This window comes from Phaseolus vulgaris, chromosome 4 (genome assembly GCF_051622355.1).
Source record: "Phaseolus vulgaris cultivar YP4 chromosome 4, ASM5162235v1, whole genome shotgun sequence".
NCBI classification, from domain to species: Eukaryota; Viridiplantae; Streptophyta; class Magnoliopsida; order Fabales; family Fabaceae; genus Phaseolus; species Phaseolus vulgaris.
In genome coordinates, this window is record NC_143501.1 from 17,294,454 (window position 1) to 17,366,542 (window position 72,089).

General features: G+C 39.3%; 1 pseudogene; it reads left to right on the plus strand.

Moving 5' to 3' along the window:
- Window positions 1-12,475: 12,475 nt before the first annotated feature.
- LOC150027945 (uncharacterized) lies at window positions 12,476-38,393 on the plus strand (annotated as a pseudogene).
- The last annotated feature ends 33,696 nt before the right edge of the window (window positions 38,394-72,089 follow it).

Here is a 72,089-nt window from a genome sequence, read left to right on the forward strand (position 1 = left end):
TCTTGATTCTTCTTTTTCTGTCGTGAAGAAGAAGCCATTGCTGAACCAGTCTTGAATCTGCACAACAGTTAATCTTGAAGACATATTAGCATTGAGTGAACAACATGTAGCAATACATAACGAAGGAAAGATATTACCTTACCAGGTTTGAGTCAAGAGATGAATGGTGAGAAATACCAATGTTTAAAACAAATTTATATAGAGAAAAATAGTGAGGTTTTGGTGAAGCGGTTTAGAGCAGAGATTGCATAAGGATTTTGTTCTCGGTATGTGTGCAGAGAATCTTTGAAAAGGGGCAGAAAATATTTGAATCACGATGCATACATATCACACCTCAATAAAGCAGCCAATGCATCAAATCAGTTATAAGACCATGACCAAAACCATCAAAGATACGGTGGTTAATACCCACTATGTCAGTCAACCAGTCAAAGAACATATATTTATGTTTCTCTTTCCTAGTCATCAATGCACATCAATATCAGAAGAAAAAAAACACATTTAACTGATAATAAACAAATTTAACTTTTTACTGCAAAGGACAATTAACATTTATAATACCCAATTCATTTAGCAGAAAATTAAACCTATCTTTGGCCAAGGGTTTTGTAAACAAATCTACAAGTTGTAAATCAGTACCAATGAATTTAATTTCACATGTTTCATTTGATATATGTTCTTTTAGAAAGTGATGCCTTATTTCTATATGTTTTTTCCTTGAATGCATAATAGGATTTTTAGTTAAATTGATGGCACTGGTGTTAGAATGTATGGATTTTTAGTTAAATTGATGGCACTGGTGTTAGAATGGTTTAAAGGGGGTTTTCACAAACTTTTTAAGATAAAATGAAATTCTTTGCAAGAAACCAGATTTAGGAATTCAGTTTGCCAAGAACAAAGCTCAAAACAGTAAAGCACCAGAAAAATAATCGGTTGTTTCGCAGAAACAATTGGTTGTTTATACTAGTAAAAATAACAACAACTGAAATTAAAGAGTTTAAGGAAGAGAGAGATGCACAAACAGTTTATACTGGTTCACTCTTAAACCAAGAGCTAAATTCAGTTTCCCAAAAACCACTAGGGAATCCACTAGGTAATCAAATCCAGATTACATACACACACCACCAAAGAAGTGACCTTGATCCCCTCAAGAAACACACTTCCTTTGGCTCAGCACACACACCAAGAATGTTGATCTTGACAACCTCAAGAGCACACAACCCTTCTTGGCTTTACAACACCAGAATGTACACAAATCTTTAGAATGAATTACACTGTTACAGAATCAACTAAAATAAATACAGAGTAATCCTATTCCACTTCTCTCTTGAATAACCAAAGCTCAAAGTGAAAACTCAAATGCTTGAAAGCTCTTTTGAAGAAACTCAAATGTGTTTTTCTTTCTTGTTTTGTTATAAAATATTAACAAACTATTTATAGTATTCAAATCTTGGTCAAAGCATTTAAAGCAGGAGCGTATTCGGTTATGAAATCAATTAAAGCTCATTTAATTAACAAAATTGTTTATGTTAGGATTTCAAACAAACAATCGGTTGAAATAGCGAATCAATCGGTTGTTTTGGTTTGACAGCAAGTTAACCATCCAAAACAGTTTTCAAAATTTTTCAAAAAGACCTAAGTATAAAACAATCGGTTGTTTCGACTAAACAACATGTTGTTTTTCACTTAGTTTGAGAGACACTTTAAACTTAAAAGATTTGAAAACACTTAAGTTTTAGATTCAACAAAGAGTGGATTACAAATATAATCTACCCCAAATCCTACTCTAAAGCACAACAACAACTTCAAGCAACTCCAGCCTTCCATCAAACGCTTAGGATTTGGATTCTTCAAAGCTTGAACACACTTGATTCAACAATCTCCCCCTATTTGATGAAGACAAATCCCTGGTTGCTTGTGTTGGACTTGATTGAATCTTAAGCAGTTCCTACAAAACAAAGTTTAAGCAATGTACAATATCTATGACAGTAGGTTAGAGCTGTAAAACAAAACTTATGTTTTGCTTAACCAAAACAGCAGCCAAAACCAACAAAAATACCAACATATCAGTAGCAAGGTAGCAAAACAATAATCACTTAAACAAAATAGAGTTTGCAGAAATAAAGACAACTCATCATAAAAATCTCCCCCTATTTGTCTTCACAAATAGACTATAAGAAGAGATAAACCATAAATTGTTCCAGATAAAACAAAATTTAAAAGAAAAGGCATTTAAACTGATACATAGCAAAAACAATTGGTTGTTTCGAGCATTCAACCAGTTGTTTTTCTTCAATCATCCTTTACATATTGAAGCTCAAAGATCTGGTTCTGAACAACTTCAATCTGTTCATCCAGGGTCATAAAGCGAGTATCCATGCTTTGGAATCAGTAGTCAATGCTCTGGAAATTGGACACACAAAGATCATGGAGATTTCTTTGATTTTCAGCAAAGCCATCAAGCCTATTCACCATGTATTTTTCAAAAGAAGACGTAGAAGGAATCTCATCCCCTTGATGTCCTGCACTTGTTCCAACTTCAAAGTTAGTTGCAGGTTGTTCTTCATTATGGATATCCATATCAGTAGCTTGATCTTCTTCATCAAAATCAGCAGCTGCAGCACTTGATGAACCACTATGATCACCATCTTTGCTCACCCATCTTCCACTTATTTTGGTGAATCCCATCTTGCTTAGAGAGCCATTGTTCATTTCTTGTGTTAATTTAACCAACTCAAAGGTCTCATCTTCAAGATTCACTTCAAAATAGAGCAAGAATTTAGAGATTAAAACAGCATATGGATAGTGGTAGTCACTTAACCGCATGGATTTTTGCATATGTTCTTTGATGATATGAATCCAGTTGATCTTGATCTTCTTCATGATGCAGTAGATGTATACAAGATCTTCCTCTGTTAAAACAAAATGGTTTCTCCCCCTTGGAGTTAGAATCCAAGTAACAATAAGAGCAAACACCCTTTCATCTAACTTCAAGCCTCCAACAGAACAAGTTCTCACTTGGGCTTGTTGATTCTTCAAACAGCTCTTGTAGTATTAGACTTTGTTGAAATATTCCACTACTCCAAGATTTCCTTTGTTAATCCTTAGACCAGCATACTTTAAACCCGTTACTGTAGCCCACACATCTGGGTAATTTCCATGTCTACACCTTTCACATGAGAAACAAGGTTGTTTCCTTCAAACTTAAGGTTGGTGTAGAATACCCGAATTAAATTAGGGTATATGTTTTCTTTCATCTCCAAAAATCTTCTCAGTAACTGATCTTTGAGAAGTTTTCTCACATTGTCAAGCTTTTGACTTTTCAGCCAATCAAAGGAGACAACTTTTGGGTTGTTGATCACCTTTGTGCTTGTCTCAAACTGATATCTCTCAATGAGCTCATTATCCCTTGAAAACCAGCCCTCAGGTCTCCCTCCAGACCTCACAACTCTTGTTTTGATCCTCTTTGATGTAGGAGGAGTGGATTAAATGATAGCAGAAAAAAAAAGAGGCAAAGGGTTTCACACAAAGAGAGCAAGAGATGTTGCAAGAGATGGCTCAATTGATTGTTTTTGTGAGAGAGAACAACTGCACCAGAATTTATAGAATAACTGAACCCTACTATAATTGATCCTGCCTGTTGACCAAAACGCTGGAGCTTTGCCTCGTCAAACTTGGATCGACGTATGCGCCGTGTTTGCCTCCGTCCTCCACCGTGATCCACCTCAAGAACCTGCAAAAGACGAAACGGCGCCACTGCGGCCGATCGCACTCCAACGCCCAAGTCAGTGACTGAACCACCAATTACTCAAGAACTCTAAGGAACCGTGACCAGTTCTCTCTTAGTGTACTCAAGACTCGCAAGCGTAAAGAAGACAATCTGAACGTGCGTACCTCAGAAGTTCGTTGAGAACTCTTATATACCTGGGCACTTTCTCTCTCCTGGCAGTTACACATCTGGACACGTGCCTCGCATCCAGCTGTACACGTGCCTTCATCTGGAGCATCCTTGACTTGGGCGCTACTTCTGACTCTTCTTCTGGCTAAGTTACTTATGCATGATATACTCAGTGCATAGATGCCTTGGAGCGCGATCTCTTCTGGATGGCGAGTTTGGGTGCCTTCGTACACACCTTCCCTGTGGTCTCGCCGGCCGCCTTCATGATCTGCCATACCTGCTTCACCGTGTAAGCTCGAGTGAGCTGTCCCCCGACCTCATCCCCTGGCCAGCTAGGAAGCGTCCATCTGCCTTCATCTTCGGCGATGTCCTTGTTTCGGCGATCTCTAATCACTTGGTCGCCTGGATTCATATCTGGCGACTTCATCTTCAACTTGGTGACCGCCGGTATTGGTATGATGGAGATCGGAGCACGCCAACTTAATAACTGGCGACTACGTAGACCCCCCGACCTCCTTCCCTTCTGCCAGCCAGGTGTCCCGTCCAACACGCCTATATAATAGCTCGACGCCACGTCATTACTCCCGACTACCAGGGCGGTACACAAGCCCCCCAGTCTTAAGCGAAGACTTGTCCAGCGAAAAGACTAAAGGAGTCACGTCAATACCGATCTACGTGGCGCTGGCGCAAAATTCCAAACGGTTGTACTTTCTGCTTTCCTGACGCTCCATCAACCACTTTTCTAATCGCTCGACACGTGGCCTCATCAACGGTTGCCTTCAGTTGTCGTTTGCGCTTCCAAAACCCATTCGAAAAACCCTTAAACCCATTTCGCTTCTACTGTTCCATCACTTCTTTGCTTTCTCAAACGCTTCAAGCTTCTTCTGCGAAAACTCACGACGCTCTTCAGCCTCCTGAATCCCCAACTTCCTTCATCGTTCTTCCGATCATAAAAAGGTACTCCCTTTACTTCTTCTGCTGATTTTTCCTGCATTTTAACCGATTCGCATCATCCATTATCTGTCTGGTGCATACGTTGTGGGCTGTTTTTTCTATTTCTCCTTTCTCGTAACTTAGGGCTTCGTCTTCGTTACAACGAACCTTCTTTCGTTCGTTTTTCAACCTTCTTTCATGATCGAGCCAGCCTCTCCGAACCCTGCTCACCTTTCCTTTTCTTTTCCCTTTGCAGTTTCCGCGATGGCCCGCTCAAGGATTACCCCAAATCCTCCTCCCTCGTCACGAAACCCTTCATCTCAAGCACACAACCCCTTACGAGCACCTGGTGCTTCTTCTTCCCAGGCTGAGAGGCCTGCAGCCCCTCGTCCTGACCTGGCTCAGGCTACGCCACCGGTTGCCGGAGGTGCCTCCGTTCCTTCCCCCGACTTCAAAAAGTTATATCCATGGGCCACCCCGACTTTGCTGAAGGAAACTTCCTCAGTGAATTCTGCTGGAACAGTTCTTCGACTGAAGAAAGGGGAGGACCCCCACCTGTCGTTCCACAAGGAGCATGACGACAAGATGATGTTGCTACCCTGCCCCCCCGATGTGGCAGTGTGTGCCGACGACAAAGGGAACAACGGCGGGTTGTTCTGCTTCATATACACTACCCTGTTCAAGAAGGTGAAACTTAGGTTTCCCTTCACTCGTTTTGAAAGGGAGCTTCTTACCGAGCTCGACATCGCCGCCGCCCAGCTCCATCCCAACAGCTGGGCTTTCGTGCGGGCGTTCCAAATCATGTGCGCCCATCTGGGACTGCCAGCGTCAGTGGACGTTTTTCTCTTCTTGTTTGAGGCTAAACACCCAAGAGATCGCCTGTGGGTGAGTCTGAATGGGATTGCTGGGAGGTCGATCTTCTCCATCTTCCAGCAATCCTACAAGGATTGGAAAGGCAAGTTCGTTCAGGTGCGCCCAAACGACAAGGACGCCTCACTGCTCGACGGTTTCCCCTTGTATTGGGTAAACAAGGGGAATAAAGAGTCCAAGGGAAGCTTCAGGAGGCCAAGGAGCCCCGACAACATGGGAGCCTTGGACAAAGATCTGTGCTTCTTCTGGAAGAGCGTGGCAGATCTCAACATCACCTTCCTTACCACCGCGCTCATCTCCTTCGAATTCTTCGAAGATCAACTTGAGGCTCGCATAGGTTAGTGCTTTCAACGTTTAAGTCTTTGCCTTGTGCTATCCCTCTGTTAACTGTTGCTGGGCGTCTTGTGTGTTGTACACAAGACTTTGGTTTTATTTTCTGCACCCCTTATTCTGCTTTTCTTGCATACTGACTTATGCGTTTTTTTCTCTCTCTGAACTGACCCATGTTTCTTTGCATCATGCAGACCTCATGTTGGGCAAGGGAAAGCTGGCTGAGTTGAGGGCACTCGCCCGAGCCCATGGGTTGGCGTCGGGTTCCCAAACCGTGCCAAACTCAGTGGTGGAGATCGCCGCCGCCCAGGGGAGATCGCCCCCTAAAGGCCCAGCACCTTCGGTTGCCCAGCCCGCCCAACAGCAGCGCAAAAAGCTCGTCCTCAGGAAACCAAAGAGGAAAACCCCTCAAGTGGTTCATGAGGACGCAGAAGAAGACGATGAGGTGACTGAGGATGGCCTCATCACCAAGAGGAAAAGGGTGGCGCCTTCTTCACCACCTGCTCCACCCCCACTCCCAACATCAACACCACCTTCCACACCAGCTCCACCTCCCCCACTGCTTCCTGCTCCAGCTCCCACCTCGCTAGTCCAAGCAGTTCCTCTGGCATCTGCGCTTCCTGTGGTTGAGGCTGCCGAGCCCAACTTTATGGAGAACCCCCCGAGCGCCTCCACGCCCTATGTATCAGCTGGAGGGGGTCCTCCTTCAAACGCCTCAACCGCAAATGCCGCACCAGTCGGGGATGAGGGTGCTCACCATTCGCCTATCCTTATCACTGAATCCCCGACGTCGCCACCACGCCAAGAAGCACCTACCGAACAACCAACTCAAGAAGGTGGCGGCGAGAACCAACAACAAGCCCCCCCGGTGCCTCCACAAGCAAGCCTCTCTCTTGAGGTCAAAAGGGTGTGGGAGCCCTTTTCAGCAAAACTGAAGATGATGGCGGAGGATTTCCCCTCCATCATATCCAAAGCTGTGGAGAGTTCCACCAAGAAGCTCCAGGATGACCTCTTCACACTCCGAGAGGAGAATCGCACCATAAGGATTGAGGCGGAGAGGTTATCCTGCAATCTAACGCTCGCCGAGATTGATCACTCCCGAGTGGAAGATGCCATGAGCACTGAGCTCCGGGTGGCACACAAGGAGGCCACCGATCTACGCCATAAGGTGCAGCTCTTAGCTCAAGAGAAGATCGAGCTGGAGAGAAAACTGGTACCCTATCGCGTCAAAGTGGCTGACCTGGAGGCGTTGATCAAAGCAGATGCCACCAGGGTAAAAAACCTCGAGAAAAGGTCAGCCGATCGGGAGGTCTTTTTGGGCAAAGTCGAAAAGGAGAGAGACGACACCATGGCCAAACTCGCCGAGGCCAACGAGGAGAATGGGAAGATCACCACACAGCTGGCCCAGGTGCAGGCGGAATCCAAGAAGGTTACTGAAGACCTTCTTCAAGCTCGGGAAACAGTTGAAGATCTCAAGAAGCAAGCTGAAGAGCTGAAGCAGCAGAACGAGGGGCTCAAGAAGCAGATCGAAGAACTTGAGCTGAGCTCCGCCCAGATTCTCGCCGCTGGATTCGACGCTGCCTTGGAACAATTTGCCTGCCTGTACCCCGACTTGGATCTCTCCATGGTGTCTCTCAACAACGAAGTGGTGGACGGGAAGGTTGTTCCTTCTGAAGACTAGCCGCTCGCTGCTTCCCTTCGCCACTTACTCATTTGTCTCTCTCTTACACACACTTGTAATAAACTTTCCCTTTATTTGTACATGTGTCTTGAACTAATGCCACTTATGTTATGACATTTCCCACTTCTTCTTATACTTTCTTCTTGTTAACTTTATCTTCCTCGTGTACTTCACTTCAACGAAATTAACTTAGTAACTCCGCGAACGCGATTCTTAACTGCTTCGAACCACTGACCTTCGAGCAACAATCACTCTAACAACTTGTAGTCTCAAGGTAATGAACCTTAGCGTGAAATTGCTCTTCAAATAACAAACTTCAACCCAACCAATGGCTTAAGACACAGCTTATCTAATCTGCCTTATCAAAATGGGTCTTGACTTTCTCGCCATTGTCTGAACTACTCCTGGTCGCCGAAGACTCTTGGCGATATCAGGTTCCTCTTGCCTTCGCAACTTGGCCATTGTTCCTTTGTCTGGGGGTAGAGGCGCCTTTCGGATCCTTCCCTACCTCCCTGAGCTTCAGAACGAAAGACCGGGTGGCTAGGCGTTCTCTTCGAACCTACCTTAGCCACCCTCCAAACTTCTTCCACCCTTTACACCATACCTGAACTCATTCGAGACGAGAAGGATTTTATCTTGGCTGAACTCGCTCATCGGCGAGAAGGTCTTTAACTCGCCTAAACTCGCTCGTCGGCGAGAAGGTCTTTAACTCGCCTGAACTCGCTCGTCGGCGAGAAGGTCTTTAACTCGTGCCTCTACATTGTCCCAGAGGCTACATCTTCTCTCCTCTGGAAACACTGAGGACTTTTCGCTGGTGCCTCTACATTGCCCCAGAGGCTACATCTTCTCTCCTCTGAAAACACTGAGGACTTTTACTGGTGCCTCCACATTGCCCCAGGGGCTACATCTTCTCTCCCCCAGAAACACTGAGGACTTTTCATTCTAACTCGCCTGCACTCGCTCGACGGCGAGGAGGTCTTTATCTCTTTCTCGCCTCAGGACGCGCGAGGACGTTGAGGTCTTTTAACTGGTGCCTCCGATCGCCTATAAACGATGAGGACTTGAAACTTTAACTGATGCCGCCAGTCGCCGAAAGACGATGGGGACTTAGAAACTTTTTAGAAAGCATGCAATCATAACTTCAACTTGCCTTAAGTCACATATAAGTGACAAGGTCTTTCTTCAAAACTTTCGGAAAACAACACGCATGCAATCTAAAACACTTTAAACTTTGAAAACTCTTCTTTATTGGGTGGCCTCATTGAAAACCCTCCTTAGGGAAAAAAGAGTGCCCCCTCCGAACTGTTTTATCAGAAACATTGTAATATAACTTCGTGTTTGTCTTTACTTACAAAGTTCTTAACTGTAATATAACTTGAGGTGCGTGGCGTTCCAAGTGCGAGGAATCGCCCCTCCTTCCAATGTCTCTAAGCGGTAGGCGCCGTTCCTGAGCGCCTCGGTTATTCTGAACGGTCCCGTCCACTTAGGCGACAGCTTATTCTCCATCTCGTATTGGTGAGCCTTCCTCATCACCAGGTCGCCTTCTCTGAACTGCCTTGGCATCACCTTCGAGTTATATCTTCGTTCAATCCTTCTTTTCACCGCCTCAGCTTTTAATCTCGCCTCCTCCCTGACCTCATCCAGCAAATCCAGATTCAGCCTTCTTTCCTCATTCGAGTCTTCCTCCACGAAGTTCTGGAATCTCGGCGAGCTCTCCTGGATCTCCACTGGAATCATTGCATCGCATCCATAGACCAGGCTGAACGGGGTCTCATGGGTCCCTGACTGCTCGGTGGTGTGGTACGCCCAGACTATACGGGGTACCTCCTCAGCCCAGCTTCCCTTGGCTTTCTCTAGCCTTCTCTTCAACCCTCTCCGCAACACCCGATTGGCCGACTCTACTTGGCCATTCGTCTGAGGGTGCTCGACGGATGCAAATACCTGTTGAATTCCCACCCCTTCTGATGGAGATCAAGCTCAAGAGGACATGGAGGCCAATCATCAAGCTCAAGAAGAGGTGGAGGCACAAATGGAGGACGCCCATGGAGGTCAAATTCCACCTCAAAGGATTACAAGAAGCATGTTCAAAGCTTTGGGAGCTAGAGGACATTTATTTTCTCTTTTTGTAATTTCTTTAGTTGAAGGTGCTTAGAGGGAAACATTAGAAACCTCTTTTGTTTTAGCATCTTGTAGGCTTTAGTTAGGAGCTTTGGGGAGGTGTATTAGTAGATAGGTGTAGAAGTAGAATAGGAGGTGCCAAAGTGAAGGAAAGGGTCACACCTTCCTCATGCATAGAATAGGCGCCGGTTCTAGAATGATTTGGGAGGGAATTTTGAATTGTTTTAGCTTTCATTTTCAGCACCTTAGGCTATAAATAGAGGTGCTCTCTTTGTAAAATTCAGATTGGAATTAATCTAAGAAAACTCTACTCAAATTTTGAGTGACCTTTGGAGAGCTTTTGGAGCCTTCTTCTCTAGTCTTATCTTGATGGATCAATGGAGTCCTCAAGTGGCGGCATCACTCTCATGTAGGAGCATTCCACACTTCTAGTGGCGAGATCATCCATCCTCCTTCCATCTTCATGAGCATTCTCTTCTCCTTCCTTTCTTCTTCTTCAATCGTTCATGTTGCTTTGTGTTCTTGAGTTTTTCAGTTTCGGTTTTTCTATTTTCCAGCACTATGTTCTGTTTTGTTCTTAATTCTGTTCGGTTCATATGAATTGTTGTTTAATTCTGTTCGGTCATTCCAGCTTTCATTCCCTTTGTTGATTCAATTTGACAATATTTGGTTCATCCAAATGAGTTTGGGATTTGGTACTAGTTTTTGGTGAGTTCTTGTCTTAGAACAATGATCCAACTCTAAGAAAAGTGCCTCTATATTTTCCAGCTCAAGGTGATTCCTAAGAATGTCAAGAATCTTGTTCTATGTGGCTAGTGGAATCACATCATGTGGTATCATGAGTCTTAGGTTCATTCTTGTTTAATTGTTGAGTTGTGTGCACTTTATTTCAAGAGCTCTTTATTTTCTTGCAATTTAAGTTTCTGTTTTAGAATTTTACTTGAGTATTCTTGCTGTTTTTCTTTTACACCAAGTGCTTGTGAAAAGGTTTATGGCACTCATAATTCTTATGAGTATGGTTGCTCTTTTGGAATGACATTATCCTTCCTAGAGTTTACCTTAAGCTTCCTTTCACTTGTTACAATTTGTGATGTGTCTTTTAATTTTTGAATCATGTCAAGTTTTTTCTTAGTCATGTTATTCCATATATGTCATTACTTCTAGTAGTACTTTTATTGTTTTGATTGTTTCTTGCTTTGGTGTCATATAATTTTCTGAATTGATGTTGATCCTTTGTGCATTTTTTTTTTAGAATTGATTTCATACTTGTATTCTAGACCTATACAAGTTCCAATACATCATTTTCTATTATGTCTTTGCTAGTTCATCATCCTGTTTTTTATTCCTATTAGGATTCCTCTGTTTCTGAAAAAGTGCTTAATGTTTTTCCTTATTGCAATTGATTTACTTACTTGAAAATTCTGAAATTCTGGATTTGAGATATTCAAAGTGTTAGAAAAGAATAGAAAAAAGAATCATTCAAAAATACGAAGTACACAAAAAATGATAAATAAAATAAAAAAAGTGTACATTTCTGCCGAAAAAAATACGGTAATCTGGCAGCGATTTTGAAAAATTTATTTCTCTCAATTGGCTTACTGTTTTTAATTGATTCCAGTGCCATTATTGAGTTAACATCTTGAAGTTTCTGTGGTTTAAATTTCATAATCCAGTTCGCTCTACATCATTCCAGTTAAATCAGTGAATATCAAGCACAGTTTGCATTAAAAAAAATTTTTCCAGTAGCTAAATTTTTTGTTTTCTTCATCTACTCTAGTGCTTTTCCTTAGGTATTCTTTTGTGTGCCTACTTTTCTCATTGAGTTCTTTATTTTCTTGATTGTCTTTCATTCTTACTCTTTGAGTTTGTCTTACATATAGTTTTCCTTTTGCAATTACCTTTCCTTGCTTATACCTTTTCTTGTTTGTCTTTATTGTTTCTTTGGTTTTGTGGTGGATTGCTCTTAAGATTGGTGTGCTTGCTTTGACATATTTCATTTGAGGATTCCAAGGCCTCAAGATCAGATTGGTGCAAGAACATTATTTCTTTGAGAGTGATATCTTTTTCAGCCTTTGTTCACTTCGGCAGTTTCATTGCCAAAAGCTCACTGTTTTTGCTAATTTTTAACTTGTTTGCTGTTTTTGTGTGTTTGCTGTTTTTAATTACAAATGGCTGGATTTTCAAGTGATGCATCCTACAAGCAGAATTCTCCTTCCAAAGCTTCAATCCTTGGTGAATTACATGAAGCTCAAAGAACCATTAGACGGTTGGAGGAGAAATTGCAAAAGATGGAGGTGCAACAAGCTAGACCATCTCCTTCAATTCATGATGAGCATCATAGACCTTCAACAAGAGCTTCTTCCAATGATGTTGGCCGTGAAGATGAGCATAGGAGAAGGAGAACTCCACCCCAAGTCCATGGACAAAGACATCATCACCATGGGGAAAGAATTCACTACGGCAATGGCTTCTACCATGATGCAAAGTCCAAGCTTCCTTCGGTCAAGCTACCTTGTTTTAATGGTTCTAGTGATCCAAATGTATATTTAGATTGGGAGGCTAAGTGTGAAAAAAATTTTGAGATCCATGAGATCCAAGATGAGCATAAGCTCAAGCTAGCCACCCTAGAGTTTAGTGATTATGCCATGAAATGGTGGCATGGAATTGTAAAGGACATTATCTATCACAAGGGTCCTCCCGTGGACTCTTGGAACTCTTTAAAGGATCATATGCGCGCTAGGTTTGTGCCCCCACATTTTAGGAAAGACCTCATGTTGAGACTCCAACGGTTTCAACAAGGCACGCTAAATGTGGATGAATATTATAAGGAACTTGAGACGCTTGTGCTTAAAATTGAATTAGAAGAAAGTGAAGAAGCCATGGTTGCTAGGTTTGTGAGTGGTCTTAGGAAGGATATTCAAGACATTGTTGAGTTACAAGAGTATTCATCATTGGGTTCTTTAGTTCATCTTGCAATGAAGGTGGAAGCCCAACTTGCTAAGAAAAACTCTTTTAAAAATGCTTCCAATGATGGATACTACAAGTCTTGGAGAAACAAAACTTCTTTTTTTAAACATCCTTCCAAAGATTCTTCTTTCAAACCCAAGGAATCTAAGCCATCTACTTCTAGACCTAAGTCTCCCACTAGAACATCTAACACTAAATGCTTTAAATGTATGGGTTATGGTCATATTGCTTCAAATTGTCCTTCCAAACGAAGTATGTACATGCATGAGGGCATTGTAGTTAGTGAGCATGATTCGAATTCTCCAAAGCATTCATTGCATTCTCATGCATCTAGTGAGGAAGAAAGCGAATGTCCACTTGAAGGGGACTTGTTAGTTGTGAGAAGACTTCTTGGACAAGTTTCACAACCTTTTGATGAAAGTCAAAGGGAAAATATTTTCCATACAAGATGTCTTATTCAAAACAACATTTGTTCCTTGATAGTGGATGGGGGTAGTTGTGCAAATGTGGCTAGTACAAGAGTAGTAGATAAGCTTGGATTGCCTACTATCTCTCATACAAAGCCCTACAAATTACAATGGCTTAGTGAAGTAGGAGAAATAATTGTTAATAAACAAGTCCTCATCCATTTCTCCATTGGAAAATACAAAGATGAGGTATTATGTGATGTTGTGCCCATGGAAGCCACTCATGTTCTTTTGGGAAGGCCTTGGCAATTTGATAGAAAAGTTTTACATGATGGCTTTACCAACAAACTATCTTTTGAATTCCATGGTCACAAGGTTACTTTAAAATCTCTCTCTCCAAGAGAAGTCCATGAGGACCAAGTTATCATGAAGAAAAAGAGGGAGAGTGAAAAAGATAAAAAGGATAAAAAAGATAAGAGTTCTAAGCCTACACTCCTTGTGTCTAGGCGTGACATTGAAAGGGAAATAGTGGCTCATCATCCTCTTTTCTTAGCCATCCCTAGAACTCTTAGAGTAGAATCACTTGTTGATAGTCCTCATTGCTTGGAAAATTTGGTAGAATAGTTCAAATATGTGTTTCAAGATCCTCCAAATGGACTTCCACCTTTGAGAGGGATTGAGCACCAAATTGATTTGATACCGGGCTCTTCTTTACCAAATCGTCCAGCATATAGGACCAATCCAAGTGAAACCAAGGAAATTCGCCAACAATTTGAGGCTTTGATTGAGAAAGGGTGTGATGGAGGAAGGCCAAGCACACCTACCCAAGGAAGCCAAGGCACAAGCCAAGGAGAGCGTCTAGACCAAGACCAAGACCACGGTGAGCGTCTAGGACGTGAAAGTGAGCGTCTAGGACGTGAAGGTGAGCGTCTAGGACGTGAAGGAGGGAGGCTATCCATGGAGCTAGACCGTCTAGGACCCTTACAAGATCAATGGCCAAACATATTCAAACACAAGCAAATGAGGCCACGGATGGAAGAGAGAAGGCTTTGTATATGTTTGCATAAAGGCCCATTGGGGGTACTTAGTAAATAGGATAGTGTAGGAAGCATTTTGGAAGGAAACATTCTAGAATGTAGGGTTTTATGACCGGTCATTGCTTGGCACATGGCTTAGCATTTAGATTTAATTTTTGGTTTTCTTTTCTTGTAATTTAGCTTACAAGTTACGTCCACAAATAGCCTATAAATAGGAAGGCTATCTCATTGTATTTCACAAGTTTAATTGAGTATTGTTATGCTGCCAATTTTGTGCACTAGCTTTACTTCTCCTAGAAATCTAGGCTATAAACTTCAATCCTTCACCTTTCTCCCTTGAGCTGGCCAAACCTCTCAAACCCATACTCATCATGCACCTTCAAAGCCAACACAACTCCTAGGAGGGCTTTGTTTCACTCACCCATTGCTTCCGCATCACTTTCACTACTTTGATTCAAGAACACATGAAATGCCATCATTTGGTATCATGAGCTTTGGTTCTTCAAGATGAGTAGCTCCTTGTCTTTTAAATTTTAGTTCTTCTTTATTTCATATTGTCATTTACTTTCCTTACTTGTCTTGCTGTTTTTTACATTTTAATTTGTTCTTGGTGTGCTTTGTGGAAGATCCAACCGAAGCACTCTTGTTCATTTGATCTTGAACAAGTTCTTGTGCAATTTGTGATAGGATTCCATACACCTTTGTGTTGCTATTTTTCTTTTATGCTTTGAGTCTTTATTGCTTTCATTATTTTGGTTCATATTATGCTTTGAGTCTTTAATTTTCTGAATCTATACATGTTTTGTCAAGTCATGTTCATCCATATTGTCAACAATTCATAGTAGTCCTTTTATTTGGCTTGATTGTTTCTTGATTTTGGGTCTCTTTAATTGCTTGAATCTGCTGTTCTTTGCTCCTTTGGTGCCTTTTTAATTTTTAGTTTGAGTTCATATTGTGTTTAGATTCTACACAATTCTATTTCACAAATTTCCATTGTGTCTAAACTTTGGTATCTTGCTGTTTTTGTTCCAGTTTTCAGATTCCCCTGTTTTCACCTTCTCTGTTTTGGCTGTTTTAACCCAGAAAAATATTTCCACCCATAGGAAAATTTTGATTCTCTGGAAAATGCAAGTTTAAAGTGTTATAGAAAGGACAAAAAAAGAATTAGGTCAAAAGAAGCAACAGAAAAAAAATGATAAATCTTTTAAGATCAGAGTGCAAATCTGAGGCGCTCCAGCTGGCCTAACCGAACACCAAAATTGCAAAATTTATTAAAAAAAAATGGTGCATGATTTTTGAGTGATTCCAAAGCCAGATTTTAGATAAGATCCTGAATATCTTGCATAACAAATTTCAGAGCCAAATTCCAAAAATACAGATCAGCATAAATCGGGGAACAAACACGTTTTCTGGCCCACAACATTTTCCAGTGGTGCTGTTTTTTTATTTGGTCATCTAATCTAGTGCTTTTCTTTAGGAATTCTTTTGTGTGCCAACCTTTAATTGAGTACCTTTATTTGTTTGCTTTAATTTCTTGACTCTCTTTCTAGTTGTCATCATATAAATCCTTTTGGTGGTACTGTTTTATTCAATTAAATTTGTTTCTTGCTTTTGTTCTTTGACCTCTAATTTGGGTGCTGGAATTTATTCTTCTTTGGTGCTTATGTGAATGGGAACTTGATTTGGTTAAGGTTTAGCCCTTTGCTAGGTTCTGGAAATTGGAGAATTAAAGACCATCATTCTAAGGAGAAGACAAGGCCAAAGCCGAAACAAGCATTCTTGAAAAACACTACAAACACTTGGAAGATCAACAAGCAAAGAACAACAAGGAAGTGCACTAACCAAAAAAAAAAAAGGATCAACAAAGGGAGTTCTCTTATTTCCTTTGCAACTTGGTTTATTGTTAATTACCTTTTAATTACGTTTTAGACGGTGAGTGTGTCTTCAAGGGCTCTAAGTGTCCAAGAAGCCTCACCTAGGGCCGAATAGTATAGCATTCTTGTTTAGTAATTGTTACTTGTTTGAATTTGCTATTCTATTGCTTTAGTAGAAACGCTTTGCATGTTTAATTTTGTTTAAATTTTGTGCTAAACCGACTAGCCTTGTTAATTAGTTAGCATACATTGTTTTCTTGCATTGAAAAAAAAAAAATTGATTTCTCAACTTAATTGTGTTCTAAGTAGTTTACTAAGAGAAAGCTTTGTGTGAAGACATTGGGGGATAGTTTTTGGCTAAGGCAAAGGCTTGGTATTTAAGTAGTCCTTTGTGACTCACCTCCCTTACCTGGAAAACTACCTTCTTTGACTTTCCTAAGTTTTCTCAAGGTAAAATACTTGTATACACAAAGCTTTAGCCATGTCTTCTTCTTCTCATTCTACAAAGTCTATTGGAAGTGAATTAAAATCTTTAAAAAATCTTTTGAAAGAAGTTTCACAAACTGTGCAATCAATTGCATATAGACAATTGGAGAGTGAGACTAAACTTAATGTTTTGACTAAAGCAAAGGATGAGAAGTCTCACATTCTAAAAAAATTACCTTCTCATGCATATATCTCTAAAGATCATGATTCTTTTGGGGAGGGAAGCATTAGAGTAAATGATTATTATCAAGCACCCCCTAGAAGAGATAGAAAAGAACAAGAAAACCCAAGAGAGGTTAGGGTAGAACAACCCCACTTCCATGGAAACGAAAATATAGAAGCTTGCCTAGATTGGGAAATGAGGGTAGAAAAATTGTTTGCTTCCCATAAAGAAAGAAAGGAAAGAAAAATACAAAAGAAGAGAGGGGAAGTCGAAAGTGAAGCTAAAGAAAAAAAAGAAAAAGAAAAGCATGAGAAGACCCTTGAAAAACAAAAGGCGTGGGAGAAGAGTGTTCCTTCCCACAAGGTCATTCAACAAGACCAAAGATTTAAAAATACCTTTGAAAATATGTGTCTTGCTGAACAACCTCAAAGCCTTACCTTTTGTAAAGGAACACTTGCAAGCCTAAGTGAAAAAGAAGAGTCTTTAAAAGAAGCTTGCATAGATAAAAATGAAATAGATTATTTCTCATATGTGCTAGGATATCACCAAGTGAATGTCAAGTTTTTTATAAGCATTTACAAAAACAAATTTTTATGTGAAGTAGGGCCTAAAGAAACTTGTCATGTCTTATTGAGAGAACCATTGCAAAGTGTACAAATCCTTATAAACAATGGTTGTCACAATGAGACTATCCTTACACATAAGAGAAAGAGTCTTCATGAAGGAGAACTCATGGGACAAATTAGAGTTGATAAAACTCTAGAGCTTTTAAAAGGAAAACTTTTGTCCCCCATGAGAAAATAAGTTCAAAGACATTACCTTAGGTACAATTCTTGTTTTCAAACTACACCCAAGGCAATGTCTCATGAACTTTATACTCCTTCACCTTTTGCAAATGATCCTTGGGAAGATATAAATTTCATATTAAAACTCCCTAGGACAACAAAAGGTTGTGATTCAATCTTCATGGAAGTGGATAAACTCTTCTTAAGAAAAGTGACAAGCCTCCATGATTTATTTTCAAAAATAAGGGATAGAGCTCCAAAATTTGAAAACATAGCTCTCCCTTCTATGCTTCACCTTCGCAAAGATAGATTTCCAAATCAAAGGAAGTCCAAACTAAGTCCCCGAGGTGATGGACCTTTCCAAGTTCTCAAGCGAGTCAACAACAATGCATATAAGTTGGACCTACCTCTTGAATATGGAGTACATGACACTTTTAATGTAATTGATCTTTCTCCATTTGTAGGTACCAATGACAGTGATGAGCTGGATTTGAGGACAAATCCTTTCCAAGGGGGAGGGGATGATGGAGGAAGGCCAAGCACACCTACCCAAGGAAGCCAAGGCACAAGCCAAGGAGAGCGTCTAGACCAAGACCAAGACCACGGTGAGCGTCTAGGACGTGAAAGTGAGCGTCTAGGACGTGAAGGTGAGCGTCTAGGACGTGAAGGAGGGAGGCTATCCATGGAGCTAGACCGTCTAGGACCCCTTACTAGATCAATGGCCAAACATATTCAAACACAAGCAAATGAGGCCACGGATGGAAGAGAGAAGGCTTTGTATATGTTTGCATAAAGGCCCATTGGGGGTACTTAGTAGATAGGATAGTGTAGGAAGCATTTTGGAAGGAAACATTCTAGAATGTAGGGTTTTATGACCGGTCATTGCTTGGCACATGGCTTAGCATTTAGATTTAATTTTTGGTTTTCTTTTCTTGTAATTTAGCTTACAAGTTACGTCCACAAATAGCCTATAAATAGGAAGGCTATCTCATTGTATTTCACAAGTTTAATTGAGTAATTGTTATGCTGCCAATTTTGTGCACTAGCTTTACTTCTCCTAGAAATCTAGGCTATAAACTTCAATCCTTCACCTTTCTCCCTTGAGCTGGCCAAACCTCTCAAACCCATACTCATCATGCACCTTCAAAGCCAACACAACTCCTAGGAGGGCTTTGTTTCACTCACCCATTGCTTCCGCATCACTTTCACTACTTTGATTCAAGAACACATGAAATGCCATCATTTGGTATCATGAGCTTTGGTTCTTCAAGATGAGTAGCTCCTTGTCTTTTAAATTTTAGTTCTTCTTTATTTCATATTGTCATTTACTTTCCTTACTTGTCTTGCTGTTTTTTACATTTTAATTTGTTCTTGGTGTGCTTTGTGGAAGATCCAACCGAAGCACTCTTGTTCATTTGATCTTGAACAAGTTCTTGTGCAATTTGTGATAGGATTCCATACACCTTTGTGTTGCTATTTTTCTTTTATGCTTTGAGTCTTTATTGCTTTCATTATTTTGGTTCATATTATGCTTTGAGTCTTTAATTTTCTGAATCTATACATGTTTTGTCAAGTCATGTTCATCCATATTGTCAACAATTCATAGTAGTCCTTTTATTTGGCTTGATTGTTTCTTGATTTTGGGTCTCTTTAATTGCTTGAATCTGCTGTTCTTTGCTCCTTTGGTGCCTTTTTAATTTTTAGTTTGAGTTCATATTGTGTTTAGATTCTACACAATTCTATTTCACAAATTTCCATTGTGTCTAAACTTTGGTATCTTGCTGTTTTTGTTCCAGTTTTCAGATTCCCCTGTTTTCACCTTCTCTGTTTTGGCTGTTTTAACCCAGAAAAATATTTCCACCCATAGGAAAATTTTGATTCTCTGGAAAATGCAAGTTTAAAGTGTTATAGAAAGGACAAAAAAAGAATTAGGTCAAAAGAAGCAACAGAAAAAAAATGATAAATCTTTTAAGATCAGAGTGCAAATCTGAGGCGCTCCAGCTGGCCTAACCGAACACCAAAATTGCAAAATTTATTAAAAAAAAATGGTGCATGATTTTTGAGTGATTCCAAAGCCAGATTTTAGATAAGATCCTGAATATCTTGCATAACAAATTTCAGAGCCAAATTCCAAAAATACAGATCAGCATAAATCGGGGAACAAACACGTTTTCTGGCCCACAACATTTTCCAGTGGTGCTGTTTTTTTATTTGGTCATCTAATCTAGTGCTTTTCTTTAGGAATTCTTTTGTGTGCCAACCTTTAATTGAGTACCTTTATTTGTTTGCTTTAATTTCTTGACTCTCTTTCTAGTTGTCATCATATAAATCCTTTTGGTGGTACTGTTTTATTCAATTAAATTTGTTTCTTGCTTTTGTTCTTTGACCTCTAATTTGGGTGCTGGAATTTATTCTTCTTTGGTGCTTATGTGAATGGGAACTTGATTTGGTTAAGGTTTAGCCCTTTGCTAGGTTCTGGAAATTGGAGAATTAAAGACCATCATTCTAAGGAGAAGACAAGGCCAAAGCCGAAACAAGCATTCTTGAAAAACACTACAAACACTTGGAAGATCAACAAGCAAAGAACAACAAGGAAGTGCACTAACCAAAAAAAAAAAAGGATCAACAAAGGGAGTTCTCTTATTTCCTTTGCAACTTGGTTTATTGTTAATTACCTTTTAATTACGTTTTAGACGGTGAGTGTGTCTTCAAGGGCTCTAAGTGTCCAAGAAGCCTCACCTAGGGCCGAATAGTATAGCATTCTTGTTTAGTAATTGTTACTTGTTTGAATTTGCTATTCTATTGCTTTAGTAGAAACGCTTTGCATGTTTAATTTTGTTTAAATTTTGTGCTAAACCGACTAGCCTTGTTAATTAGTTAGCATACATTGTTTTCTTGCATTGAAAAAAAAAAAATTGATTTCTCAACTTAATTGTGTTCTAAGTAGTTTACTAAGAGAAAGCTTTGTGTGAAGACATTGGGGGATAGTTTTTGGCTAAGGCAAAGGCTTGGTATTTAAGTAGTCCTTTGTGACTCACCTCCCTTACCTGGAAAACTACCTTCTTTGACTTTCCTAAGTTTTCTCAAGGTAAAATACTTGTATACACAAAGCTTTAGCCATGTCTTCTTCTTCTCATTCTACAAAGTCTATTGGAAGTGAATTAAAATCTTTAAAAAATCTTTTGAAAGAAGTTTCACAAACTGTGCAATCAATTGCATATAGACAATTGGAGAGTGAGACTAAACTTAATGTTTTGACTAAAGCAAAGGATGAGAAGTCTCACATTCTAAAAAAATTACCTTCTCATGCATATATCTCTAAAGATCATGATTCTTTTGGGGAGGGAAGCATTAGAGTAAATGATTATTATCAAGCACCCCCTAGAAGAGATAGAAAAGAACAAGAAAACCCAAGAGAGGTTAGGGTAGAACAACCCCACTTCCATGGAAACGAAAATATAGAAGCTTGCCTAGATTGGGAAATGAGGGTAGAAAAATTGTTTGCTTCCCATAAAGAAAGAAAGGAAAGAAAAATACAAAAGAAGAGAGGGGAAGTCGAAAGTGAAGCTAAAGAAAAAAAAGAAAAAGAAAAGCATGAGAAGACCCTTGAAAAACAAAAGGCGTGGGAGAAGAGTGTTCCTTCCCACAAGGTCATTCAACAAGACCAAAGATTTAAAAATACCTTTGAAAATATGTGTCTTGCTGAACAACCTCAAAGCCTTACCTTTTGTAAAGGAACACTTGCAAGCCTAAGTGAAAAAGAAGAGTCTTTAAAAGAAGCTTGCATAGATAAAAATGAAATAGATTATTTCTCATATGTGCTAGGATATCACCAAGTGAATGTCAAGTTTTTTATAAGCATTTACAAAAACAAATTTTTATGTGAAGTAGGGCCTAAAGAAACTTGTCATGTCTTATTGAGAGAACCATTGCAAAGTGTACAAATCCTTATAAACAATGGTTGTCACAATGAGACTATCCTTACACATAAGAGAAAGAGTCTTCATGAAGGAGAACTCATGGGACAAATTAGAGTTGATAAAACTCTAGAGCTTTTAAAAGGAAAACTTTTGTCCCCCATGAGAAAATAAGTTCAAAGACATTACCTTAGGTACAATTCTTGTTTTCAAACTACACCCAAGGCAATGTCTCATGAACTTTATACTCCTTCACCTTTTGCAAATGATCCTTGGGAAGATATAAATTTCATATTAAAACTCCCTAGGACAACAAAAGGTTGTGATTCAATCTTCATGGAAGTGGATAAACTCTTCTTAAGAAAAGTGACAAGCCTCCATGATTTATTTTCAAAAATAAGGGATAGAGCTCCAAAATTTGAAAACATAGCTCTCCCTTCTATGCTTCACCTTCGCAAAGATAGATTTCCAAATCAAAGGAAGTCCAAACTAAGTCCCCGAGGTGATGGACCTTTCCAAGTTCTCAAGCGAGTCAACAACAATGCATATAAGTTGGACCTACCTCTTGAATATGGAGTACATGACACTTTTAATGTAATTGATCTTTCTCCATTTGTAGGTACCAATGACAGTGATGAGCTGGATTTGAGGACAAATCCTTTCCAAGGGGGAGGGGATGATGGAGGAAGGCCAAGCACACCTACCCAAGGAAGCCAAGGCACAAGCCAAGGAGAGCGTCTAGACCAAGACCAAGACCACGGTGAGCGTCTAGGACGTGAAGGTGAGCGTCTAGGACGTGAAGGAGGGAGGCTATCCATGGAGCTAGACCGTCTAGGACCCCTTACTAGATCAATGGCCAAACATATTCAAACACAAGCAAATGAGGCCACGGATGGAAGAGAGAAGGCTTTGTATATGTTTGCATAAAGGCCCATTGGGGGTACTTAGTAGATAGGATAGTGTAGGAAGCATTTTGGAAGGAAACATTCTAGAATGTAGGGTTTTATGACCGGTCATTGCTTGGCACATGGCTTAGCATTTAGATTTAATTTTTGGTTTTCTTTTCTTGTAATTTAGCTTACAAGTTACGTCCACAAATAGCCTATAAATAGGAAGGCTATCTCATTGTATTTCACAAGTTTAATTGAGTAATTGTTATGCTGCCAATTTTGTGCACTAGCTTTACTTCTCCTAGAAATCTAGGCTATAAACTTCAATCCTTCACCTTTCTCCCTTGAGCTGGCCAAACCTCTCAAACCCATACTCATCATGCACCTTCAAAGACAACACAACTCCTAGGAGGGCTTTGTTTCACTCACCCATTGCTTCCGCATCACTTTCACTACTTTGATTCAAGAAGAACACATGAAATGCCATCAGGGTGGGTGCAAGATAGCATGAGTCCTTGTGCTATGCCTATCATCTTAGTGCCAAAAAAGGATGGCACATGGCGAATGTGTTCGGATTGTAGGGCCATAAATAACATAACCATTAAGTATAGGCATCCCATACCTAGACTAGATGATTTGTTGGATGAATTACATGGTTCAAAAATCTTTTCAAAGATTGATCTTAAAAGCGGCTACAATCAAATCCGTATCAAACCGGGTGATGAATGGAAGACGGCTTTTAAGACCAACTTTGGTTTATATGAGTGGTTAGTTATGCCTTTTGGTTTAACTAATGCACCAAGTACCTTCATGCGCCTCATGCATCATGTTCCTAGACCTTTCATTGGTAAGTTTGTTGTGGTTTACCTTGATGACATTCTCATTTATAGCTTATCTTTGAATGATCATAGGTTGCATGTTAGGCAAGTTTTGGAAACCCTTAAGAAGGAACATTTGTATGCTAACCTTGCTAAATGTATGTTTGCTCTTGATCATATAGAATTCCTAGGGTTTGTTGTGAGTTGTAAAGGGGTCCATGTGGACAAAACAAAGGTGGTGGCCATTCAAAATTGGCCTACACCGAAATCTTTGAATGAGGACCGAAGTTTTCATGGGCTTGCTTCTTTCTATAGAAGATTTGTCCCAAACTTTCGTACCATTGCCGCACCACTCAATGACATAGTGAAAAAGGATGTGGTCTTTCATTGGGGAGAAGCACAACAAAATGCTTTTGATACTTTGAAAGAAAAATTGACTAATGCTCCCATCTTGGCCCTTCCTAATTTCACTAAGACATTTGAGATTGAGTGTGATGCTTCAAGCATAGGTATTGGGGCTGTTCTCCTTCAAGAGGGCCACCCCATAGCCTATTTTAGTGAGAAATTGAAGGGAAGTCATCTCAACTATTCCACCTATGATAAGGAATTATATGCACTTGTTAGGGCTTTGTTTACTTGGCAACACTATCTTTTTCCCAAAGAGTTTGTGATACATAGTGATCATGAATCTCTTAAATATTTGAAAAGCCAAAACAAACTTAACAAGAGGCATGCTAAGTGGGTGGAATTCATTGAGCAATTTCCTTATGTGATCAAACACAAGCAAGGCAAAATAAATATTGTGGCGGATGCTCTTTCTAGAAGATACACCTTGCTAAATCTTTTAACCTCTCAATATCTTGGTTTTGATCACATTAAGGAACTTTATCATGATGACCTTGATTTTTCTTCCATCTATCAAGAGTGTCTTAAAGGAGGACACAAGACTTTTTTATTCAAGATGACTTTCTTTTTAAAGGAAAACGTCTTTGTGTTCCCCAATGCTCTATTAGATTATCTCTTGTTAGAGAAGCTCATGAGGGGGGTTTAATGGGACATTTTGGGGTTGCTAAAACTTTGGATGTGTTGCATGAACATTTCTTTTGGCCTCATATGCATAAACATGTTCATAGTTTGTGTGATAAATGCATAGCTTGCCGCAAAGCTAAGTCTAAAATGCATCCCCATGGTCTATATACTCCTCTTCCTATCCCTTCAATGCCTTGGGTCGATATATCTATGGATTTCATCTTAGGCTTACCCAAGACATCAAAGGGAAAGGACTCCATTTTTGTGGTCGTGGATCGTTTTTCAAAGATGGCTCACTTTATTCCTTGCCACAAAGTGGATGATGCATGCCACATTGCAAACCTCTTCTTCCAAGAAGTGGTTCGCTTGCATGGGATTCCTAGGTCTATAGTGTCCGATAGAGATCCTAAGTTCTTGAGTCACTTTTGGAAGACCTTGTGGGGCAAGCTTGGAACTAAGCTTTTATTTTCTACCACTTGCCACCCACAAACTGATGGTCAACCGAGGTGGTAAATAGAACCTTAGGACAACTATTGAGATGCTTTATTTCGGGGAATCCTAGAGTGTGGGAGAATTTACTACCCCATGTTGAGTTTGCATATAACCGCGTAGTAAATTCTACCACCTCCCATTCTCCTTTTGAGGTGGTCTATGGGTTTAATCCCCTAACACCTCTTGATCTTCTTCCTATTCCTCTTCTTGAAGATGTCTTGTGCAAAGATGGAGATGAAAAGGCTTCTTTTGTGAAAACTTTGCATAAAGACATCAAGAAGAGAATTGAGAAGAAGGTTGGCAAGTATGCTGAACTTGCCAATAAAAGGAGAAAAGCATTGTTGTTTGATGAGGGCGATTGGGTTTGACTTCACTTGAGAAAGGATCATTTTCCTACTCAAAGGAAGTCCAAACTAATGCCTCGAGGGGATGGACCTTTTCAAGTCCTCAAGAGGATTAATGACAATGCTTATGAGTTAGATATGCCTGATACTTTCTTAGGTAGACATACTTTTAATGTCAGCGATCTAACTCCCTTTTCTGTAGGTCTCCAGAATTCGTGGTCGAATTCTCTCCAACTCGGGGAGTATGATGGAGATCAAGCTCAAGAGGACATGGAGGCCAATCATCAAGCTCAAGAAGAGGTGGAGGCACAAATGGAGGACGCCCATGGAGGTCAAAGTCCACCTCAAAGGATTACAAGAAGCATGTTCAAAGATTTGGGAGCTAGAGGACATTTATTTTCTCTTTTTGTAATTTCTTTAGTTGAAGGTGCTTAGAGGGAAACATTAGAAACCTCTTTTGTTTTAGCATCTTGTAGGCTTTAGTTAGGAGCTTTGGGGAGGTGTATTAGTAGATAGGTGTAGAAGTAGAATAGAAGGTGCCAAAGTGAAGGAAAGGGTCACACCTTCCTCATGCATAGAATAGGCGCCGGTTCTAGAATGATTTGGGAGGGAATTTTGAATTGTTTTAGCTTTCATTTTCAGCACCTTAGGCTATAAATAGAGGTGCTCTCTTTGTAAAATTCAGATTGGAATTAATCTAAGAAAACTCTACTCAAATTTTGAGTGACCTTTGGAGAGCTTTTGGAGCCTTCTTCTCTAGTCTTATCTTGATGGATCAATGGAGTCCTCAAGTGGCGGCATCACTCTCATGTAGGAGCATTCCACACTTCTAGTGGCGAGATCATCCATCCTCCTTCCATCTTCATGAGCATTCTCTTCTCCTTCCTTTCTTCTTCTTCAATCGTTCATGTTGCTTTGTGTTCTTGAGTTTTTCAGTTTCGGTTTTTCTATTTTCCAGCACTATGTTCTGTTTTGTTCTTAATTCTGTTCGGTTCATATGATTTGTTGTTTAATTCTGTTCGGTCATTCCAGCTTTCATTCCCTTTGTTGATTCAATTTGACAATATTTGGTTCATCCAAATGAGTTTGGGATTTGGTACTAGTTTTTGGTGAGTTCTTGTCTTAGAACAATGATCCAACTCTAAGAAAAGTGCCTCTATATTTTCCAGCTCAAGGTGATTCCTAAGAATGTCAAGAATCTTGTTCTATGTGGCTAGTGGAATCACATCACCTTCGCACAGCTTCTTCAACAGATGACTTGCAAACTGAGTCCCATTGTCCGACACCAGGCGCTTGGGCACACCAAACCGGCACACAATGTTCTTCCATACGAAGCCCTCAATCTTGTGTGCGGTGATCTGGGCCACTGGTTCTGCTTCGATCCACTTGGTGAAATATTCAATCGCCACCACCAAGAACTTCATCTGCCTGATCGCCAGCGGGAATGGTCCCAGGATGTCGATTCCCCATGTGTGAAACGGCCAAGGGCTGTAAATCGACTTCAACTCTTCGGGAGGCGCCTTGTGCCAATCGGCGTGCTGCTGGCATTGTTTGCAGCACTGCGCATACCTCTTGCAATCTTCTCTCATTGTTGGCCAATAGTAACCTGCACGGAGAGTCCTTGCGGCCAGAGCTCGACCCCCGATGATGGCATTTTCATGAAGTTCTTCTTGAATCAATGTAGAGTATGGGGCGGAAGCAATGAATGAGAGTGAGCAAGATCCTCCTAAGAGTGGTGTTGATCTTGTAGGTGCATGATAAGTGTGGGTATTGGGTGGTTCGGCCAGCCCAAGGGAAAGGATGAAGGAATTGAAGTTTAGAGCCTAGGATTCTAGGGAGAAGCAAAGTTGAGCACAAATGGGCAGCATAACTTTACTCACAATAAACTTGCAAAATACATGAGATAGCCTCCCTATTTATAGGCTATTTGGACGTAGGAATTAAGCTAATACATAATGAAATGTAAACCAAATGAAATGCAAAGCCTAGGCCATGTGCCATGACCGGTCACACCTAGCAAGGTTCTAGAATGTTTCCTTCAAATGTGCTTTCTACACTACCCTATCTACTAAGTACCCCTATTGGGCCTTTATGCAACATATACAAGGCTTTCTCTCTTCCATCCGTGGCTTCATCCACTTGTGCTTGTACATGCTTAGCCATTGATCTTGTGAGAGGACCTAGACGGTCTAGTTCCACATCTAGACGCTCCATGGGTAGCTTCCCTTCTTCACGGCCTAGACGCTCATTCCTTGGAGCTAGACGCTCTCCTTGGTCTAGACGCTCTTCATGGCTTGGGCTTTGGCTCCCTTGGCTAGATGTGCTTGGCCCTCCTCCATCACCCGACGTGGCTTCCGCATATCCCTTCATGGAGCTCTGCCATAATTCTTGTACATTTTTCCCCGTGCACACATTCCAGGAGTGGGTGAGTGAACCCAAACCTGTACAACTCGCCGTCAATCACTGTGAACTTGCTAGAATTCTTCTTTATCTTCCTAGCCTCCGTCGGATCCAGCGGGAGAAAGCCATCCGCCAGGCACCGCTTGTACTGTGTTACCCAGGTGTCTGGCTCATGGGTCGTGCAGACCTGCTTCATGTTCACCTTCTCTCCCCGACATGCTCTTATCCTTGGAGACCTCAAGGTCTCTTGAGTCAGGGATCTGTGACTCCTCGCCGCTTTCTCCATCGACTTGCTTATCTGGAGAACCAGGTGATCTGCTACAAATGCTCTCGGCGTCTTCAGAGTTTCTTGAATCACCGTCCTCTGCCTACCCCCCTTGCCTGAACTGGCGAGCTTAGCTAGCAAGTCAGCTCGGGCATTCTGCTCTCTGGGCACATGCACCACTTCAAAGGAGACAAAAGAACTCTTCAATTCCTGTACATACTCCAGGTAAGCCGCCATTTGTGGATCTTTAGCCTGGAACTCGCCTGTTACTTGTCCCGTGACTAACAGCGAGTCACTCTTAGCCATCAGCACCCTAGCTCCCATCTCTTTAGCCAGAAAGATACAGGCGATCAGCGCCTCATATTCTGCTTGATTGTTGCTGGCCTTGAAGGCAAACCTCAAAGATTGTTCGATCAGCACGCTGTTGGGTCCCTCCAAGATGACTCTAGCACCGCTACCCTGCTGGTTCGACGATCCATCCACTGAAAGCACCCAACGAAAGTCATCCCCCTCAACTCGCGTCGCCTCAGATGAGAGCTCGACCACGAAATCTGCGAAGATCTGCCCCTTGATCGGACCTCGGGGCTCATACTTAATATCAAATTCCGACAGCTCCACTGCCCATTTTACCATCCTCCCAGCGACGTCAGGCTTCTTCAAGACCTTCTGGATGGGCAGGTCGGTCATCACCAGTATCGTGAAGCTATGGAAATAGTGGCGTAACCTCCTCGCTGAAAAGACTACCGCCAGTGCAGCCTTCTCCAGGGCCTGATACCTCGTTCCGGGGCCCTGCAGTACCTTACTAACAAAATAAATAGGCTTTTGAGCCTGATCTTGGTCCTGGGCGAGCACCGCACTCACCGCCCTCTCAGTTACAGCAAAATACAACTTGAGAGGGGTTCCCACCAGCGGTTTGCACAAAACTGGCGGGCTCGCCAGATACTCCTTAAGCTTGACGAAGGCTTCTTCACACTCCTTCGTCCAGGTAAATTTGTTATTCCGCCTTAAACACTGGAAATACGGATGGCCCTTCTCTCCACTAGCTGACACGAAACGAGATAGGGCGGCCATCCGACCGGTAAGCTGCTGTACTTCCTTTACGGTAGTCGGGCTCCTCATCGCCAAGATGGCGGCGCACTTATCGGGGTTGGCTTCTATTCCTCTCTCAGTCAAGAGGAAACCCAAGAACTTCCCAGCCTCCACGCCAAAGATGCACTTCTCGGGATTCAGCTTCAACCTAAACTTGGCGATCGTAGTAAACAACTCCTCCAAGTCCGCAACGTGCTTGCTCTTCTCCGGCGAGGTCACGACCATGTCATCCACGTACGCTTGCACATTCCTTCCCAGCATTGGTGCAAGTACTCGATCCATCAACCTCTGGTACGTGGCCCCCGCATTCCTCAGCCCAAAAGGCATCACCTTGTAGCAATAGCACGATCTCTCGGTCATGAAGGCAGTCTTCTCTTCATCCATGGGATGCATCTTGATCTGGTTATACCCCGAGAAGGCGTCCAGGAAACTCAGCAACTTACACCCTGCAGCACTATCCACCAGGGCGTCTATGCTTGGCAAAGGATACGAATCCTTTGGGCAAGCCTTGTTCAAATCGGTGAAATCGACGCACATGCGCCATTTCCCATTGCTCTTCTTCACCAGCACGACATTGGCCAGCCAATCAGGGTACTGCACTTCCCTGATATGGCCTGCAGCGAGGAGTTTCTGTGTTTCGTCTCTGATTGCCTACCTCCTCTCCTCATTGAACTTCCTTCTCCTCTGTCATACTGGTCTCACCTGGTTGTCCATCGCCAAATGATGGCACAAGAAGTCGGGATCGATCCCGGGCATGTCCGAAGCGGACCATGCAAACGCATCCAGATGCCGCTCTATCACCTTGGCGATCTGGTCCTGAAGTTCAACTTCTAGAGATCTTCCCAGCTTGAAGATCTTTCCCCCGATTTCTCTCTCGAGCCACTGCTCGACGGGTTTTGGTCTCGTTTCTCTGGCGATCACCGCCCTGGCGATTCCTAGCTCCCTCGCTTCCTCAGGGCGATTCCGCGCCTCTTCTTCCTCCAGACCGGCGTTCCACCATCACCACGTCGATTCCGGCGGTCTCTTCTATTACCGTCGACCTGGGCTTCACACCAGGGGGCGGGGTGGTTGTTACGTAACTCACCGACCTCTTGTTCTTCAGGCTATTCTCATAGCACTTCTTCGCTTCTTTCTGGTCGGACTTGATGGTGATCACCACCCCTTGCATGGACGGGAGCTTCACCTTCATGTGCCGGGTCGATGGTATAGCGCCTATTCTTTTGAGCGTGGGTCTTCCCAGCAGAATGTTGTATGCTGAGGGAGCATTTACGACAAGGTACTTGATTTTCTCTGTTCTCGAACCCGCCTCATTTGTAAACGTAGTCCTCAACTCAATGTACCCCCTGACCTCCACCTGGTCGCCAGCAAAACCATACAAACACCCTCCATAGGGCCTCAGCTGGTCAAGGGGCAGCTCCAACTGCGTGAAAGTCGGCCAGAACATCACGTCTGCCGAGCTTCCTTGGTCCACCAGAACTCTGTGGACCTTCCTTCCTGCTGTGATCAGCGAGATGACTATGGGGTCGTTGTCATGAGGCACAACGTCCCGAAGATCTTGCTTTGTGACCGTAATGTCCACATCCGGCGAGTGGTCTTCAAACATATCCACCGTCATCACAGACCTCGCGTACTTCTTCCTTTGTGACGTGGTGCATCCACCACCCGAGAAACCCCCTGCAATGGTGTAGATTTCCCCGTGTGTAGGCATCTCGTGCTGCTGAGCCTCTCCACCTGCTGGTTGGGCGCTCGACGCGCCCCCCGTCCTTCTGTCCAGCAAGTAGTCGTTTAGGAACCCGCTCTTGACCAGATCGTCGAGCTGGTATCCTAAAGCCAAGCACGAGTCCACGGTGTGGCCAAAGCCCTGGTGAAACTCACACCAGGCGTCTGGCTTTGGTCCCAACACCTTGTCGCCCACCTTCTCCGGCGCTTTCAACCTAGCGGATATATTGGGAATGGCGATCAGGTCCGCCAATCCCATGACAAACTTGTGCTTTGGCGGGCGATTGTACTCCCGGCGTGCTGGTTGAGGGCGCCCTTGGCCCCTGCCCTTGTTCTTCCTTGGATCGTAAGGATGGCGAGTCCTCTGATCCCTCCTCGCCGCCGCTGTCTCCAGCACCCTCTGTGGCTGGATCCTGGTCTGGGCGCGTGGCCTAGCGGGAGCCACGCTTCCTCTCTTCTCGGCGACCTCACTCTCATCGGCGATGTGGGCCACCGCGAGTCGCCTGACCTCAGCAAACGTGGCAGGGTGAGCCCTGATCAATGCTTCGCAGAATGGTCCCGGCAGCTCGCCCTTCTTAAATGCGTAGACCAGCATCTCTTCATCTTTGGCGGGCGAGCGGACCATCTGCGCCCCAAAACGATTCAGGTAGTCCCTGAGGGACTCTCCCTGATACTGCCTTATGTCGAACAAATCATAAGACCCCCTGGGCGGTGCTTTGTTCACGATGTACTGCTCGACGAAGATCTTTGAAAACTGATGGAAATTGGTTATGTGCCCTGTAGGCAGGCTCACAAACCATTCCAGCGCCGTTCCCTGGAGCGTGCTCACAAACATCTTGCAGTACACGGCGTCTGATCCTCCTGACAGCATCATCTGCGTATGGAACGTGGTGAGATGAGCTTCAGGATCCTCCACGCCGGTGAAAACGGCCTTCACAGGTACCACACTCGCAGGGATAGGCGTGTCGGTAATCGCTTGAGCGAAAGGCATAGGAAAAACGCGAGGCAGCGTCGACGGCGCGACCTCTTCAGCGACTGGACGCCCTCGCTGCTCCTGAAGAGCTTGACGTAGCTCTTCAGTCACTCTGCTAAGCTCATCATTCCTGGCCCGAGAGGCGACCAGGTCCTCGTGCATTCTCGCCTGCTCTCTGTGCGAGGCTTCAACATTCGCCTGCAGCGAACGCATGATTTCCACCATCTGCGCCATAGTCATGGCGCCTTCAGCAGCAACGGGCGCAACTGGACTTGAACGGTTGCTTCTCATTTTTCTCATGAAATCTTGACGAATCTCAGGGAGCAATGAACAACACCTTCTTCAGCGACGATCGATTCAGTGATCAATCGGTCAGAACTTTGCGAAACTTCGAAAGAAACCTCAAGAACACAGAAAACCTCCACAGAAACCCGCAACTTCACCAAAAACCAACACTTCTTCCACAAAAATCCAAACGAGCCAAAGAACTCAGATCTCACCGAACGAAACTCGCGCAATCAGCGGAAAACTTCACCTCACCGAACAAGAACTCAAACGAACGGTGGAAAACGCGAAATCACCGAACAAAACCTAGATGAACAGCGGACAATCGTTGCACCAGCACACAACCACACAGAAACTGCAGAAACCTACACGAACTCACACTGTGGATGGGAACAGGTTTTACACGGCCCCACGGTGGGCGCCTGATGATCCTGCCTGTTGACCAAAACGCTGGAGCTTTGCCTCGTCAAACTTGGATCGACGTATGCGCCGTGTTTGCCTCCGTCCTCCACCGCGATCCACCTCAAGAACCTGCAAAAGACGAAACGGCGCCGCTGCGGCCGATCGCACTCCAACGCCCAAGTCAGTGACTGAACCACCAATTACGCAAGAACTCTAAGGAACCGTGACCAGTTCTCTCTCAGTGTACTCAAGACTCGCAAGCGTAAAGAAGACAATCTGAACGTGCGTACCTCAGAAGTTCGTTGAGAACTCTTATAAACCTGGGCACTTTCTCTCTCCTGGCAGTTACACATCTGGACACGTGGCTCGCATCCAGCTGTACACGTGCCTTCATCTGGAGCATCCTTGACTTGGGCGCTACTTCTGACTCTTCTTCTGGCTAAGTTACTTATGCATGATATACTCAGTGCATAGATGCCTTGGAGCGCGATCTCTTCTGGATGGCGAGTTTGGGTGCCTTCGTACACACCTTCCCTGTGGTCTCGCCGGCCGCCTTCATGATCTGCCATACCTGCTTCACCGTGTAAGCTCGAGTGAGCTGTCCCCCGACCTCATCCCCTGGCTAGCTAGGAAGCGTCCATCTGCCTTCATCTTCGGCGATGTCCTTGTTTCGGCGATCTCTAATCACTTGGTCGCCTGGATTCATATCTGGCGACTTCATCTTCAACTTGGTGACCGCCGGTATTGGTATGATGGAGATCGGAGCACGCCAACTTAATAACGGGCGACTACGTAGACCCCCCGACCTCCTTCCCTTCTGCCAGCCAGGTGTCCCGTCCAACACGCCTATATAATAGCTCGACGCCACGTCATTACTCCCGACTACCAGGGCGGTACAGTAATCAATTGATATGAGTGGGTTTCAGTCTTCAAGAAAAAAAGACTGGACCAAGACCTGCACATAAAACGTCAGAAAAAGCAGAAAACCACATGGTCATCACATGTGATCTTTGACTAATCATAAAGGCTCTTGAAATTTCAAGATTATGGAATATATTCCTTTATGACATGTTGTAACTTCCTCCAGAACACAATTAGGCTTTCAATGCAGCTTTATTGACTCAGGATCATTTCATAATTGAGATCTGTAACAATCAGAAAGAATAGAGAAATTAATTCAATTTTTTCACAGTGCTGTCAGAGAGGAAACAATCGGTTGTTTTTCTGCAACATGTTGACAGATTGAGATTTTCAAATATTGACTGAGAAAGGTTCAAAAACAGATGTAAGTACTCAAGGAAAGAGAATTTAAACATGAGATAGTAATTAAAATGAAAGATAGAGATAAGGAAGGTCTTATCCATTTACGAAGTTCCTTTAATGAGTCATTTGTTTGTGATCAAGAAGCTTCTTTTGACTTTTGAAAAGACTTGGACTAGTACACAACATTGATTCAGTTCCAGTTTTAATCTTTTCCTTCCAAGAACTTGATCAGATGACTCAGAGCCTCATGTTCTTCTAGATTCCCTGCATAAAAATGAATTCAAGCAACAAGGTTTGATCCCCTTACAAATGTGGGTTCATTTGATTTATTTTTATCATTTGAAACTTCACAACCTTTGGGAATCTATTTCATAAAGCCTCTGGGAACAAAATATTTCCTTATTTTGCAGAATCTGACATAATGGCCTATTTTCATGCAATAAAAGCATGTAACAACTGGTTGTTTCGACTTAACAATCGGTTGTTTTCCTAACAGTTTTGAAAATTTCTTTGAAAAATTATCTTGCTTGTTTTGTGGATTAAAACCTAATCCAGCTCTTCCAAAAACACAATTTTGAGATGCCAAGACATTCTCAAAGTTGGATTTTCCTTTTGAAAGCTTATCCACAGTACTAACAAGATAATGTACTTTCTTTTCAAGATTTTCACAATTTTCACAAACAAGAGAGTCACACATATGAGAACAGTTTTTGCAATGTTTTTCCAGTTTTTCAAAATCACTTTTTGATTTTTCCAGCTCTTCTTCAAGTGTCTTAACCCTCTTTTCAAAGCCAGTTGTTAAGCCCTTTCAAACGGTTGTTTGAGAGAACCAATCAGTTAGCTTCTTCATGAGTTTCTTGAAAAGCTTCAAGCAATTTACTATAATTTTCAGCACTTAGGGAAGCACATGAACTTACATTGCTTGAGCTACATGACTCATCATCTCCTTCTGCAATTAAGCATATGTTTGCTTTTTCATCTTCACTTGATGAGGAGCTTAATGAGGAGACTTCATTCTCATCCCAAGCTATATATGCTATTCTTGACTTTCCCTTTTTCTCCTTGTGGCTTGATTTTCTTTGTTTGGGCAATCTGCTTTAATGTGCCCTTGTTCACCACAACCAAAGCAAGTATAGTTGTTAGAATTGAAATCACTAGTTTTCTTGTTGCCATACCTTTCTTTGTTGGCTTCTTTGTTTCAATTTTTCTTCAAAAATCTACTAAACTTCTTGGACAACAAACTAAGGTTTTCTTCTCAACTTTCATCACTTGATTCTTACTTGCTTTTGTGCTTGACAACTGATCCTGCCAGTTGACCAGAGCGTAAGAGTCTTGCCACGTCGAAGGTTTCTCCTTCTGGATCGGCTTTGCACCACGCTAGCTTCCGTCCTTCACACCTCAATTCTCCTCAAGAAACTGAAAAAGACAGAGTGGCGCCGCTGCGGCCGATCGCGCTCCGACGCTCAAGTCAGTGACCAAATCACCAAAATACTAAGAGGAAAGCTATAAACTCAAGGAACCGTGCAATATTCTCTCTCAGCGTACTCAAATGTTCTCACAAGCGTAAAGAAGTGTTCTAAACGCGCGTACCTCAGAAGTTCGTTAGAATTCCTTATATACCTGTGCATTTTCTCTCTCCTGACGGTTACACCTCTGGACACGTGGCTCGCATCCAGCTATACACGTGTCGCCATCTGGAGCGTCCTCTACTTGAGCATCACTTCTACTCTTCAGGCTGTTCGACTAAGTTACCCATGCAAGGAGTAACTCGGTGCATAGTTACCTTGGAGCGCGATCTCTTCTAAGTGGCGAGCACGGGGTGTCACCATGCATACCTTCTTTGTGGTCTCACCTGCCGCTATCACGATCTGCATTACTTGCACATCATGCATGTTCTGGGAAACTGTTCCCTTGCCTCGACCTCTGGCTAGGGAATGATCATCTGATAACCTTGTCCTTCGTACTCGTACCCCTTGAAGGCCCTAAACAAGCCTTTCTGATCTTTCGGCGATGTCCCTCTTACGGCGGTCTCTGATCACTTGGTCGCCTAAGCTCACATACGGTGACTATGACACAAGCCTGGTGACCGCCGGTTAGATATGCTAGAGATCGGAGAACGCCAACTTAACAATTGGCGACTACACAGACTTCCCGATGTACTTCCCTTCCGTCAACCAGGTGTTCCGCTCAACACGCCTATATTACCGCTTACTGCCACGTCATCACTTCCGACTACCTGGTCGGTACAACAACTTTCAAGGCAATGCTTCTCACATGCTTGTCTTCACTCTCTTGAACATTGAGTCTATTCATTTCTAACTCATGTTCTCTAAGCTTACCAAATAAAGAAGCCGTTGTCAAGGATGTCAAATCTTTTGACTCAAAAATTGCTGTCACCTTTGGTTGCCATGATCTATCAAGACACTTGATGATGGAAACCGTCCAGCCTCAAAACTTTTGGCCAAGAAGATAGACGAAGATCGAGTTTTAATGAAGAGTTTGTAAAGTCTTTTTCTTCTTCTTAGCCTTGTAAAAATTGTATAAAGTAGTTAGGAAGTTTTGAGCCTTGTATTTTGGGCCAAAGTAGAGAAAGATGTAAATAGAAAACAAAGTAATGTGTAAAATAGTAAAAGAGGGGTGCAAATAGAAATGTAGGCAAGGAAGACATGAGTCTCCACATGTCTTCTCCTTAATGGAGAGGATTTGCACCAATAAGGTGGTGACACTTGTCACACTCTCATTTGAGAGTTTTTGAGAGACTTTATCCTATAAATAGGAGTCTCTTATACATGTATTTCTTTAACTTTGAATTCGTAATGAAATGCTGCCTAATTTTGGCCATTCTACTTGTTCTTAAGTTCTCCCTAGGTTAGTCTTCTTCAAGACTTAGCCTAGACTCTTTCCTAGTGAGTTGGCCTTACCTCTCACTCTCACAAATTCCTACTCCACTTCAATCCATGGAAACTCCTCTTGAGTTTCTTTAATGCTTCCGCTCATCATATCTCCTTCATCATTCATCCAAAGAAGGAATTACAAAGATCATTACTAGAAGAAGATCGTTTTTCCATCATTTGGTATTCAGAGCTATGGTTGTAAGATCTTCTTCTATTTTTTTTCTAAATTCCGTGTTGTTCATAATGTTCTTGATTGTCTTGAATGTTTACCGATTGATTTTGTGTTTTTTGTCTTTTTGTTCGGTTCAAATTAATTGTTCTTACTTGAACCTTCATGTATGTGCTTTTAGGTGTTCTTGTGTTCATGTTCATGTGTGCTTTTGAATTTTTTGAGTTTTCTTCAAATTTGTTCGGTGAAATTTTCATCTAATTGAGTCATTTTGATTTTATAATCATATATGTTTTGTCTAGAGTCATGTTTAGTCAAAATTTGTCATAAACTCCATTAGTTGAACTTTTTGAAGTTTTTTTTCAAATATCTTCATAGATTAGAGCTCTTGAGTGCTTTTGATTTTCATTTTTGAGTTCATAAATTGCTACTAGATCATTAGCAATTTTCTTTAAAGTTAGGTTTCCATTATCATCTTCTCCAAAATTCATTTTCGAAAATTCTCGAAAATTTTCCGAAAGTTTTTCGTGGTTCAAAAAGCGATTCCAGTGCTGTGCATGTTAATCTGAACCTGTTTGGAGATCTCATTGGATATTTGGTACGGACAGTGAATCCAGAGGTACGAATAGCATATCTGGTGCGATTTGTGTTGATTGTTCTTCATCTTGTACTTCATTTTTCTTCTTCGCCTTCATTTTGAATCGGTGTGCGAAGATTGATCGAAGAATAGTAACGGTGCCAATCGGAGGTTAGTGATTTCCGATGACCTAAATCGGAATCGCGCGTGGAGGTATTGGAAACGGAAGAATAGCAAACGGCAGTGGCGTTTTCCAGTGAAACCGGTGAACGGAGAAGACGATCGGAGAAATCTGTTTGAATCACGATAGAGTTGGTTTGGTGAATCAAAAATCGAAGAATTAAAACAGTGAAGAATGAATTTATTCATGTAAGTTCTTCTTCCGTTTCACTTCCGATTCCGAAGATTTGTGATTCTGCTTTTGCGTTCATCTGGTTCTTCATTTCTTTTTGGAGCGATTTTGGAAATCTATGATTGGAATCGGTTTCTGTACTGGATTGTTAAAGCATTGAAGCAATTTGTTTTATTCGTCGTTTTGTCCTGAGCAATTTGAACACTATTAAGTTCTTTTCGGTACAAATCGAGAATCGTGATTGAGACGTTGAACGAACGGATTTGTGTTGGATTAATCAATGAACTGGTGCGGCGTTCTCTAGTGACTAGAGTAGAGGAACGAAGAAACTGCATTATATGATTGTGCACACAGCTTCGTCTTCTCAAACGCGGAACTGAAATTGAAGTGATTTTGAGAAGGTTAGTCATTCAATTGATTGAGGTGAAGCAATTTCTAGAGAGTTATTCCAATTCATAATTTAGCGTTTCTGGAAAATACTTTGTAATTGTTGAGTCAGTTTGATACATTGAAGTGTGCGCGCCAACTGTTTGTTTAAAATATAAAACACTGAAATTGGCATTGGAGTGTGATTGAATTGCAAGAACTGTATTGGTAAATACTTGTTATTGATTTGTGCTAGCTGGAATTGAATTCGCAACTTCCGTATTTGATTCAGAGGTGATTTTTGTGATTAAGTTGCAATTCAAACAAAACAGTTCAGTTCTTTATTGTTGGTGCAGTTTTGCCTACTTCAGTGCAGAATTTATGCATAAGATTGGTTGCATTCACAGGTTAATTGGAAATTGAATTCCTCGTGGTTAGTAGAAATTATAGTTTTTGACTTTGGTGCCATGTAGTTGCTGTCTTGGTGCTGAATTTTCTGGTTTAGCTTGTGAAATTGGAAAAGTGAAGCTGTTGGTGAATTTTGAAATTGTAATTGACAAGCGTAGGTCCTTCATACTAGCTGTTCTGATTCAGATTTGATTGCTTGAAATTGTTGATCATTTTGGTGCAGATTTTATTTAAATAAAAAAAAAGTATGTCTGCATTTGAATTCAATTTGTGAATTACAAATTGATTGAAGCTGATGCAGTGAATTGTGGGGTCCGTAAATTTGAAGAATTTGATGAGAAATGGTGTGCCGAAGGTGCAGGTGAATCATGTACTAGCAAGGTGTGCAATTAATTGAAGAAATTAAAGTAGAATCAGTGAAAGCAAATTGGAAATTGTTGAATTGGTGAAAGCGTGATTGTGGGTGCTTTTAACTAACAAAAATTAGTTATGTGTTGAGTAATTAGAAGTGTGTATTGGCAGCTACTGGAATTTGCAATCACACGGTGGGACCCATTCTTTAAAGTTAAATGCAATTTGTTGAATAATGAGGGAGCGTAAATTTTGGTGAGAAATTTGGCAACTGGGTTCCTTAGCGCGGGACTCGCTAGAATTGAGTTCTTTGGACCAAGCTACATTGGGCAGCAACATTTTGGATTTCATGGTCTACTCAGAATTTTCATCATTCTTTGTTTTTCTTTTTGTAATCCAATTCTAGTGCCAATCTTTAGGTGCTTCTTTGGAAGTGCCTATTTTCTTGAAAACCTTTAATTTTTTGCTTGTCTTGATTTTATGGATAATCTTTGTGTTTGTCATCTCTAATCTCTTTTGAGTTTCACTCTTCAAATTGAGCTTTTAGTGCTTTTATTATTGACCTCTTGAAGTGGAATATACCTTGAATTTGTTCCTTGTGAGAATTGAGCTAACTTCTAGGTAGCATCCTAAGAGAAGGCAAAGGACTTTGCAAGGGGTACTCACCTTTGGAGGACAAACAAGTAAAGGCTTGGAGAGAAACACTTGTGAGAGAAGAGAAGAAAACTTTGAAGATTATTTTTTTTTTAAAATTTTGTGTGATTTCAATTGTTTTGTAATTTGGCCATTATCTTTACTTTAGGTGTCTTGGAAGAACCTTTGGTGTTCTTCCATCTCCTACAAGTTTTCTTTAATTTTCTTATTAGATACACGCTTTAGACGGTGAGTGTATCTTGAAGGTTCACAAGTGCCAACAAGCCTCACCATTAGGAGTCGTCTAGTTTAAATTTTTGCAATTTAAATTCTTAGTTTTTAAAAAAAACTTTCTTTTAGTTTCTTTCTTTAGAAAACTCTTTGTTTGTGTTGAAGAAGTTTTCATTGGAAGGAGATTTGTGAAGTGCATTGGGATAAGTTCTGGCTAGGAAAGACTTGGTACTTAAGAGTGTCCATTGTGACCCACCTCTCTTTCCTGGGAATTTACCTTGTGTGCTAAACTCACTTTCCTTCTTGTGAAAAATATTTTAAATACAAAGCTTAATATGTCTATGTATACTTATCATCATAGTAGAAGAAAGATTTATAACCCTAAAAAAAAAGGAAGGGATGCGTTTTGAGCCTGAAAGTTTATATTATTCTACCGAGCCTGAAGTATACATTCCTTACTTTGATGGAAATAAAAATGTTGAAGCATATTTAGAATGGGAAACAAAAGTTGATCAAATCTTTGAAAACATCAATTGGATGAATTTAGCAGATTTTCCATGGCTACCCTAAGTTTTCAAGAATATGCTAGGTCTTGGTGGACAAAAAGGGAAACTGATGTTATAAATGGCAGAAAATCAGAAGTACGTAATTGGGATGAATTGAAGATGTGTATGAGAAGAAAGTTTGTTCCACCTTCATATGTGAAAAAGAAAAAGCTTAGAGAAGAAATGAAAGAGCTTGTAGAAAAAGGAAGAAATTTTATATACAGAGAAAAAGAATATGCTAGAAGAGAAAAAGTGTTTAGAGAAAAGTTCCAAGCTCTTGTGAGAAAGAAAGAAGTGAAGGAGAAAAGGGGAAGAGTGGAGAAAGAAAGGAAAAATAGAGAAGAGAAAGAAAAGAGAGAAAAAGTGATGATAGAAAAGGAAAATACAAAAAACTCTTTTTCTCGAGTTGAATCAGATATCGATAACATTTTATCTTCTCTAGAAAACCCTTGTGAGGATGTGCTTGAAGAAAAATCTATGTTTGGAGCTGAACCAAATATAGATATAAATATTTCCTTCATAGAAAATACAAAAGAATGTTTGATTGAAAAGGAAGAAGAAGAGGAAACCCACAAAGAAGAAGAGTCTTTTATGACACCCCCTGGAAGCATGGTTGAGAAAGAATCCTTAAAGGGGGATTGCAATACTTTGAACTCTTCTTTTCAATTATATAATGCTCATTCTTCTTCACAAAAATATCAAAAACAACACTTTGTGATGTTGTTGCCTAGCTTGGGCAATAAACAACACAAAGTGAACAAAAATATTTTTGAAATGAGCCTTATGTTTTTCTTTAAAAAGAATTTTAAAGAAGAGGGGACTTATTTTTGTTTAGTTTTCTTTTCTTTTAATTTTCTTTTAAAAAGGAAATTTATCTCATGTTTGTTTGATGTTTATTGCAGATTGACATTTGACCCAGGAGGAAAACATCAAATAAACAGAGGTTGCTGTCATTGAGCATCATTCAGATCTGAGGACAGATCCTTTTCAAGAGGGAGGGGATGATGGAAACCGTCCAGCCTCAAAACTTTTGGCCAAGAAGATAGACGAAGATCGAGTTTTAATGAAGAGTTTGTAAAGTCTTTTTCTTCTTCTTAGCCTTGTAAAAATTGTATAAAGTAGTTAGGAAATTTTGGGCCTTGTATTATGGGCCAAAGTAGAGAAAGATGTAAATAGAAAACAAAGTAATGTGTAAAATAGTAAAAGAGGGGTGCAAATAGAAATGTAGGCAAGGAAGACATGAGTCTCCACATGTCTTCTCCTTAATGGAGAGGATTTGCACCAATAAGGTGGTGACACTTGTCACACTCTCATTTGAGAGTTTTTGAGAGACTTTATCCTATAAATAGGAGTCTCTTATACATGTATTTCTTTAACTTTGAATTAGTAATGAAATGCTGCCTAATTTTGGCCATTCTACTTGTTCTTAAGTTCTCCCTAGGTTAGTCTCCTTCAAGACTTAGCCTAGACTCTTTCCTAGTGAGTTGGCCTTACCTCTCACTCTCACAAATTCCTACTCCACTTCAATCCATGGAAACTCCTCTTGAGTTTCTTTAATGCTTCCGCTCATCTTATCTCCTTCATCATTCATCCAAAGAAGAAATTACAAAGATCATTACTAGAAGAAGATCGTTTTTCCATCACTTGAGGATCTTGATATTTAGCTCTTCTTTATCAAAGGTTTTCCCAAGGCTCATAAGGTGGTTGATGATGTGGGTGAACCATTTTTGTACTTCAGCGATTGACTCACCTTTAAGCATTCTAAACATTTCATATTCCTGAATTAGAGTATGCTTTCTAGCTCTTTTCACATCATTGGTTCCTTCATGAGTCACCTCCAAATGTCCCACATCTCCTTGGCCGATGAACATTGAGAAATCCTAAAAATTTCATCCGAATTCAAGGCAGATGTTATGATGTTTTTGACAATAAAATCAAATTTGGCCTTCTTGTTTTCAGAATCAGTCCATTGAGACCAAGGTTTTTCAATGGAAGATCCATCTTTTTCAATTTTTGGAATAAAAGGACCATTTTCAATTGCATCCCAAATTCCCCTGTCAAGAGATTCAACAAAGATTTTCATTCTAACTTTCCATAATTGGTAATTCAAACCACAGAAAAGAGGTGGTTTGTTGATTGATGCACCCTCTCCAAAAGGTAGTTATTCAGCCATTGAAAAAAGGTTTTAGGATTAAACTTGAGTATTTTTCAAGTACCAAGCTCTTGATCATAATTGTTAGAATGTATGGCTTTAAACTAGAGGGGGGGGGGGGGGGTGAATGGCTTAAAGGGGGTTTTCGCAAACTTTTTAAGATAGAATGAAATTCTTTGCAAGAAACCAGATTTAGGAATTCAGTTTGCCAAAAACAAAGCTCAAAACAGTAAAGCACCAGAAAAACAATCGGTTGTTTATACCAGTAAAAATAACAACAACTGAAATTAAAGAGGTTAAGGAAGAGAGAGATGCACAAACAATTTATACTGGTTCACTCTTAAACCAAGAGCTACATCTAGTTTCCCAGAAACCATTGGGGAATCCACTAGGTAATCAAATCCAGATTACATACACACACCACCAAAGAAGTGACCTTGATCCCCTCAAGAAACACACTTCCTTTGGTTCAGCACACACACACGCCAAGAATGTTGATCTTGACAACCTCAAGAGCACACAACCTTTCTTGGCTTTACAACACCAAAATGTACACAAATCTTTAGAACAAATTACACTGTTACAGAATCAACTCAAATCAATATAGAGTAATCCTATTCCACTTCTCTCTTGAATAAACAAAGCTCAAAGTGAAAACTCAAATGCTTGAAAGCTCTTTTGAAAAAACTCAAATATGTTTTTCTTTCTTGTTTTGTTATAACAAACTATTTATAGTATTCAAATCTTGGTCAAAGCATTTAAAGCAGGAGTGTATTCGGTTATGAAATCAATTAAAGCTCATTTAACTAACAAAACTGTTTCTGTTAGGATTTCAAACAAACAATCGGTTGAAATAGTGAATCAATCGGTTGTTTTGGTTTGACAGCAAGTCAACCATCCAAAATAGTTTTCAAAATTTTTCAAAAACATCAAAGTATAAAACAATTGGTTGTTTCGACAAAACAACAGGTTATTTTTCACTTAGTTTGAAAAACACTTTAAACTTAAAAGATTTGAAAACGCTTAAGCTTTAGATTCAACAAAGAGTGGATTACAAATATAATCTACCCCAGATCCTACTCTAAGGCACAACAACAACTTCAAGCAACTCCAACCTTCCATCAAATGCTTAGGATTTGGATTCTTCAAAGCTTGAACACACTTGATTCAACAACTAGTATTATCACATAGCAAACGTATATTATTAAGCAAGATACCAAAGTCATTCAATTGCTGCCTTAGCCATAGAGTTTGAGCACAGCAACTCCCAGCAACAATATACTCTGCTTCAGCAGTAGAGAGAGCAACACAAGCCTTCTTTTTGCATTGCCATGAGATCAAGCTTGATCCAAGCAAATGACAAGTGCCACTGGTGCTCTTTCTGTCAATCTTACAACCTGCAAAGTCTGAATCGGAGTAACCAATCAAGCTTAGTGAAATATTACTTGGATACCATAAGCCAACTTCTTTTGTTCCTTGTAGATATTTCAGAATCCTTTTTGTAGCATTGAAATGTGATTCTTTTGGAGCAGATTGGAAACGAGCACACATGCACACTGTAAACATTATGTCAGGTCTGCTGGCAGTGAGATACAATAAGGACCATATGAGCCCTCTGTACTTAGTCTCATCAACAGGATTTCCAGCAATATCATTATCTAAATGGCAGCTAGTTGAGAAAGGTGTGCTGATTGATTTGCACTTGTCCATTCCAAATTTTCTCAGCAAATCCTTGCAATACTTAGCTTGGTTTAAGAATATGCCATCCTTGAATTGTTTGACCTGCAAGCTTAGAAAATAATTCAACTCACCCATCATAGACATTTCGAACTCACTCTTCATTTTTTTGTTTGACTCGAATATGATATCATCCACACAGACTTGAACTAGAATTGTGTCATCCTCTTTCTTCTTAATGAAGAGAGTTTTATTTGATGTGCCTCTGTCATAGCCTTGTGAGGTAAGAAAATCACTCAACCTCTCATACCACTGTCTAGGGGCTTGCTTAAGCCCATAGAAAGCTTTCTTGAGTTTGAATACATGATTTGGATGTTGATGGTATTCAAATCCTTGGGGCTGTGAAAAAAATACTTCTTCATTGATGTAGCCATTCAAGAAGGCACTTTTCACATCCATTTGGAATAACTTGAACCCTTTTATGCAGGAAAAGGCAAGGAGAAGTCTGACAGCTTCAAGCCGAGCCACTGGTGCATATGTTTCATCATAATCTATTCCCTCTTCTTGGTTATACCCTTTAGCCACAAGTCTGGCTTTATTTCTGGTAATCACTACATGCTCATCCATCTTGTTTATGAATATCCACTTTGTTCCAATGATGTTCATTTCAGATATTCTAGGAACAAGAGACCATATCTCATTCAGAGCAAACTGATTCAGTTCCTCTTGGATAGCTAGAATCCAGTTGCTGTCCTTGAGAGCTTCATTCAGATTTTTAGGTTCCTCTTGTGACACAAAGGCCATTGTCTCACACAGATTGTTTAGAGAATTCCTAGTTGAAACACCTTTTTCAATATTTCCAATGACATTATCAAGGGTGAGATCTCTTGGGGTCTTCCATTCTTTTGGTAAATCTGCAGAAACAGTAGGTTCTTTGACATCATGTGAGTCATCAACATCTAAATGAATCAATTCATTTTTATGTAAAATAGATTTTAAATCATCACATTCTAAGTCATCTGTAACAGAATTTGGTATGCAATTATCAGTTTCATCAAATACAACATGCATTGATTCTTCCACTGTCAACAATCTTTTATTGAAAATCCTATAAGCATGACCATTCAAAGCATAGCCAATATGAATTCCTTCATCAGATTTTGCATCAAATTTTCCCAAATTCTCTTTGCCATTATTCAATACAAAGCATTTACATCCAAATACTCTAAGATGACTAACACTAGGTTTTCTACCCTTATATAGTTCATACGGTGTTTTCTTAAGGATAGGCTTAATTAAGGTTTTATTTAACACATAAGCTGCAGTATAGACTGCATCTGCCTAGAAATACTTAGGAAGCTTAGATTCATTTAACATAGTCCTAGCAAGTTCCTCTAGTGATCTAGTTTTCCTCTCAACAACACCATTTTGTTGGGGAGTCCTAGGGGCTGAAAAACTATGTGATATCCCATGTTTTTCACAAAGCCTTTCAAACTTAGCATTTTGAAACTCACCCCCATGATCACTACGAATAGATTTCACACAGCAACCATTTTCATTTTGAAAAACTTTTGCCAATTTCTTAAAAGCCTTATAAGCATCATTTTTGTAAGCAAGAAAGAGAGTCCATGTATATCTAGAATAATCATCAACAATAACCAATGCATACAAATTTCCAGCTAAGCTAAGCAACCCTAGAGGGTCCAAGCAGATCCATATGCAAAACATCCAATGGTTTCTTAATAAAAATAATGTCCTTTGATTTAAAGGAAATTCTGATTTGTTTACCTTCCAAACATGCATCACAGAGCCTGTTATTATGAAATTTTATATTAGGCAAACTAGAAACAAGATCTTTGGAATTCAATTTATTCAAGTGATTAGTGTGATTGTGAGCTAACCTTCTCTGCCACAGCCAAGACTCATCACTTTTAGGCAAAAAACATTGATTTACATAATCAATTTCCAGGATATCCAAGAGAAATATGTTATTCACTCTCTTACCAGTAAACAACACCTTACCAGAGGAATCATGTGAGATTGTGCACCCATTTGATTTGAATTTTACCTTGTACCCTTTGTCACATAGTTGACTGATACTTAGAAGACTATGCCTAAGTCCTTCCACTAAAGCACATTCTCAATGGTGGTTGAATTTCCAGTTCCAACAGTTCCTCTTCCTAGGATTCTTCCACGGTTATTGTCCCCATAAGTAACATGTCCCTCTGCCTTGAGTTTTAAGCTTGTGAACTTGGTTAGGTCACCAGTCATGTGTTTTGAACATCCACTGTCCAAATACCACTGGTTTTTCTTACTGCTTTTATGCAAAAAAAAAAAAACAGAAATAATACACATTGTACCCTTTTTAGTCTAGGGTCCAGCAGAGATTAATACCTCTCCTTTGGAAGCCATTTGGCCAAGCTTTTAGGAACAAGGTATTTCCTAGCAATGCATGTCATAGAAGTATGCCCAGATTTCATACAATAAAAGCAAGTAACAGAAAATGCCTTTTTCCCACTATTGAAAGATGAAAAACTGGTTTTTGTTGGAACAAAGAAACTTGAAAGACTTTTAGCCAATCCCATTTTTGTTGAAAACAACATTTTGTGAACCAAGAAGAGACTCAAAATTATCTCTGCCTTTAGTGAAATTGGATAAAGTTTTCAGCAAATACTCAACTTGTTTTTCCAGCTTTTTAGAGTTTTCACAAGTCTTTATGGAAGCATGCAAACATGTTAATTCAAGACTTACAAGATCAGTTTTAGCCTTATGTAGTTCTTTCTCAAGAGATTTTACCTTAGGTGCAAGTACATTATTTACTTTTTGCAGTTTATTGCATATAACAGTTAACCTATTTGCATGCGTTTCTTTGAAAGCAACCAACAATTGATCATAAATGTCAGATTCCATGGAGAAGTCACTAACCGAATCAGATATTGATCCTTCATCTTTCATCATGAAACACATATTGGTTTCTTCACTTTCTGTTGAAGAGCTGCTTGTTGAAGACACTTCATTCTCCTCCCAAGAGATGTAAGCTCTTCTCCCCTTGCTTCTTTCAACCTTCTTGCTGGTTGGTTTGTCCTTAGATTGATTGTTTGAACAATCCATCTTAATATTTCTTGTTTTACCACAACCAAAGCAAGTATAGTTAGAAGAATTTGATTCATTCGGTTTAGGATACCTTCTTTTCTGCTGATTCCTATCTTTGCCTTTTTTCTTTAGGAATCTGTTGAACCTTTTTGTAAGTAGATTGATTGTTTCATCATGTTCAGCATCTTCTGCCTCCTCACTGATATCAGTCTGTACACTTGCTTTCAATGCAAGTCCCTTAGTTTTCTTTTCCACTATTTCTTGTTCTTTAAGCCTTTTGAGCTCCATCTCATGCTTCATCAATTTTCTAAACAGTGCAACAGTGGATAGCTTTGACAGATCACGACTTTAGTTACTTTGGGTTTTCTGCTCCTATCAAGGCATTTCAGCACCTTTATATTGAGCTCTTCTTTGTCAAACTCTTTTCCTAGTCCACTAAGATGATTTACAATGTGGGTAAATCTCTTTTGTACATCTGCAATGGTTTCTTCAGGTTGCATCCTGAAAAGCTCATATTCTTGAATGAGTGAATGCTTCCTTGATCTCTTCACATCATCCGTTCCCTCATGAGTTACCTCCAACACCTCCCACATTTCCTTGGCAGAGTTGCATTGAGATATTCTGAAGAATTCATCCATTGTCAATGCAGAGGTTATAATGTTCTTTGCTACTGAATCAAATTGAGCTTTCTTTCTCTCACTTTCACTCCATTCAGATCATGGTTTCTTCACTGTTTCGTCCTTGATAACCTACATTGGCACAAAAGGTCCATCGACCACAACCTCCCAAATACCAAAGTCAATAGATTCCATGAAAATTTTCATTATAATTTTTCAGAAAGCATAATTCATCCCACTGAACATAGACGGAACCCTCAGCAAAAAGCACTTTAAACTCAGACATATTGCAAACAAACTTGAGTAAAATACAAGTCCTAGCTCTTGATACCAATTGTTGGGTTCAATAGTGTCAAAGTTCAAGAGGGGGGGGGGGGGGGGGGGAATTGAGCTTTTAAAACTTTCGCACAGATTCGGTGTTTTTGCAAAAAATCTATTTATTTAGCAATGAACAAATTTATTTTTATTCTGCTTAGTATATTAAGACAGTTATATCAGTTATATGATTCTCTGATATTAAGCAAGTTGATCAGCTAGCAATGTTCACATTAATTTCTATGGAATAAAATGAGACAGCAGAATCAGTAAAATACAATCCTTGAATACACAGTCAACCTTTTGATTGAAACTTGACAATTAATTGAGTTAACTTTCACTGAACAACGAACTCCAATTATGTTCAACAACCCATACAGTTTTCCACAGAAGTTTCAAATAGATTTTCCAAAAATCAAGAATAGTATGAACAAACCCAGAATGAACAGATTCAATTTTAATTGAACAGGTTTATTTTTCTGACAGATCAGCAAACGCAACAGTAAATAAGTGCAGAGATTAAGAGAGATTTGAACACAACGAGATTATATTGGTTCACTCAATTGGGCTACATCCAATCTCACGTAATCCAAGGTGAAATCCACTAAAACACAATTCAAAACAATTACACAACCACAGTTCTTGAACCCTACAAGAACATGGCATACCTTGCTGAAAAACACTATTCCAGCACACACAACTCTTCAAGAAACCCTATCAAGAAGAGTCTTACAATCACACTTTACAAGGAATTGAAAGATGAAATTAATACACCTGGAAAGAGAATGCATAAATCTGAATTAGACCAGTAGAACAGATTGCACACACAGTGACAACACCTCAAACCAAGCCTTAGAACCAAGCAAGAACAAGCACAGTTTCTGGTTTTAAAAATCTTTCAAGAACACATATTTATTCAATGAAAACTGCTTAATCTTCGTTGTAAAACTTGTTTTCTCAACCTACTTTCAAGTCAAAACCAAATCTCATTTTATAAGAAACATTTTATAGCAAACTTTTAAAAAACAGTGAAAGGAGTTATAAAAAGAATAGATTGAAAATAAAATGAATAGATTTATTTTCAAAAGCAAAGAAAGTTTTTGGAAAATATGTAGCTTATTTATAAGAGACCTAAGCCAAGCTTATTGGTGAAAAACAAAAGAAGCGAAAAACACTTAAGAACCTGACACCAGACTAAGAAGAATCTATTCATTTAAGGAAGAACAGATTCATTTTCAAAACGATAACTTGAGATATTTGAACAGATGAAACACAACCGTTTTTTGATAGCATGAATACTAAGTCAAGAAGCTTGATGCATAAAACAAGGTTATTAGAAACTTTTAACAAGACATCAGTTTAATAAAGAATCTATTCATTTAAGAAAAAACAAATTCATTTTCTGTGCAGTAAAGAGTATTTTGGCAAAACCTGTGAACACATTTTTAGAAAACATTGTGCTTGCTCTTATCAAATGGTTAAGGGTTAAGAGATGGGTCATGATGCAAAAAAATCACTTTAAAAACCTCTAATCTAACCCTAAGACAATCCCTAAAAACAAACTTAAACAACAAAGCAAAATACACATTTGGCTTCATCAAACATATTGTCTTGAAGAGAGCAAGAACCATCTTCAACACATAAAAATTCAAAATACAAAAAAAATGATAAATGAAATACGAACAGAGTGCAAAAAAATTATGACTCTGGAAAACCGGTGATGCGGCAGTGATTTTAAAAAAAATATTACAACTATTTGGCTCACTATTTTGGTGAAATTCCAACGCCTATTTTGAGCTAAAACATTGAAGTTTTTGTGGTTAAAATTTCAAGCTCAATTTTTAAGTATTCTTTCCAGCATAATTTGGGAGTTGTGAAAAATTTACACACAAAAAATTTTGTAGTGCTGTTTTGGTTTTATTCATTTATTCTAGTTCCATTCACTAGGATTCCACTCTGTGTGCTACCTTTTCTTGTGTGCCTTAATTTTTTTTCTTGCCAATTTTATTGAATACTCTTTCAAGTCTTGTCAAATATCAACTCCATTTGCAGTAGTCCTTGATTTTTAAATTTGAGTTTTATTGCTTTAAAACTTGCTTGACCTCTCTTTGGTGGAATTTACCTAAAAAGTGTTTTGGTGAGTAGTGGAGCTAAAATTTTGTTTTAGTGAAAGCTATAACACTAAAAGGGAGTTGGATTAAAGATTCAAGGTTTAATAACCTAAGGAGACAAAGTAAGGGACATCAAAAACCTCACTTGAAAAATACACAAATATACACAAAGGAACTACAAGTGAAGGAGTGCATAGAATAAGACTTTAATTTTTGTGCATAAAAAAAATGTTGACCTAATTTCATTGTATTTCTTTGAGTTGTAATTTGCAAGAACTTTGATTAATTAGTGGATTAATACACTTTAGTCGGTGAGTGTGTCTTCGAGGTTCCAAAGTGCCAAGAAGCCTCACCTTAGGATTAGACTAGTTTTAAAGCTTTCTAGATAGCAATTTTCTTGTGTGTTTTATTGCTTTACATTGTTTTCTTGCATAAAACTTTGTTTTCATCTTTGATTGTGCTCTAAGTGAATTACTTAGAGAAGGGTTTGTGAAAGTATTGTGGAATAGAATCTGGCTAGGAAAGGCTTGGTACTTAAATGATCCAAGGGATCCACCTCCCTTTCCTTGGAATCTGCCTACGGTACTCCACCTATCTTTCTTTTGGTAAATTGATTCTAACACATAACTTTCAACATGTCTTCTCATTCTTCTAGTCCAAGTGAAAGTGATATAAAGTCTATAAAATCTCTTTTAAAACAATTAGCCAAAGAATTTCAATCACTATCACATAGACAATTACAACATGAGGCCCAAGTCATAGAAGATAAAAAAGAAAGGGATGCTCATCTTGCTATTTTAGAAGAGGAGTTGAAAATTGTTAAAGAAAAGGATGAATACATTAGAAACTTAAAAAACTCACATGCATCAAATGCATCTAGTTCTAGGTCGAGTGAATCACATGCTAAGGGGAGTCTGAGAGTTAATGATTACTATCAACCTCCAACTACAAGAACCAGAAGAGAGACCCACAAAGAGACTAGGGTAGACCTACCTCATTTTTATGGAAAGGAAAATGTTGAAACATATCTAGATTGGGAAATGAAAGTAGAACAACTTTTTGCTTGCCATCATGTTAGTGAGGAGAGGAAGGTACCCTTAGCCACTTTAAGCTTTCAAGGAAACACTATGTATTGGTGGACAACCCTAGAGAGAGATAGGCGCCTCCACAGGGACCCTTCCATAGAATATTGGAATGACCTTAGGGGAGCCCTGAGATGTCGCCATATTCCTTCATACTACAATAGGGAGTTAATGGACAAGCTCCAAAGACTCCAACAAAAGAACATGAGTGTAGAGGAGTATAAGCAAAAGATGGAGCTTTACATGATGAGAGCCTCTATTAGGGAGGAAGAAACCACCACCATAGCTAGGTTCCTCAATGGTCTCAATCTTGAGATAAGGGATAAAGTGGAACTCTTGCCCTATAGGGACTTGAATGACTTGATCCAACATTGGATAAAATTTGAGCAACAAAATTTGAGAAAAGGATCAAGTCGCAAGGAGAGTTCTTACTCTAACTCTCGTCCCAAGAAAGAGTGTAAAAGAGAAAGGGAGGATAGTCTTTCCAAAGATAAACCCAAAGAAACTACCAAAAGTGTAGGAAAAGATGTGTCTACCTCACAACCCCGCAGTAGAGATATCCAGTGCTTTAAGTGTCTTGGTAGTGGTCATATAGCATCCCAATGCCCAAATAGGAAAACCAGGATCTTAAGAGAGAGGGGTGAGTATAACAGCCAAGATGATGAGTCTAGTGGGGAAGAAGAGAAAGAAAATAGTGAGGAGGCATATCCTTGTGAGGGAGAATTAATGATGATTAGAAGAACCCTCAACAACCACCCTAATATGAACCATGAAACACAAAGAGAGAACATCTTTCATAAAAGATGTAAAGTTTTAGAAAATTTGTTCTCTCGTTATGGATAGTGGTTCTTGTTGCAATTGTTGTAACACTAGGATGGTTGAAAAACTTAATCTACAATTAGTACCTCATTAAAAACCCTACAAACTTCAATGGATCAATGAAGATGGGGAACTAACTGTAGACAAGCGAGTAAAAGTCAAACTTTTTGTGGGGAAATATAAAGATGAGATTTTATGTGATGTAGTACCCATGGAAGCTTGTCATATCTTATAGGGAAGACCATGGCAATTTGATAAGAAAGCTATGCATAATGGTCTTACCAACGAGATTACTTTTACTCATAAGGAAAATAAATTTTTACTTTATCCTTTAACACCCTCACAAATGGTAAAGGACCAAGTACAAATGAAACAAAAAAGAGAAAATGAGAGAAAAAAAAAGAAAATAGAAAAACTAGAAAAAGAAGTTAGAGAGAAAGTTGAGGCGTGGGAGAAGAGTGTTCCTTCCCACAAGGTCATTCAGAAAGAAGAAAAATTTGAAAATAAAATTGAAAAGATACTTCTATCTGAACAACCTTCAGGCCTCCTTCTTTGTAAAGGAACACTTACATGCATTGCCACACTTGCTGAAGTTTATGAACTACCTCCTCAAGTCAAAAGACTTTTAAAAGAATTTGGTGATGTATTCCTTAAGGAAGGACCCATTGGACTTCCGTATAGAACATCAAAATAGATTTTGTTCCGGGAGCTGGTTTACCAAATAGACTGGCTTATAGAACTAATCCTGAGGAGACTAAGGAGATAGAACCACAAGTTCATGAATTGTAGGAGAATGGCTGAGTTCAAAAGAGTTTAAGTCCTTGTGATGTACCTATTTTGTTGGTGCCTAAGAAAGATGGCAATAAGAGAATGTGTTGTGATTTTAGAGCCATCAATAACAATACATCAAATATAGGCATCCAATTCAACGACTGGATGATATGCTTGATGAATTGCATATGTCCACTATATTTTTCAAGATTGATCTTAAAAATGGATATCACCAAATAAGAATCAAAGAGGATCATGGGTGGAAAACTACTTTTAAGACCAAATTTGGACTATATGAGTGGTTAGTGATGCCTTTTGGACTCACTAATGCACCTAACACTTTCACGACGCTTATGAATCATGTCCTTAGGGATTGCATAGGTAAATATGTAGTAGTTTATTTTGATGATATATTAGTTTATAGTCAAAGCCTAGATTCCCACCTAAGTCACCTTAGAGAGGTTCTCTTAGTGTTTAGGCAAAATAGTTTGTTTGCTAATATAGATAAGTGTACTTTTTGTGTTGATAGTGTGTTTTTAGGATTCATAGTCAACAAAAATGGGGTACATGTTGACCCCGAGTGATGGAAACCAAGTAGAGGATGCTCAAGCCCATGAAGCCCAAGCCCAACAAGGGGCCCAAGCCCAACGAATCACTAGGAGCATGGCAAGAGCTTTGGGACAAGAGTATAATAAGATGGCTCTTCTTATTTCTTTTATAGAATAGGGGTGCGGATGTAATAAATAGGTGTAAGTAGTAAGGGAGGTTAGGGGGGAGTGTAGATAGGAGTTAGGAGGTGCCAAACTAGGAAGGAAAGTCACACTTCCTTCATTGCTTAGTTGGCGCCGAATTTGAGTAGCGTTTGAGGCTCATTTGCATTTGCATTTCAGCACCTCATAGACTATAAACAAGGTGCTTCTCTTTGTATTTTTTAGATTTGGATTATATAGTAGAGAGACTATACTCAAATTTAGAGAGAAATTGTGAGTCTTGAGTCTTCTTCTTCCTTTGCCTTATCTTGTGAGCAATGGTGAGCTTCAAGTGGCGGCACTCCTTCACTTATCTTGGATCAAGGCTCCAAGTGGCGTGAATGGTTCTTCCAATTCTCAAATCCAGCAAGTTCCCTTCTATAAGTGCTCCTTCTTCCTTTTCTTCAATTTCCATTCGGTAGTTCTTAATTTCTAGCGTTTTTCCTTCATGTGTACCGTTTGAATTTGTAGTTCCAGCTTTGTTTCCTTGGTTCTGTTCGGTGCAGTAGTTTATTATTTCAATTCTGTTCAGTTTTCAATTCTTGTTCTTACTCCTTGTTGTTTGATTCCTTTTGACAATATATGGACTTCCATATGAGCTTTGGTTTGGTGCAAAGTCTTGGTGAGTTCTTGAATTAGAACATTGATCCAATTCTAAGTAAAGTGCCATTTCATGACCAACTCAAGTTGCTCCTAAGAATGTCAAAGAATCATGTATTCTTGTTGTTGCATTCACATCATGTGGTATCTAGAGTCTAGGCTTGTTTTTGCTTAATTTTGAGTTGTATTGCACTTTACTTTCAAGAGCTCTTTACTTTCTTTCAATTTCAGTTTCTGTTTTAGGCTTAATTAAGTTTTTCTTGCTGTTTTTTCTTTTGTTACACCATGTGTTTGTGAAAAGGATTATGGCACTCATTGTTTATATGAGTATGGCTGCTCTTGTGGAATGGCATTCTCCTTCCTAGAGCTGACCTTAAGTTTCCTTTCACTTGTTGTTATATCTTGTGATATGTCTTTTAATTTTGTAATCATGTCAAGTTTTGTCTTAGTCATGTTATTCCATAATTGTCATTACTTCTTGTAGTACTTTTCTTGCTTTGATTGTTTCTTGCTTTGGTTTACTTTCTGTTTTTGAGTTTATTGCTTGATCCTTTGTGCATTTTCATTTTTAGATTTGAGTTCATGCTTGTATTTTCATTCTATACAAGTTCCTTTACACAAATTCCATTATGTCTTTGCTAGTTCATCATACTGTTTTTCATTCCTAAATAGGATACTCTGTTTTCTTACAAACGTGCTACTGTTTTCAATTTACTGCAATTAATTGGCTCATGGGAAATTTGTGAAAATTTGGATTTACATTCTTCAAAGTGTTACAAAAGCATAGAAAAAAGAATTACTCAAAAATTCCAAGTACACAAAAAATGATAAATAAAATACGGAAAGTGTACAATACTGCCGAAAAGAATACGGTAATTGGGCAGCAATTTTGAAAAATTTATTTCTCTCAATTGGCTTACTGTTTTTACCTCATTCCAGTGCCATTATTGAGTTAAGACATTGAATTTTCTCTGGTTAATTTTTCACATTCCAGTTCGCTTTCAATCATTCCATTTAAATCTGTAAACATAGCACAGTTTGCATAAAAAAAAAAAAAAAATTTCCAGTAGCTCGTTTTCTGTTTTCTTCAATCTACTCTAGCACTTTTCTTTAGGACTCTTTTTGTGTGCCTTCTTTATTCATTGAGTTCCTTATTTTCTTGATTGTCTTTCATTCATATTCTTTCTAGTTTGTCATACATTGCTCTCTGTTTTTTTGGTTTTAGCTTTTACTGTGTCTACCTTTTCTTGCTTGTCTTTTTTGTTCTTCTTAAAGTTGTGTGGAGACTTGTTCTTAAGTAAGTTGGTTTGCTGCGACATATTTCACTTGAAGCTACTCCATTCCACAAGAAAGGCTTGGTTGAGGACATAATATTTTCTTGGAGTGGTTTGAGTGCTTTCTTGGGCATTTTCCAGCAACCTATATCTCACTTTTTTTTGTCTAACAAGTTTCTTTCACTGTTTTGTTTTCAGTTTTTTGTATTTTTTTTGCTCATGGCTCATTTTTCTAGTGGAGAGTCCTCCAAACCGTGTTCACCCCAAAAGGCAGCCCTTTATGAAGACTTAAAGAATGCCAAGCAGTCCAATGCTCACTATCTTGAGGTGATAAGGAAAATGGAGGCAAGGCTCCAAAGTTTGGAGTTAAACCGAGAAGAAATACATTAAAACCGTGAGAGAAGAACTCCTCCCCCTCCTCGGCATTCTTCAAGGCACTCTCATTCTTCTCATGGTTATTATGAAGACAATGCAAGACCAAGACATCATCACCATGAAGAGAGGCGCCAACATGTGGCTGGCCCTTGTTCTCCTAAAGTAAAACTTCCTAGTTTTAGTGGTGAAAGTGATCCCAATGTATACTTAGGATGGGAGAAAAGGTTGACCAATTTTTTGATGTAAATGGGGTTAGGGATGAGCATAGGGTTAGGTTAGCTTCTTTAGAATTTTTGGACTATGCCATGCAATGGTGGCATCAATACCTCATGGACATTGACCTACACAAGAGGCCGCCCGTAGTCTCTTGGAACAATTTGAAAGCATGTTTACGCGCTAGATTCGTACCCCCACACTTTAGGAAAGACCTTATGTTGAAACTCCAACGGTTTCATCAAGGCACGCTAAGTGTGGATGATTACTTTAAACAACTAGACACGCTTTTAATTCGAGTTAATATGGATGAGAGTGAGGAAGCTAAGATAGCTAGGTTTGTGAGTGGCCTTCGAAGGGACATTCAAGACGTGGTAGAGTTACAAGAATATTCTTCTTTGGAAAATGTGGTGCACCTTGCTAGTAAAATTGAAAATCAACTTGCAAGGAAAAATGCTTTCAAAAATTCTTCTAAGGATAACTACTACCACTCTTCTTGGAAAAATAAAAATACCTCTTTTTAAAATCTCCCTTCTAAGGACTCTACTTTCAAACCTAGAGAGTCTAAGCCTTCCACTTCCAATTCTAGGCCTAAATCACCACATAAATCGTCTAGTAAGAAGTGTTTTAAATGCTTAAGCTATGGACATATTGCTTCTAATTGCCCTTATAAACGAGCTATGTATATGCATGATGGGGTAGATAGTAGTGAGCATGGGTCCGAATCTTCTAGACATTCCTCACCTTCTAGATCCCCAAGTGAGAGTGAAAGTGAAAGCCCACATGAGGGTGACCTATTAGTAATAAGACGCATGTTTGGACAAGTTTTAAAACCTTTTGATGAAACTCAAAGAGAAAATATTTTTCATTCAAGGTGTCTTATTAATGATAGAGTATGCTCTTTGATTGTGGATGGGGGGAGTTGTGCGAATGTGGCAAGCACAAGAGTGGTAGATAAACTTGGATTGCCTACCATCTCTCATGCCTGTTGGGTCTATTAGTGTCTAAGTTCAAGAGGGGAGGGGTGAATTGAGCTTATAAAATTTTTGCAAGCACACACAATTTTTCAGTATTCCAGAGGCAAAAAGAACAGATTGTTTTTACATGAAACAGATTGATTCTTCAGAACAGTCTTGGCACAATTTGAATTTTGTTCAATGTAAAATTGTGTTTAACAAAGAATTATAACAGAACCAGATAAACTTAATATTGTGAGGATGAAAGATACAGCTATGCTTAGAAATCAATCAAAAGTTACACAGCACAAGATTTCAAGAGGTATGATCCTTTCTCAGGTTTTAATGAATGATCAGTTTGTTCACAATTCACTTAAACCATTATATGCAGTAACCTTGTTTATGATCAGAAAACTTCAACAAATCAGGAAGAACAGTTTTTCACTTAACCCAGAATTAACAGATTCAATTTAAAAAGAACAGATTTAGTTCTTGACAGAATTAAGCAAGAACCAGAAAAGAGTGCAGGGATGAGAATACAAGATACACACGTTTTTATACTGGTTCACTCATACAGAGCTACATCCAGTCTCACCTTACCCCAAGGTGGAAATCACTAAAAACAGTACCAATCACTTACAAAACCAGCAGTTCTTGAACACTACAAGAACAACACACACAATGCTGAAAAACCCTATTTCAGCACACCTTGCACTCCAAGAAACCCTATCAAGGAGTGACTAACACTTACACCTTTACAAAACAGAATAAAGGAAAGATTACACCTGAAAAGAAGATGCAAGAACTCAAAACCAGTAGTTCAATTTGCTGCAGAAACTGCACCAGCACCTTCACCAAGATCAAAGGTTTCCTAGAACAAGCACACTTGAAAATCTCTTTGGAAAACCTTTCAAAAACTCTTTCAATCCTTCTTCTCACATGGAAATTGTTTGATCTCTGTCAAAAGCGTAATTCCTCAGCACTTGTTCATGTGAGAGAGACTTTTCTTTATATAGAAAACAGTTTCTAACCTCTTTTCAAAAAACAGTTGAAAAGCAGTTAAGAAAACAACAGATTCAGTTTTGAACTTAACAGATTTATTTTGTAAAAACTGCCAACTCAGCTTAACAGAAATAACTGTCTGAGTGGTACCTTTGGTGCCCTAACTAACTTGTGAAAAACCTTTCAGCACACCAAAGAATAAACCTGTTCTTTCACAGTAAAACAGATTAAAGTATAACACACAGGCCAGCTCAGCTTAACTGAAATAACGAACTGAGCTTTCCCTTGGTGCCTTAACAGAAATTTAGAAAAGCCTTTTAACAAAGAAGAAATAAACAGATTCTTTCTCCATAAAACAGATTTATTTGTGTACTGTTTTAAAACTGTTAAAAACATTTTAAAAAGCTTTTCAAAAACTATTTAACGAAAGCCTTTTTAACAGAGAAGAAATAAACAGATTCTTTCTCCATAAAACAGATTTATTTGTGTACTGTTTTAAAACTGTTAAAAACATTTCAAAAGGCTTTTCAAAAACCATTTAACCACATCATGTGCTTGATCTAGACTTGGTTAGGCATCTAGGATAGGTTACACAGCAAAAGGCAATCATACACACTTACAAGCCTAATTACAAATGAATCTAAAAACCTATTACAATCTTCAAAGCACTCAAGCCATTTTCTTCATCAAACACACATCAAGCCTTGGTAGGGAAGAAGCTTCCTCCAGCTTCAACAATCTCCCCCTGTTTGATGGAGACAAATTCCCTTTGCTTTGCACAACTTTGAAGAAGGATCATGACCAAATCTGTACAGAACTGTATACAAAGAAAACAGGTGCTAAAGCAGAACAACAGATTTAGAAATGATATACCTGTAGATTTAACATCTGAATCATATCAGCAGCCACTGTGAATATCATCTGCAGAATCTGTACCAGGCTATTCTTAGGCTGTTCTGTACCAGGCTATTCTTCTCCCCCTTTGGATTCATCAAACAGAATGGGAGCACAAAATACCACAGAAAAATAATAGCCATACATAACAGTTCAAATAAAACCAATAAACCATAGAGGTTCATTACAAACCACAAAACAACTAAAAACCAGTGCAGAAAAAAAACAGTACAGATTAATCCCAAATTGTTCAACAACATATAAAAGATAAAGGCTTAGAGATAGGATCACTTGTTGTTGTAATAGAGCTCAGCTAGCTGCACTTGAATTCCTTCAAGTTGATCATCCAAGTGTTGAAACCTGGCATAAGTCATCTCATAATGTGCCTTCTGCTCATCTGTGAGTGTGTCCAGCCTGCTTAGCACCTGTCTTTCAAACATAGACAGAGGTTCACCTCTGTACTCAGGTGCCTCATATGCAACTATTGCATTCTGACTAGTGGCAGCAACATCTTCATGTTCAGCAGAATGTACTGGTGATTCGTCCATGTGTTGCACACCATCAGCATTTTCTTCTTCTTCATTTCCTTGAGGAGCAGCTTCTTGCTCAGCCCTTTGTCCAGCATTCCTTCTAAAAACCCAGCCATCTTCATCCTTATAGAATCCCATTTTCATGAGTGTGGAGTTATCTATTTCACTTGCAGCCTTAATAGAGTCATTTCTCTCATTGGTAGTGTCCACTTTAAAGTGATCAATCAGTTTTGACACAAAAATTGCATAGGGAAGACGATAATCAGGTAGTCTTGCAGATTTCAGCATATGTTCAACCATAGTACTTACCCAATTTACCTTAAGCTGGTTCATGATGCAATACAGCAGTATCAAGTCTTCCTCATGAAGTACAACATGATTACTTCCTCTAGGGGTAAGCTGCCAAGCAATTATATGAGCTAAGAGTCTAGGAATTAGAGTTAGGCTACCTGCATGATACCTAGCTACTGGTTCAGTGGGATTCCTCACACAGCTTTTATAAAATTGCAATTTGTTGAATCCTTGAATTCCAGCAGTGTTTCCTTTGCTCACTTTCAGTCCTAAATATTTGATTCCACCCACACTGCTCCAGATTTCCCTAGTGATCTTCAGCTTCACTCCTTTTACATGGGACACCAGATTTTTGCCATCTTGTTCAAGGTTGCAGTAAAACACCTTCACAAGATCTGGATAGACATTTCCATTCATCTCCAGAAATCCTTTCAGCTTTTGATGTTTGAGCAAGTCTTTGGCTTCTATCAAATTTTCCTCTCTCAGCCATGAGAACTCAAGCAGCTTGGGTACATTGATTTGCTTCCTGCCAGTCTCATGTATGAACCTTGTCATTGCCTCTGAATCTCCAGCAAACCAGTTTTCCAGGATACCTTGGCTGCTTTGAGATTGCTCCTTGGATTTCTTCTTTCTATGTGAGGAGGATGCCATGCTTAATCTGTTTTTCCCTGCATCAATATATTACCATACAATTCTAGAAGAAAGACATTTCAGATTATTATTCAAAAGCAGAAACAAAACCTGTGGTGAAGCAATGTGCACCTGGACAGCTTATAGTGCAAGTGAGATGGTGTGAGGGACGAGCTAAATTGTGCTTGGTTTATATAGACTTATTAAACCAAAATTGAAAAGCACAAATTTTAATTCAGGGCAATGTAATCAGATTTTGGAAATAATGAATTTTGAAGAAAAATCAAATCCCACAGATATGCTACAGATTTTATTCCAATGGTGCAGCAGGTTCAGGTGTGGATTCACGTAAGAATATCTTGGAACCTGATTTTGGTACATCAAATCTGTTGCATCTACACAAAATCCAATTAGTTAGGATACCCACACACTAATTTGCATGGATCTGCTGGTCAATAACCGTAAAAGCAGTCAATAATAAAGTGAGAGAGAGAAAAAAAATAAATCTTTCTCTTTCCTAGTCACAGCTGTGATTTCTGAAACAGGGAACGAAACATGTTAAAACATAAAACAACAGATTGAAATTTTCACTGCAGAGGACAATTCAAGCTAATAATACCCAATTCATTTAAAAGAAAGTGAAACCTGTCTTTAGCAAGTGGTTTAGTGAATAGGTCAGCTAGTTGAAATTCAGTACCAATGAATTGTATGTCACATGTTCCATTAGCTATATGTTCTCTTAGAAAGTGATGTCTAATTTCAATGTGCTTAGTCCTTGAGTGCATGACAGGATTCTTAGACAGATTTATGGCACTTGTATTATCACAATTTATAGGTATGTTATTTAACAGAATACCAAAATCACTTAGCTGCTGCCTTAGCCATAAGGTTTGAGCACAACAACTTCCAGCAGCTATGTATTCTGCTTCTGCTGTGGAGAGAGCAACACAAGCTTGCTTCTTGCAATGCCAAGAGATTAGACTTGATCCAAGCACGTGACAAGTTCCACTTGTGCTCTTCCTATCAACTTTGCAACCTGCAAAATCAGAATCTGAAAAACCAATCAAATTCAGAGATACCTTGTTAGGATACCACAATCCAACATCCTTAGATCCTTGCAAATATTTCAGAATTCTCTTTGCTGCATTGTAGTGTGATTCCTTTGGATCAGATTGATATCTAGCACATAGACATACAGCAAACATAATGTCAGGCCTGCTGGCAGTTAGATATAATAAAGAACCAATTAAACCCCTATATTTCGTTTGATCCACTGATTTTCCTGCAGAATCTTGATCCAACTGACAACTTGTTGAAATAGGAGTGCTGATTGCTTTGCATTGATTCATATCAAACTTCTTGAGCAGTTCCTTGCAGTATTTTTCTTGACTTATGAAAATTCCATCCTTGAGTTGCTTAACTTGTAATCCAAGGAAGAAATTCATTTCTCCTAACATTAACATCTCAAACTCACTTTTCATGGTTTTCACAAAGTCTTCACACATCTCTTCATTTGTGGATCCAAAGATAATATCATCTACATAGACTTGCACAAGTATGACATCTTCACTTTTCTTCTTTAGAAAGAGAGTTTTATCTGAATTGCCACGGCTATAACCTTGAGACAGCAGAAATTCACTTAGCCTTTCATACCATTTCCTAGGTGCTTGCTTTAATCCATATAAGGCTTTCTTAAGCATGAACACATGTTCTGGATTCTTGTGATCTTCAAACCCTGGAGGCTGAGATACAAACACCTCTTCATTGATGTAGCCATTTAGAAATGCACTCTTGACATCCATTTGAAACAGCTTGAAGCCTTGTATGCTGGAAAATGCTAGAAGAAGTCTGACAGCTTCAAGACGTGCTACTGGTGCATAGGTTTCACCAAAGTCAATACCTTCTTCTTGGTTATACCCTTTAGCAACCAGTCTTGCTTTATTTCTAGTGATAGCTCCATGTTCATCCATCTTGTTCCTGTACACCCACTTGGTTCCTATGATGTTCATCTCATGCTTCCTTGGAACCAAAGTCCACACTTCATTGTATTCAAACTGGTTCAGCTCTTCCTGCATTGCTGTTATCCAATTGCTGTCTTGCAGTGCTTCTTCCAGGCTTTTAGGCTCAATCTGTGACACAAAAGCTACTGTTCTGCAGAAGTTGTTGAGTGAATTCCTTGTCGAGACTCCTTTCTCAATTTTACCAATTACATTGTCAAGAGTGAGATCCCTTGGAGTTTTCCATTCTTTAGGCAGTCCTGCATTCACAGTAGATTCTTTGACAGAATTTGGATTAGTAGCATCAAGCTCACTGGATTGATTCTGTTGTATAACTGTTCTTAAATCATCCATACCAGGTTCATCCATAATAGATTTGGGCACAGAAAAATCTGTTTCATCAAACACAACATGTATAGATTCTTCAACAGCAAGTAATCTTTTGTTATATACTCTATAAGCATGACCATTTATAGCATAACCAATATGTATTCCTTCATCTGATTTAGGATCAAACTTCCCCAAATTATCTTTACCATTATTTAAAACAAAGCATTTGCAGCCAAACACCCTAAGATGACTAATGCTAGGCTTCCTACCTTTATACAATTCATAGGGAGTTTTCTTAAGAAATGGTCTAATCAAAGTTCTGTTAAGCACATAAGAAGCAGTATATACAGCATCAGCCCAAAAATATTTAGGTAAACCAGATTCATTTAGCATAGTCCTAGCTAACTCTTCTAGTGATCTATTCTTTCTTTCAACAACACCATTTTGTTGGGGTGTCCTAGGAGCAGAATAACTATGTATGATCCCATGTTTTTCACAATATTTATCAAACTTTGCATTTTGAAATTCTCCCCCATGATCACTACGAATCTGTTTTATCCTATTTTCATTCTCATTATGCAGAACCTTAGCAAGTTTCTTAAAGGCTTTATATGCATCATTTTTAGAAGCAAGAAACAAAGTCCATGTATATCTTGAAAAGTCATCAACAATCACCAAAGCATAGTAATTTCCAGCTAAGCTAGCAGTCCTAGATGGTCCAAACAAGTCCATATGCAAAACATCCAAAGCTTTATTTGAAGAAACCATATCTTTTGATTTAAAAGAAGTTCTAATCTGTTTTCCCTTTACACAGGCATCACACAATCTGTTATTATGAAACTTTATGTTTGGTAAACCAGAAACAAGTTCCTTAGATTTTAGCTTATTCAAGTGATTTGTGTGAATGTGAGCTAGTCTCCTATGCCACAGCCATGACTCATCATTTTTAGATAGCAAACACTCATTTTCAGAACAGCTCTTTATAATGTCTAGGAGATAATAAATGTTGTTTACCCTTTTTCCAGTGAACAGCACCTTACCAGAATTTTCATTTGAAATTGTACAAGTATTTGCTTCGAAATTGACCTTGTATCTCTTGTCACACAGCTGGCTAATGCTTAGAAGACTATGTTTTAGCCCTTCAACATATAGGACATTCTCAATAGTAGTTGAGTCTTTAGTACCAACATCTCCTCTTCCAAGAATTTTTCCTCTATTGTTATCTCCATATGTGACATGCCCTTCAGCTTTGAGTTTCAGATTTATGAACTGAGTCACATCACCAGTCATGTGCTTTGAGCAACCACTGTCTAGGTACCACTGGTTTCTCCTGCTGTTTTTCTGCAACAAAACAGATTTAGCATATATGGTACCCCTTTAGTCTAGGGTCCAGCATGATTAACACCTTTCCTTAGGAAGCCATTTGGCCAATCCTTTAGGAACAAGATATTTCCTAGCCTTACATGTTCTAGATACATGACCAGATTTCATACAATAAAAACATGTTGCAGTATGCATTGTTTTTGAATTACTAAAAGAGGAAAAACCTGTTTTGGAAGGAACAAAGAAACTTGACAGCTTTTTCACATTGCCTTTCATTCCAGGATTATATCCTAAACCATTTTTATTGAAAACAACATTCTGTGAACCTAATAATGTTTCAAGATTTTCTCTTCCCTTAGTGAAATTTGAAAGTGTTTTTAACAAATACTCAACCTGTTTTTCCAGCTTTTTGCAATTATCACAAGTTTTAATTGATGCATGCAAACATGTCAATTCAAGACTAATTAATTCAGTTTTAGCTTTGTGCAGTTCTTCTTCAAGAGCTTTGACCTTTGGTTCAAGTACCTTATTTACTTTATTCAATCTGTTGCACATAACAGCCAACCTGTTTGCTTCATCATGTGTTTCCTTAAAGGCTAATAGCAGTTGATCATAGTTTTCAGAATCAGTGGAGAAATTACTTACTGAGTCAGAGTTGGATCCCTCATCATTCACCATGAAGCAAAGATTTGCTTTTTCACTTTCAGTTGAAGAATCACTAGATGAGGATACATCATTTTCTTCCCATGAGATATATGCTCTTCTACCTTTCCCTTTGTCACTCCTCTTGCTTGCTGATTTTTCTTTACTTTGATTGTTTGGACAATCAGCTTTTATATGACCTGGTTTACCACATCCAAAACACGTGTAATTGGAAGAATTTGAATCAGTAGGTTGTTTGGAATACCTCTTTCTTTGCTGAGTTCTGTCACGGTTTTTCTTTCTAAGAAATCTGCTGAATTTTCTGGTGAGCAGATTCACAGTCTCATCATGTTCTAGATCATCTTCTTCCTCACTTGTATCATGTTCTATGGTAGTTTTCAGAGCAATTCCTTTGGCCTTCTTTTCCACTGTTTCTTGTTCTTTCAATCTTTTCAGCTCAATTTCATGTTCTATCAGCTTTCCAAAAAGTGCAGCAGTGGACATCTTGGATAAATCTCTGGATTCTGAGATTGCTGTTACCTTAGGCTGCCAGCTCCTATCAAGACATTTCAATACCTTAATGTTAAGCTCTTCCTTGTCAAAGACTTTACCAAGGCCAGTGAGGTGATTTACAATGTGTGTAAATCGTTTCTGCACATCTGCAATACTTTCTTCAGATTGCATTCTGAACAGCTCATACTCCTGAATTAGTGAGTGCTTCCTTGCCCGTTTCACATCATCAGTTCCTTCATGAGTCACCTCTAGTACATCCCACATCTCCTTTGCTGAGTTACATTGAGAGACTCTAAAGAACTCATCCATATTTAGTGCAGATGTGATGATATTCTTGGCTAAAGAGTCATATTGGGCCTTTTTCTTCTCAGTTTCACTCCATTCAGACCAAGGCTTCTTTATTGTTTCATCTTTGACAACCTGCATAGGTATAAAAGGTCCACTGACCACTGCATCCCAGATTCCCATGTCAATAGATTCCATAAAGATCTTCATCCTGATTTTCCAGAAAGCATAGTTAACACCACAAAACATAGGAGGTCTATTAATAGATGCACCTTCAGCAAAAGGCATTTTAAACTCAGACATCATACACACACTTGAGCAAAATACAAGCCCTAGCTCTTGATACCAATTGTTGGGTCTATTAGTGTCTAAGTTCAAGAGGGGAGGGGTGAATTGAGCTTATAAAATTTTTGCAAGCACACACAATTTTTCAGTATTCCAGAGGCAAAAAAAACAGATTGTTTTTACATGAAACAGATTGATTCTTCATAACAGTCTTGGCACAATTTGAATTTTGTTCAATGTAAAATTGTGTTTAACAAAGAATTATAACAGAACCAGATCAGCTTAATATTGTGAGGATGAAAGATACAGCTATGCTTAGAAATCAATCAAAAGTTACACAGCACAAGATTTCAAGAGGTATGATCCTTTCTCAGGTTTTAATGAATGATCAGTTTGTTCACAATTCACTTAAACCATTATATGCAGTAACCTTGTTTATGATCAGAAAACTTCAACAAATCAGGAAGAACAGTTTTTCACTTAACCCAGAATTAACAGATTCAATTTAAAAAGAACAGATTTAGTTATTGACAGAATTAAGCAAAAACCAGAAAAGAATGCAGGGATGAGAATACAAGATACACACGTTTTTATACTGGTTCACTCATACAGAGCTACATCCAGTCTCACCTTACCCCAAGGTGGAAATCACTAAAAACAGTACCAATCACTTACAAAACCAGCAGTTCTTGAACACTACAAGAACAACACACACAATGCTGAAAAACTCTATTTCAGCACACCTTGCACTCCAAGAAACCCTATCAAGGAGTGACTAACACTTACACCTTTACAAAACAGAATAAAGGAAAGATTACACCTGAAAAGAAGATGCAAGAACTCAAAACCAGTAGTTCAATTTGCTGCAGAAACTGCACCAGCACCTTCACCAAGATCAAAGGTTTCCTAGAACAAGCACACTTGAAAATCTCTTTGGAAAACCTTTCAAAAACTCTTTCAATCCTTCTTCTCACATGGAAATTGTTTGATCTCTGTCAAAAGCGTAATTCCTCAGCACTTGTTCATGTGAGAGAGACTTTTCTTTATATAGAAAACAGTTTCTAACCTCTTTTCAAAAAACAGTTGAAAAGCAGTTAAGAAAACAACAGATTCAGTTTTGAACTTAACAGATTTATTTTGTAAAAACTGCCAACTCAGCTTAACAGAAATAACTGTCTGAGTGGTACCTTTGGTGCCCTAACTAACTTGTGAAAAACCTTTCAGCACACCAAAGAATAAACCTGTTCTTTCACAGTAAAACAGATTAAAGTATAACACACAGGCCAGCTCAGCTTAACTGAAATAACGAACTGAGCTTTCCCTTGGTGCCTTAACAGAAATTTAGAAAAGCCTTTTAACAAAGAAGAAATAAACAGATTCTTTCTCCATAAAACAGATTTATTTGTGTACTGTTTTAAAACTGTTAAAAACATTTTAAAAAGCTTTTCAAAAACTATTTAACGAAAGCCTTTTTAACAGAGAAGAAATAAACAGATTTTTTCTCCATAAAACAGATTTATTTGTGTACTGTTTTAAAACTGTTAAAAACATTTCAAAAGGCTTTTCAAAAACCATTTAACCACATCATGTGCTTGATCTAGACTTGGTTAGGCATCTAGGATAGGTTACACAGCAAAAGGCAATCATACACACTTACAAGCCTAATTACAAATGAATCTAAAAACCTATTACAATCTTCAAAGCACTCAAGCCATTTTCTTCATCAAACACACATCAAGCCTTGGTAGGGAAGAAGCTTCCTCCAGCTTCAACAATGCCAAGCCCTACAAGTTACAATGGTTCAGTGAGGTGGGTAAGATAGTGGTGAACAAACAAGTCCTCATTACATTTTCCATTGGCAAATATAAAGATGAGGTCTTGTGTGATGTTGTTCCAATGGAAGCTACTCATATACTTTTAGGTAGGCCATGGCAATTTGATAGAAAAAAATTTCATGATGGCTTTACCAGCAAAATTTCTTTTCACTTCCATGGACACAAAGTCATTCTTAAGTCTCTCTCTCCAAAGGAAGTACATGAGGACCAAGTCAAAATGAGAGAAAAGAGAGAGAAAGAAAAAGATATAAAAAATTCCAAGAGAGGCCTTCTCATATCTTCCCAACAAGTTAAAAAGGTAATAGTTACTCATAAGCCTATTTTTTTAGCTATTCCTATACCTATTGAATATGAGTCGGCTAAGGATAGTCCCACATGTTTGGACCATTTGGTAAAGGAATATGAAGATGTGTTTCAAGATCCTCCTAAAGGTTTACCACCTCTAAGAGGGATTGAACACCAAATAGACTTCATGCCCGGGGTTTCTTTACCAAATCGCCCTGCATATAGGACCAATCCCCAAGAGACCAAAGAAATTCAAAGACAAGTTGAGGATTTATTAGCTAAGGGGTGGGTACAAGATAGCATGAGCCCATGTGCTATGCCTGTCATACTTGTTCCAAAAAAAGATGGGACATGGAGGATGTGTACGGATTGTCGCGCCATAAATAACATTACCATCAAATATAGGCATCCCATTCCTAGGTTAGATGACTTGTTGGATGAATTACATGGGTCTAAAATATTTTCCAAAATTGATCTTAAGAGTGGTTACAATCAAATTCGAATTAAACATGGTGATGAATGGAAAACCGCTTTTAAGACCAAATTTGGTTTATATGAGTGGTTGGTCATGCCTTTTGGCTTGACTAATGCTCCTAGTACCTTCATGCGACTCATGCATCATGTTTTAAGAGCATTCATTGGCAAGTTTGTTATGGTTTACTTTGATGATATTCTTATATATAGCTTGTCTTTAGAAGATCATGAGTCACATGTTAGACAAGTTTTAGAAACCCTTAGGAAGGAGAAATTGTATGCTAATCATGCTAAATGTTTCTTTGCATTAGATCATATAGACTTCCTAGGGTTTTTGGTTAGTCATGAAGGGGTGCATGTAGATCAAACAAAAGGTGCAGCAATTCAACATTGGCCTACACCCACCAATATCAATGAGGTACAAAGTTTTCATGGACTCGCTAGTTTTTATAGGCGGTTTGTGAAAGACTTTAGTACAATTGTCGCACCTTTAAATGCCATAGTAAAGAACGATGTGGTTTTTAAGTGGGGACAAGAGCAAGAAAACGCTTTTCAAACTTTGAAGGATAAATTAACTAAGGCCCCCATTTTAGCCCTTCCTAACTTTGCTAAGACATTTGAAATAGAGTGTGATGCCTCTAATATAGGCATTGGGGCCGTCCTCCTTCTTGAAGGACACCCCATAGCTTATTTTAGTGAGAAACTCAAAGGAAGTCATCTCAATTACTCCACTTATGATAAAGAACTTTATGCTCTTGTTAGAGCTTTGCAAAATTGGCAACATTATCTTTTTCCAAAGGAATTTGTGATCCATAGTGATCATGAGTCCCTTAAATATTTGAAAAGCCAAAGCAAGCTTAATAAGAGACATGCTAAGTGGGTAGAGTTTATTGAGCAATTTCCTTATGTGATCAAACATAAACAAGGTAAAATCAATGTGGTGGTCGATGCTCTTTCAAGAAGATATACCTTGTTAAATGTTTTGAATGTTCAATATTTAGGATTTGATCACATAAAGGAACTTTATCATGATGACTTAGACTTCTCTCTAATCTATCAAGAGTGTTCCAAGGGAGGTCACAAAGACTTTTTCTTACATAATGGTTTTCTTTTCAAAGGAAAAAGACTTTGTGTTCCCCAAGGATCCATAAGACAATCTCTTGTTAGAGAGGCTCATGAGGGTGGGCTTATGGGACATTTTGGGGTAGCTAAGACCTTAGAAACATTGCATGAACATTTCTTTTGGCCTCACATGCGCAAATCCGTACATACCTTCTGTGATAGATGTATAGCATGTAGGAAGGCTAAATCTAAGGTCCAACCCCATGGTTTATATACTCCTCTTCCTATCCCTACAATGCCTTGGGTTGATATTTCTATGGATTTTATCTTAGGACTGCCCAAGACATCGAAGGGTAAGGATTCCATCTTTGTGGTAGTGGACCGTTTTTCTAAAATGGCTCATTTTATTCCATGCCACAAAGTGGATGATGCTTGCCATATTGCAAATCTCTTCTTCAAGGAAGTTGTTCGCTTACATGGACTTCCTAGAAGTATAGTATCTGATAGGGATTCTAAGTTCTTAAGTCACTTTTTGAGGACCTTATGGGGGAAACTTGGCACCAAACTTCTGTTTTCTACTACTTCCTACCCCCAAACTGATGGTCAAACCGAAGTGGTTAATAGAACTTTGGGTCAATTATTGAGATGCTTTATTTCCGGGAATCTAAGGGCTTGGGAGGATTTACTACCTCATGTTGAATTTGCCTATAATAGGGTAGTAAATTCCACCACTAACCATTATCCTTTTGAGGTTGTTTATGGGTTTAATCCCCTCACACCTCTAGATCTTCTTCCCATTCCTGTACTTGATGAGGTTCTATGCAAAGACGGTTTTGAAAAGGCTTCTTTTATTAAAGATTTGCATAACCGCATCAAGTTACAAATTGAGAAGAAAGTTGGTAAGTATGCTGACACTGCCAACCAAAGGAGAAAGGCATTAATCTTTGAGCTCGGTGATTGGGTTTGGCTTCATTTGAGAAAGGATAGATTTCCTTCTCTAAGGAAGTCCAAACTTATGCCTCGTGGTGATGGCCCTTTCCAAGTCATCAAGAGGATTAATGATAATGCCTATGAGTTAGATATGCCCCCTACTTATCTTGGTAGTAATTCTTTCAATATTACTGATCTCACTCCTTTTGCTGCAGGTTTCCCAAATTCGTGGACGAATTCTCTCCAACCCGGGGAGTATGATGGAAACCAAGTAGAGGATGCTCAAGCCCATGAAGCCCAAGCCCAACAAGGGGCCCAAGCCCAACAAGGGGTCCAAGCCCAACAAGGGGCCCAAGCCCAACGAATCACTAGGAGCATGGCAAGAGCTTTGGGACAAGAGTATAATAAGATGACTCTTCTTATTTCTTTTATAGAATAGGGGTGCGGATGTAATAAATAGGTGTAAGTAGTAAGGGAGGTTAGGGGGGAGTGTAGATAGGAGTTAGGAGGTGCCAAACTAGGAAGGAAAGTCACACTTCCTTCATTGCTTAGTTGGCGCCGAATTTGAGTAGCGTTTGAGGCTCATTTGCATTTGCATTTCAGCACCTCATAGGCTATAAATAAGGTGCTTCTCTTTGTATTTTTCAGATTTGGATTATATAGTAGAGAGACTATACTCAAATTTAGAGAGAAATTGTGAGTCTTGAGTCTTCTTCTTCCTTTGCCTTATCTTGTGAGCAATGGTGAGCTTCAAGTGGCGGCACTCCTTCACTTATCCTGGATCAAGGCTCCAAGTGGCGTGAATGGTTCTTCCAATTCTCAAATCCAGCAAGTTCCCTTCTATAAGTGCTCCTTCTTCCTTTTCTTCAATTTCCATTCGGTAGTTCTTAATTTCTAGCGTTTTTCCTTCATTTGTACCGTTTGAATTTGTAGTTCCAGCTTTGTTTCCTTGGTTCTATTCGGTGCAGTAGTTTATTATTTCAATTCTGTTCAGTTTTCAATTCTTGTTCTTATTCCTTGTTGTTTGATTCCATTTGACAATATATGGACTTCCATATGAGCTTTGGTTTGGTGCAAAGTCTTGGTGAGTTCTTGAATTAGAACATTGATCCAATTCTAAGTAAAGTGCCATTTCATGACCAACTCAAGTTGCTCCTAAGAATGTCAAAGAATCATGTATTCTTGTTGTGAGATGTTAGGAGTTTTCATGGTCTAGCAAGTTTTTATAGGAGATTTGTTCCTAACTTCTCAAGTCTAGCTTAACCACTCAATGAGTTAGTGAAGAAAGAACTCCATTTTGTTGGATGGAGAAGCATGAGCAAGCCTTTCAAAGGTTGAAAGCTCAACTCACCAATGCACCCATTCTAGCTTTACCAAACTTTGCAAAAACTTTTGAGCTAGAGTGTGATGCATCAGGAGTAGCAATAAGTGTTGTGTTGTTGCAAGGTGGGCACCCAATTGCATATTTTAGTGAAAAACTTCATGGTGTCACCGTCAACTACCCCACCTATGACAAAGAGCTATATGCACTTGTGAGAGCCCTGCAAACTTAGGAAGACTATCTAGTCTCAAAAGATTTTGTCATACATAGTGATCATGGGTCTTTGAAATATTTGAAGGATCAACACAAGTTGAAAAAAAGACATGAAAAGTGGATGGAATTTCTTGAGCAACATATTTGAAAACATGCAAGAGCTTTATAAAGAAAATCCAGATTTTGCACCCACTTTTGCTAAGTGCCAATATAGAGCACAAGAAAGTTTTTATGTTTCTGAGGGGTACTTATACAAAGAAGGGAAACCTTTTATACCCCAAGTAACACATAGAAAAATCCTTGTAAAAGAATCACATGTTATGGATCTAACCCCTTTTGCAGGTAATGAAGATGAAGAGGCAGAAGCATGTGATTTGAGGACAAATCATTTTCAAGATGGAGGGGATGATGGAAGAGACCCTAGTTCAAGCCCAACAACTAGGTCCATGGCAAAGAGGATTCAAGAAGATTGGGACTCTGCT